This window comes from Rhineura floridana, chromosome 9 (genome assembly GCF_030035675.1).
Source record: "Rhineura floridana isolate rRhiFlo1 chromosome 9, rRhiFlo1.hap2, whole genome shotgun sequence".
Lineage (NCBI taxonomy): Eukaryota > Metazoa > Chordata > Lepidosauria > Squamata > Rhineuridae > Rhineura > Rhineura floridana.
Genome location: NC_084488.1, coordinates 79527577 through 79599665, shown reverse-complemented (window position 1 = coordinate 79599665; position 72089 = coordinate 79527577). Strand labels below are relative to the sequence as shown.

Genomic DNA, 72089 nt, shown 5'->3' with positions numbered 1-72089 from the left:
CAGAGGAAAAATATAGGTACGGGAGCACCTATAAGTGCTAAGTGTGGGTGGATGTTAAAAAATCCCATGGTATACATGTCTGCTCAGAGAAGCAAGTTTCCTTGTGTTTAATGGGGCTTACTCCCAGTTAACTGAATACAGGATTATAGCCTAGGCTTTGTTGTGAGGAAGGGGCAGAGAAGAATTCATGGTGAAAGGGCCCCTTGTACACACCAACCTGGGAGTAAGCACACTTGAATTCAGTTGGGATTTATGCATGCATCTAAACACACAATAATGATGCTAGATTGGTTGAAGCCTGGAGGTGTACTAAGGGGAGTAGGGGTTAGAGAAAAGACATGTCCCTTCCTTTATAAAGATACATCATTTTGGTTAAAGGAAGCAAAGTCCGATGCCTATGATACAAGCACTAAGGCTGCAATTCAATACATGTCTAGTCAGAAGTAAGTTCCATTGGGGTTAATGGGACTTACTCCCAGGTAAGTACGTATTGGATTGTAGTCTAAGGCTTTCTTTGCTAGGGTTGCCAGGTTCCTGTCCTGAGACTGATCCTGTATCTTTAGGAGAAGAGAAAGTCAGCCAAGTGCAGGTGTTCTTGCAACTCTGTAATGGGAAAAACCACAAGGTGAAATTCTCCCTTTCCCCTGCCCAACTTTTAAAGATACAGAAGACTTCTTGGAGGCTGGGCCTGGCAACCAAAGGTCTTCTGTATCTTTAAAAGTTGTGCAGGGGGAAGGGAGGATTCCACCTTGTGGTTTTTCCCATTACAGAGTTGCAAGAACACCTGCACTTGGCTGACTTTCTCTTCTCCTAAAGATACAGGATCAGTCTCAGGACAGGAACCTGGCTACTCTAGCCAATTAGTGTTCAAGGGGGATCCATTATGACTGCTTATTGGCTATAGTGACTAGGAATTGCACAACTTGATTGGCTGTAGAGAAAGAGGGACTCTAGTAGATCAGCCACTCAAGGCCTTCTCGCAATCCCGCCAACCAAAACAGCTAGGTTGGTGGGTACTAGGGAGAGAGCCTTTTCTGTGGTGGCCCCCACTCTTTGGAACTCCCTCCCATGTGACCTTCGACATGCTCCTTCCCTAGAGGTATTCTGCAAGGCCCTGAAGACGTGGCTTTTTCAACAGGCCTTTGAGGTCCTTGGGAAGGGTAAATCTTTATGATTTTACCATCTATCATATGCTGCTAATATAAGTGCTTTTATATGTATTGATGACTGTCCAGTATCTTTATCTACTGTTATTAATATGACTGCATTTGATATTGTTGTATTGTTGTATTTGATATTGTTGTATTGTTGTATTTTATCTCATTTTAATGTACGTCGCCTGGAGTGGCTAATTGCCAGATAGGCGACAAACAAATTAAATATTAGTAGTAGTAGTAGTAGTAATAGGGGGCCAGCAGGGGGCCACCTGCAAAAAAAGTAAAGGGAGTGTCCTGTTGTGAAACCATACCTGGTGCTCCCTCTTTTGTCCCTTTGTGAACGCCTTAATATTATATAGTGGCGGGATGAAGGACTTGAAGCTCTGATATCTTTGATATGACAACAGGGATGTTACAAGCTTTTTCCTGGTTTCATCCATGGAATATTGCAAAGTATGTTAGATTGGGGTCTGCTGTTCTCTGGAACAATTTGCAGCCTAATGCACAGGCAAGATGATTTGCAGAAGACTGGCAGAGAATTCTGACTTTCAATTATTTAACAGCAGAGCATCAAAATGACACCTCCTCCCCAATTATATTGCTAGTGGGTTTTTTTTAAAAAAGGAAGCTTGGAGTAACCAGTGGTGGGGATACCGTGAGCTCCATTCAGTTCTGACACTCAACACAAAGTCCTAAGACTCTGAATTCAGAGTTAAAGAATGTCTTTATGCTTATGCTTATGTATGTCTTTAGCATCAGGCTACAGCTGGTGGGTCTGAGAACTCTAGTAAAAAATAAAAAGGCGATCCTACAGGCCTGAAACCTGCCTTGCTCACCTTACCTGGTCAGTATCTGCAATACTTTACTTAAATTCTTTTTAAGCCATTTACCATGCCAGACAGGAAGAAAAACAACTTAAATCTGTGGAGGGAAAGAAGGACCTTACTTTCTCTATGGAAACCTAAATTTCGGGAAGTGCCTTTGTCAGTCTGAGTAAGTTTTTAACAGTGACGCGTGACCTCTGCTATTGACCCGATAAGTCTCAACTGCACTTTAATTGTTCCATCTACAGAGCTATGAAGAATTTCTCCATGTATACTTTAAAATAAAATATATAGATTTCACATAGCTGAAAAACTGAATATCCCTTCTATTCAGAGCTGCTGAGAAACAGAATATCTCTTCTGTTCAGAGCTGCTGGCAGCACAATAGAACATTTTCCTTATGAAATAGCCATCCCATCTTTTCCAGGCCCAAATTAATGTGAACTGGGAAAGCCAAAAGTATAAAAGTAAACATTACAAGGAGAGCAGAATCACGGGAAAACTTGAAGGGCATAAATCATTCTTAGCAGAAGTGCAAAGTTGGGTGGAAATACTGCTAGCTTGACAGGTTTCCTTTTCTCAAAGCAGGCATTCACCAATATGATGGACGGTAAGGCTTAGATATCAACTTCTAATGACATTAAAAATAAAATAAAATCTTCCCTTACAGAATTATCATAATGTTTTTGTTCTCTATTGATTATTAAAACTCATAGCAAGGGATTAAACCAAGGATAGTCATCATTGTGCCCTCCAGATGTTAAAGACTACAGCTCTCACTATCCTTCACCACTGTCCATGTTGGCTGAGGCTGTTGGGAGTTGTAGTCCAAAACATCTGGAGAGTTCTAAATTGGGTATCCCAGGAAAGGGGGGGAAGGGGGCTTAGCAAGGACTAAAGGGGGAAACGATGGGGGCTTAGCAAGGTCTAAAGGAGGAAAGGGAAGAAGTTTACTGAGGTCTGAAGGGAGGGAAGAGAGGGGGCTTAGCAGTTGCAGGAGGAGAAAGGATAAGGTCTAAGAGGTTATCATGGAGGGAATCAGGGTTGGTGGATGGTGGGGGGAGTTTGGTGAAGGCAGGTCAGGTTAGCAAGTGAAGCAAGCAGGGTGGCAGCCCCTAGTATATCATAAGAACACCAATAATTGGATGACATTTAGCTAATGCATCCTTTCAGTGCAAGGATTTCCACTTGCATAATGGGACTTTCCCCTCTCCTCCCCCCACATGTGCCCCATACCCCCCACGAATGTCCAGAGGGTTCGGGGATCCCTTGAACAAATTTATGGGGAAAGTGGGAGGAGGAAAGGGGAAAGTCCCATTGTGCAAGTGGAAATCTTTACACTCATGGGAATGTAACTTAACCTAGGTTTGGGTGAATCTGTCAATTTTGGGTTCTTGCAGTTTCTCATTTTTCCAGTCTTAAATTCAGTTTGTCACATTTCTCCATCAGGTTGTGATTTTAATTGTAATTTAAAAAAAAAAAAAGCCCTCATGAAAATTGATACATTTTAGTGCAAACTTATTATTTATTATTTATGATGCAATTTTGACTAAAACATGCATTTCTGCAGAGCAATTTTTCCTAATATAATGCATTTTTGTATGTTACTTTCACTAATATATTCATTTTTATGCACACTTTCCCCAAATATATGCATTTGCTTGGAGAACTGCATCACAAAATTGTGAATTTCAAAGGATGGCTGTGAATTAGGCAGATTCACCTTCAATGTGAACTGAATCAAATTTCTTCCTCATCCCTACTTACACTTGCAGTGTTAGGATTTGGGGGATTAAGGAATTTCAGAATTAAGAACTTTATGTTTCGGCAAAGTTATATATGTATGTGTAAGATTGCTTTAGAGCAGCCTTTCCCAACCAGTGTGCCTCCAGATATTGTTGAACCACAACTCCCATCAGCCTCAGCCAGCATTGGCAATGGTCAGGAAGATGGGAGTTGTGGTCCAACAACATCTGGAGGCACACTGGTTGGGAAAGGCTGCTTTAGAGGCTTACAGTGCTTGCACAGAATTTAGGGACTTCTAGCACTTGCTTAAATGCATTGAATTAGAAAAATCAAAAACAGCAGAAGGAAAGGGGAAATGAAAAGGACCAGGTCCTGGGATCAAATTAGTCACCTCTTCTGGCATCCTGTTTTGCTGATAAGGAGAGGGAAACAACAACAACAACAACAACAACAACTTTATTTTTGTTATATGCCTCTCACCTAGAATGTGGGTCCCGAGGCGAATTACATAAATTTAAAAATACAATGCATACATAAAACCATACAGATATTTAAAAATACAAAAACATTTAAAAAAACATACATAAACAAATTCATAAAATCCTTTAAAACATCAGAATAATGGCATAAAGGGTAGAAAAGATTACTGAAGATGACTCAGAGTTGATGGGGCAATGGTGTCACTGAAGTAATCACAGACAGTCTTGAGAAAGAGAAACTGTTTAATATCAAAACTGCTCAGACCAGGGAGAATTAGGAGAACTGCTCTGTATAGCCATTGGAGTCATTCGGACATGCTCTAAGTGTGGTTTTGGATCAAATTTATTTTAGGGGTCTGAGAACAGGGAAATGGGGTCTTACACTGATGAGAGTAAAAACAACACACAAAGAACAAGAAACACACAATACGGAACTGAACTCACAAGAGGAATGAAAAGACCCTGAATTAGATTGCCAAATGGAAAATCCTAAAGGTTTGTGTCACAGGTGATGTTTTAAGGGTTGGACCCAGAAGTTTTTGAACTTAAAGAAAGCAGAATCTCAGCTTGGGGTCCGTGTCTTCTCTTCAGAATCCTGGTGAGAGGTCCCACCTCCATGAGTGTAAAATGTTTTCTTCGACTCTGCTTTAATCTTGTATAAGCTCTGACTATGTGAGAAGGGTGTGAGAAGTTGCTTGTCATTTTTTCTTGCTAATTAATAAAGTGCCTTAATCAACATTTAACCATCTCAGAGTTAGTGACTCTGGTCCAGTTGATGTGTTTCCTGAACCTCCCACCAACAGATATGGGAGTTGTTTGTTTGTGAAGCTGTGTCCCCTTTGCAGCTTTTGAATAATCAATAACTTTAAAGCCTAACAGTAGGAAAATGTCTTTTTATTTATTTATTTATTATTTGTTTTATATCCCGCCCTTCCTCCCAGCAGGAGCCCAGTACACTAGATCTTGTTGTTGTCATGTACTTTCAAGTCAATTTTGACTTATGGCGACCCTATGAATCAGTGACCTCCAAGAGCATCTGTCATGAACCACCCTGTTCAGATCTTGTAAGTTTAGGTCTGTGGCTTCCTTTATGGAATCAACCCATCTCTTGGTTGGCCTTCCTCTTTTTCTACTCACTTCTGCTCTGGATCCTTGCCCCTCATGGCTAATAAAAGCTAGCAGGAATGGAACAGCCGGCTGGGCCAAGGAGGTGATTAATGCCTCTTTACGAGAGGGAGTGGTCCCACCCTGCCTGAAACAGGCGGTGGTGAGACCGCTCCTAAAAAAATCCTCCTTGGACCCTGATAATTTGGACAACTATAGGCCAGTAGCAAATGTCCCATTCCTGGGCAAGGTTCTAGAGCGTGTGGTCGCTCGCCAACTCCAGGCTCTCTTGGATGAAACTGATTATCTAGACCCATTTCAATCGGGCTTTCGGCCGGGGTTTGGTACAGAAACGGCCTTGCTCGCCCTGTATGATGACCTCTGTCGGGAGAAAGACAGAGGGAGTGTAACTCTGTTGGTTCTCCTTGATCTCTCAGCGGCGTTCGATACCATCGACCATGGTATCCTTCTGGAGCAACTTACGGATTTAGGAGTGGGAGGCACTGTTTGGCGGTGGCTCTGCTCCTATCTCAGGAATCGTCTCCAGAAGGTGATGCTGGGGGAACATTACTCGAGTCCCTGGGTACTCCAATATGGGGTCCCGCAGGGTTCAGTTCTGTCCCCCATGCTTTTTAATATCTATATGAAGCCGCTGGGTGAGGTCATCAGGAGTTTTGGAGTGCGTTTCCAGCAATATGCTGATGATACGCAGCTCTACTACTCCTTTTCATCTTCGTCAGGTGAGGCTGTTGATGTACTAGACCGCTGCCTGGCCGCGATAATGGGCTGGATGAGAGCTAATAAACTGAAACTCAATCCTAACAAGACTGAGATGCTGTTGGTGGGAGGACCCTCTGCCCAGATGGTTGACGTTCGACCTGTCCTAGATGGGGTTACACTCCCCCTAAACGAACAGGTACGTAGTTTGGGGGTCTTATTAGATCCGCTCCTGTCACTTGAGGCTCAGGTAGCCTCGGTGGCACGGAATGCATTCTACCAGCTCCGGCTGGTAGCCCAACTACGACCCTATCTGAGCAAGGAGCATCTTGCCACAGTTATCCATGCTATGGTAACCTCTAGATTGGACTACTGTAATGCACTCTACGTGGGGCTACCTATGAAGACGGTTCGGAAACTTCAGCTAGTGCAAAATGCTGCGGCCAGAGTTCTCACTGGGACAAAGAAATTTGACCATATAACACCTGTCCTGGCGCAGCTGCACTGGCTACCGATATGTTTCCGGGCCAGATTCAAAGTGTTGGTTCTTACCTATAAAGCCCTAAACGGCATCGGACCGCAATACCTGATGGAGCGCCTCTCTCGCTATGTACCTACCCGTTCACTACGCTCGACGTCGAAGGCCCTTCTCCGGGTCCCAACCCATAAAGAGGCCCGGAGATCAACAACTAGATCTAGGGCCTTCTCGGTGGTGGCCCCCGAACTATGGAATGCCCTCCCAGATGAGATACGCCTGGCGCCTTCTCTGTTATCTTTTCGGCGCCAGGTAAAAACTTACCTTTTCGCCCAGGCTTTTTAAATTTTGTAAATTTTTAAATATTTTAATTTAACATTCTAAACTTAATATGATCTTAATTTAAATCTCAATGGCAATTTTATTAATGTTTTATAATTGTACTATATATATATATATTTTTCCACACTTGCTCATATTTTAATTGTGATTTTATTTGTTGTACACCGCCCTGACAGCTTTCTGCTATAGGGCGGTCTAGAAATGTAATTAAATAAAATAAATAAAATAAATAAATACTCCCTTCTGTTTTCCCCAGCATCATTGACTTTTCTAATGAATCATGTCTTCTCTTTATGTGTCCAAAGTATGATAACCTCAGTTTCATCATTTTAGCTTCTAGTGATAGTTCTGGTTTGATTTGTTCTAACACCCAATTATTTGTCTTTTTCACAGTCCATGGAATGCACAAAGCTCTCCTCCAACACCACATTTCAAATGAGTTTTTCTCTTATCCTCTTTTTTCACTGTCCAACTTTCACTTTCCTACATAGAGATCGGAAATACCATGGTCTGAATGATCCTAACTTTAGTGTTCAGTGATACTTCTTTGCATTTGAGGACCTTTTCGTGTTCTCTCATGGCTGCCCTCCCCAGTCCTAGCCTTCTTCTGGTTTCTTGACTATTGTCTCCATTTTGGTTAATGACTGTGCCAAGGTATTGATAATCCTTTACAAGTTCAATGTCCTCATCGTCAACGTTAAAGTTACATAAATCTTCTGTTGTCATTACTTTAGTTTTCTTGACGTTCAGCTGTAGTCCTGCTTTTGTGCTTTCCTCTTTAACTTTAAACACGATGAGTTTCAAATCATTACTGGTTTCTGCTAGTAGTATGGTACCGTCTGCATATCTTAAATTATTGATATTTCTCCCTCCAATTTTCACACCTTCTTCATCTTGGTCCAATCCTGCTTTCCGTATGATATGTTCTGTGTATAGATTAAATAAATAGGGTGATAAAATACACCTGTCTCACACCCTTTCCGATGGGGAACCAATCGGTTTCACCATATTCTGTCCTTACAGTAGCCTCTTGTCCAGAGTATAGACTGCGCATCAGGACAATCAGATACTGTGGCACTCCCATTTCTTTTAAAGCATTCCATAGTTTTTCATGATCTACACAATCAAAGGCTTTGCTGTAATCTATAGAGCACAGGGTGATTTCCTTCTGAAATTCCTTACTCTGTTCCATTAACCAACATATACTATATTACACTACAATGTACAGTGGATCTACTTCCCCTCTAACATAATTTACCAAACCACTTTCTACCTGTGGTAGCAAGCATCTCATTCACTCAGTCAGTACTCCCCAAACCAATATCTTTCTGTTGCAGGACACTGAAATGTGCCCATGAAGTAAACAGTATTTCTGTCAATAACAAAATAATTGCATTGGACAGTAAAAAGAAACAAGCATTGCTATTTGATATATTATACACTGCTCAACACAGGATTTCTGACAATGACAGAATTATTCAGCCCTTTGGCAACGTAAGTGCTTTGTACTCTCACTCTCTGAGTTTTAATGGGAACTTGGACTCATGCAAATTGGCAATTGCTGATAAGAAGTCTCCCAAGTCTGGGGAAGATAACTCCTTTTCACCTCTTGACATGAACTAAGAGCATGTTGCGTTCCTTTCTACATCAGAACACATTGTTAAGTGTTTGGGGTTTAATCCAGATTTTGTCATGCCTTTGCTATCAGTAATCATGACTAACTTAAATTCCATTGATTCCAGTGTGACTACTCTGTAGGTGGAAAACTTGCATTTCACAGGCCAGATGCAGCCCATGGGGCCTCTGTAACTGCCCCACAACATTGCCTCCCCACAACAATTAGCTCAGAAAGAAGAATCTATTAGAGCCATTAGGGCTGCTTTCAGACATGGGGCTTACTGCATTAGTTCAAGGAATTAAAATAGTAGCGCTTGCCAATTTCTAAAATTTATTTCACATTGCAGTACCTGTTACATTAAGAAACAATAGCTTTTTCAGCTGATATAGGCTGCTTCTAGACATGGGGCTTATTGCGTTAGTTTAGCAGATTATAATAGTAGTGCTTGTCCTCATTTCTAAAATTCCTTTCACATTGCAGTGCCTATCGCATTAAGGAACAGTCGATTGTTCAGCCAATATACCAGCATTTCGCGCAACTGTCTTGCACACGGCTGCATTGAATGTCTTTTTTTTTTGTCTCTTACCCATTAAGTTTCCCACTGTGTAGGAGGTCTAAGATCACATCCCATCGCCATGTAAGCCCTCTCCCTTTAACATCTGACCTTTTTTTAGTAGTAGTATAGACGCAGGGGTGTGTGTGGGAAATGCTGCTGCTACCTGTGCCTATACTGGAATACCAGTATCATTTTCATCAGGCAAAAAACCCCATGTGCACTTAAGGGCAGGAATGCACTGCATGTCGGGATGCCTGTCATGTTCGCAGCTGCAGCCAGCAAAAAACTTCTGCAATTTTCCTGGTTACCAAGCTTGCAAATGGATTATTGCTGGTATTATTTATCACAAAAATTAGTGCTAAACTTGCACTATGGAAAAAATGAAATGGACTGCTTTCAAGTCGATCCCAATTTATGGTGACCCTATGAATAGGATTTTCATGGTCAACAGTATTCAGAGGTGGTTTACCTTGCCTTCCTCTAAACTTGCACTATATTACCCTAGAATTCCAGAACTAGATTGTGCATCTTGTGAAAGATCAAATATGATGCACAAATTACCAGGTAAGATATTATTATTATTGTTGTTGTTGTTATAAATTTATTTATACCCCGCCTTTCGGCCAAAGGCCCTCAAGGCGGCTTGTTGTCAGAATAACGGAATAAAGTGCAGTGTGAAAGCAGCCATACTGGCGGGTTGTGAGTGGGAAATACTGCTCATACCTGCACCTATGCCGGAACACTGGTACCATTTTTATCCGGCAAAGAAAACCCACGCACCTAAAGGGCAGGAATGCACTGCATGCTGGGATACCTGTCACGTGAATGATTGCAGCTAGCGAAGAACTCCCACAATTTTTTGGGTTCCTAAGCTTGCAAATGGATTATTTCTCGTATCCTTTATCATGAAAATTAAACTTGCACTACATTACATTGGAATTCTAGAAATAGCTTGTATATTATGTGAATGATTAAATATAACACACAAATTATGAGGTAGGAAATTGTCAGAATAACGGAATAAAGTGCAGTGTGAAAGTAACCTAGGAGGCCTTTTAAAATCCTAATTGTGGAGGGGAGGTCTCCGCTGGCAATGGAAGGGTTAAATTTCCCTTTCCCATATGCTCTGCTTGCACTCCTCAGCAAATGTCCCTGCACCACCATTAGGCTTGGGGGGGGGGGGAAATCTTTTATTGTCTTATTTTTTTCTCATGCCAAACTGATGGGCTGGGTGGGGAGGCATGTGGGAGGTTGCAGCTGGGGAGGAAAGGGCTCCCCCCATCTGTGTGTGCTGTAGGTATGTATGCATGTGAGTATGGGGGATGAATGCACCTGAATTCACTTAAAATCCCCACTTCAGACCTTCCCTGTCAATATGGAAAGATCAGAAGTGAGGTCGGCATGCATGGAAGACACTGCAAGCAAACACTCATATAGGGCTTAAGACCCTGCACTTGCCAGCTAAGGCATGCTTCTCACTAAACCCCAATCCTCTTTCTGTGTCATGGATAATGCTGATAAAAGAAGAGGACTGGCCCTGGATAGAACGCAAGGAGGGATATGTAACGGGGTACCAACACAAAAGGTCTAATGCTAAGACAAATTCATGGAGCATTAAGGCTATCAATGGCTACTAGTCATGATAGTTGTGCAATACATCTAGTATTGGATGTGCTCTGAATAGCAGTTGATGGAACAGGTGGGGAGACCGGTGTTCTGCTCAAGTCCTGCTTGTGGGCTTCCTACAGGCATCTAATTGACCCCTGTGAGCAGGGCCGGCTCCAGGAATGCTGTGGCCCTTAGGCATCAGCTTGCCCTGGGCCCCGGCATGTGTGTGTGTGCACACACACATGCACGCAGGCATGCAGCCCTCCACGCCCCACCTACCTGTCTGCTGTCTTTTACCATTGCCCTTAACAAAGATGGTGGCCGCGGTTACCCTAAAGGGATGACGCCTCTGCTGCCGTCTTTGTTGATGGCATGCATGTGTGCTATGTGCTCATCTCTGCCATCAACTAAGATGGCGGCAGGGGCTTCAGTACCTTAGGGAAACTGCGACCGCCATCTTCGTTAAGGGCAATGGTAAAAGACAGCAGACAGGTAGGTGGGGGCCGTGGGGGTGTGGATAATGGAAGGGGAGCAGAGGGGCGGCTGAGGGGCCCCCTGTAGCTCTGGGGGCCATCAGGCCAATGCCCCACCTGGCTGCCCTTTGGAACCAGCCCTGCCTGTGAGGACAGGTTTATTTATTTATTTATTTATTGTACTTTTAGACAGCCCTATAGCAAAAAGCTCTCAGGGCGGTGTACAGCAGAATAAAACCACATTAAAATACAGGTGAGTGTGGGTACAATGCAACTATAAAAACATTTTAAAAACACAGTTAAGACAGAAATTACAGTAAAATTACAATTACAATTAAAATTAAAATTAAAATGCCTGGGCAAAGAGGTAGGTCTTTACCTGGCGCCGAAACGATAACAAAGAAGGTGCCAGGCGTATCTCGTCTGGGAGGGCATTCCATAATTCGGGGGCCACCACTGAGAAGGCCCTAGATCTAGTTATTGCTCTCCGGGCCTCCCTATGAGTTGGGACCCGGAGAAGGGCCTTCGACGTCGAGCGTAGCGAACGGGTAGGTACATAGCGAGAGAGGCGTTCTATCAGGTATTGCGGTCCGATGCCGTTAAGGGCTTTATAGGTAAGAACCAACACTTTGAATCTGGCCCAGAAACATATTGGTAGCCAGTGCAGTTGGGCCAGGACAGGTGTTATATGGTCAGATTTTTTAGTCCAAGTAAGAACTCTGGCCGCAGCATTCTGCACCAGCTGAAGTTTCCGAACCGTCTTCAAAGGTAACCCTACGTAGAGTGCATTACAATAGTCCAATCTAGAGGTTACCAGAGCATGGATAACTGTGGCGAGGTTCTCCCTGTCCAGATAGGGTCATAGTTGGGCTACCAGCCGAAGCTGGTAGAACGCATTCCGTGCCACCGAGGCTACCTGAGCCTCCAGTGACAGGAGCGGATCTAATAAGACCCCCAAACTACAGACCTGCTCCTTTAGGGGGAGTGTAACCCCATCTAGGGCAGGTCGGACATCAACCATCTGGGCAGAGAGGCCCCCCACCAACAGCATCTCAGTCTTGTCAGGATTGAGTCTCAGTTTATTAGCTCTCATCCAGTCCCTTATCGCGGCCAGGCAGCGGTTTAGTACATTGACAGCCTCACCTGAAGAAGATGAAAAGGAGAAGTAGAGCTGCGTATCATCAGCATATTGTTGGAAACGCACTCCAAATCTCCTAATGACCTCGCCCAGCGGCTTCATAGAGATGTTAAAGAGCATGGGGGACAGAACTGAACCCTGCGAGACCCCATATTGGAGTACCCAGGGATTCGAGTAATGCTCCCCAAGCACCACCTTCTGGAGATGATTCTCGAGGTAGGAGCACAGCCACTGCCAAGCAGTGCCTCCAACTCCCAAGTCCGCAAGTCGCCCCAGAAGGATACCATGGTATCAAACGCCGCTGAGAGATCAAGGAGAACCAACAGAGTTACATTCCCCCTGTCTTTCTCCCGACAGAGGTCATCATACAGGGCAACCAAGGCTGTTTCTGTACCAAACCCCGGCCGAAAGCCCGATTGAAATGGATCCAGATAATCAGTTTCATCCAAGAGAGCCTGGAGCTGGCGAGCGACCACACGCTCTAGAACCTTGCCCAGGAATGGAACATTTGCTACCGGTCTATAGTTGTCAAGGTTGTCAGGGTCCAAGGAGGGTTTTTTTAGGAGCGGTCTCACCACCGCCTGTTTCAGGCAGAGTGGTACCACTCCCTCTCGTAAAGAGGCATTGATCACCTCCTTGGCCTAGCCGGCTGTTCCATTCCTGCTAGCTTTTATTAGCCATGAGGGGCAAGGATCAAGAGCAGAAGTGGTCGCCCGCACCTGTCCAAGCACCTTGTCCACATCCTCCAGCTGTACCAACTGAAATTCATCCAATAAAACAGGACAGGACTGTGCTCCGGACACCTCATTAGGTTCAACTGCTACAATGTTGGAGTCGAGGTCCCGGCGGATGTTCGTGATCTTATCTTGGAAGTGTCTCGCAAACTCATTACAGCGGGCTATTGATGGTATTATTGCGTTCTGAGGACCAGAGTGTAAAAGTCCTCGAACAACTTTATAAAGTTTCTCTGGGCAGTTAGAAGATGACTGAATGGAGGCAGCAAAGTACTGCTTCTTCGCTGCCTTCACCGCCTTCACATAGAGTTTGGTAGAGACCTTCACAAGTGCATGGTTACAGCCGTTGGGAGTTCGTCTCCATTTGCACTCAAGCTGTCTCCTTTCTTGCTTCATCACTCTTAGCTCCGGGGTGAACCAAGGAGCCAATTGAGCTCTGCAAAGGAGACGGCGCACCGGGGCGATCGCGTCAGCTGCCTGGGTCATTTCTGTATTCCACAGAGTGACCAGGGTTTTGACAGGAGCGTCAGTTTTATCAGCCGGAAAACTCCCTAGAGCCTTCTGAAAACCCTCAGGATTCATTAGTCTCCAGGAATGGACCATCTTAACTGGTCCTCCACCCTTGCAGAGGGAAGAAAACATTGTGAGTCTAAACCTCAATAGGCGGTGATCTGTCCATGACAAAGGAATAGATGTAAAATCCCTCACTCCCAGATCACCATCCCCTAATCCAGAGGCAAAAATCAAGTCTAGAGTGTGCCCCGAAATATGCGTAGGGCCAGTAACAAATTGAGACAGCCCCATGGCTGTCATGGAGGTCATGAAGTCCTGAGCTGCTGCAGACAAAGCGGTCTCGGCATGAATGTTGAGATCCCCCAATACCAAAAGCTTGGGGGATCGCAACAATAAATCCGCGACCACCTCTGTCAGCTCAGTTAGGGAGGCTGTTGGGCAGCAGGGTGGACGGTACACCAACAGTATTCCCAGTCTGTCTCGCTGACCCAACGCAATGTGGAGACACTCCAGACCATTAGCCACCTGGATAGGGTGCCTAACAAGAGGGATGGAACTTCTATAGACCACAGCGATTCCCCCTCCCTGACCCTCGGATCTACCCAGATGCTGAACCGAGTACCCAGATGGGCATAGCTGGGAGAGATTAGTACCTCCCAGATCGCTCACCCAGGTCTCGGTAATAAACGCCAGATCGGCCGCCTCATCCACAATTAAATCATGGATGAGGGAGGTTTTGTTATTTACCGATCTGGTGTTAAAAAGCAGCAACTGGAGATCTGAGAGTTGGCTGACAGAACTACCAGCAATCCTGTGGATGTGGGGAGGACCGGAACACGGCACAGCCACCAATTGTCTGGGTCGAGTTCCCCTCAACTGGCATGTCCTCCTCACAACGCTATACCTCCCATTACTTGTCACTACGCTGACAGGGGCCCCCTCTGGTCCTCCCTCCCAATGCACTGTCCTCCCGCCCAGGCACATAATAAAAAATAAAAATAACATAAGTAACAAAACTCACAATCTGTACACAATCACACCCTCACTCATACAAACCACATACATCCTGACAGTAGCAGCAACAGCGGCGCCTCAACGATTAGCAGACAGCAATAGCGGTAGCCATAGTGGCAGGGGCCCAAAAGCGATGGGATGGCAGCACTCCTCAGCTAGGCAAGCAGCAGCAGTGGCAACGACCACAAAAGCCACAAGGTCCAGGCAACAGCGACAGCAGTCAACGGCGGCGGTGATGATCCCTGGAGGCGGCGCGGGCTGCGGCAACGGGCGTAGGCCGCAACAGCAGCAACGCAAGCACACATGCCCCAGTGGGTCACGGCAACAGCCGCGGCGATGAGAACGCATCCGCCCCAGGAACCAGCAGTGGCGGCGGGCAGCAAGCCAGCCCAGACCGTGGCCCCAAGTGCCGGCCCCGAAGGCGGCGGAAAGCACCAGCCGCCCTGATCGACTGGACCAGGCACAGCAGCAGCGGCAGGCGGCAGAACAACACAGCCGCGACGGCGGAGGAGGCCACCCAGAGAGCACCAGCCACCGCAGCAATGACAAAGCGACCCAAGGAGCAGCAACCACAGCAGGAGACGGCAGCCCCAGGCCACAGCAGCCGCGACGCCGGAAGAGCCAGAAAGCACAGCCGCAACGACAACAAGCCGGCACCGGCCGCAACGAGAAATGCCGCCCAGCCCCAAAACAGGAACGCCAGCCACACCAACCCCACCGCTGGAAAAGGTAAGGGCTCAGAGAGACCTCCACGGGATGGTATCAAAAGAGGGGGGGAAGCTCACCCCTCTACACAAGTCCAGGGATGGTTCAAGATGGTTTAACAATATCTAAGAATATTTTACAAATATTATAAGATGTTAAATGATAAGCGGCGGAGGAGCTCCAAATCCACTTCCTCCTACTCGTACTCCACCGCCATCAGACTTGATTGGTTGCTGGACCTTTGGTCTGATCCAGCAGGGATCTTCTTCTTAGCTGCTTTCTTACTGAAGCGTCAAATAGTTTTTCAATGTAGTCAGAAGACATAAGAGCAGGGTCAGAAAATGGGTTTGTCTAGTTCACCATCCTGTTTTTCAACAGAGGCCAACAAAATGCTTACGGGAAGTCCATGTTCAAGGAAATAAGGCAATAGTCCTCCAGCCCTGTTGCTCCCCACCCCATCAACTAATATTGAGGGGCATACTGATGGCTGGCACTGCTATTAGATAGAGTGAGGCAGATGCTGAGGTGGCAGCACTCCTCAGCCATTCATAGAATCATAGAATAGTAGAGTTGGAAAGGGACTACAAGGCCATCGAGTTGAACCCCCCTACTCAATTCAGGAATCCAAATTAAAGCGTACTCAACAAGTGGTTGTCCAGCTGTCTCTTGAGTGCCTCCAGTGTTGGAGAGCACCACCTCCCTAGGTAGTTGGTTCCATTGTAGTACCGCTCTAACAGGAATTTTTTCCTGATGTTTAGCCAAAATTTGGCTTCCTGTAACCTGAGCCCATTATTTTATGTCCTGCACTCAGGGATGATCGAGAAGAGATCCTGGCCCTTCTCTGTGTGACAACCCTTTGAAGTACTTGAAGAGTGATGTCATACTTCCCCCCAGTCTTCTTTTCTCAAGGCTACACATTTTATTATTTATTTATTTAAAATATTTCTATCCTGCCCTTGTACCCTATAATAGGGCACTCAGGGCGGCTTACAAAATAAAATCAAACATGTACATAATAAAAATGACCATTTCTTTCTCCTCATAGGGCTTTGTTTCTAGTCGCCTGATCATCTCCGTTGCCCACCTCTGAACCTGTTCCAGTTTGTCTGCATCCTTCATAACATGTGATGTCTAGAACTGGACACAGTATTCAAGATGAGGCCTAACCAGTGCCAAATAGAGAGGAACTAGTATTTCACGTGATTTGGAAACTATACTTCTGTTAATGCAGACTAAAACAGCATTTGCCTTTTTTTGCAGCCACATCACACTGTTGGCTCATATTCAGCTTGTGATCAAAAACAATCCCAAGATCCTTCTTGCATGTAGTATTGCTGAGCCAAGTATCCCCCATCTTATAACTGTGCATTTGGTTTCTTCTTCCTAGGTGTAGAACTTTGATTTGAATTTGCCATGGATTTGTCTAACCTACTTTTAAAAACCAGCCTATGGCCATACTACCCTGAACAAACCCGATCTCATCTGTTCTTGGAAGCTAAGCGGGTCCAGGTCTGGTTAGTACTTGGATAGGAGACTGTCTGGGAAAACCAGGTGCTGTAGGCTTAGAGGAAGGTTTATGACTATCTAAACTGGCCATCAATTCTTGAGGCAATTAACCATCATATTAAGAAGCTATTTGTCCTGAATCTAGCATCTCCCAATTTCACTGGGTAAGCTACAGTTCTAGTGTTATAGGAGATGGGCATTTTCTCTGTCCACTTTATCCATACTAGGCATACTCTCACTGCCCTCCAAAGCCATCCTTTTCTCTAACTAAACATCTCCATGTGCTTTATTTGCTTTTTTAATTAACTAATTACTGTATAGAGATTTTCATCATGCTCTACTAGTGCCCATGCACTACTCAGGGCAGCTTACAACAATTTAAAGTCACAATGTCTTGAAAAGCAATAAAATAGATTTGAAATGCACAACATTAAAAAATACATTAAAAATACAACAAAGGCAGAGACCCCAGATCAAACATAACCTTTGCAGCAGCTCAGTCAAACACCTGCTGGAATAAAAATGTCTTTGCCAATGGGCCATTCACACTTCATAGGCCAAGGTGTTCCACAACATAAGTATAGCCACTGAAAAGGCCTTGTCTTATTTGTCATTCCTCATACCTTCATTCTGGTACTAAGGTCAGACAGCTGGAATGCTGTGGTTTATATACAGTAATTGCTCATAAACCCCTTAAGTCTTAAGTGCTGTGGAGATTTGTTATGTGATACCCAATGCTGCGCTAGCAAAATTAATGGGACTTCCTCTTCTCCACCCTACACTCCCCAAATCTACTCTGGAGGGTCACTCAACCCTATGGAACAGATTTGGGGAGCACGTCAGGGGGACTTTGTCTGCATCCTTCATAATGTGTGATGTCCAGAACTGGACACAGTATTCAAGATGAGGCCTAACCAGTGCCAAATACTGTAAGAGCAAAAGTCAGTTCCGCTCACTGATGGATGCAATTTGATGTGACCCTGTGTTTTCCCCCAAACTCTCTGTTTTGTGACCTATTATTTTTATTTATTTATTTATTAGATTTATATCCCAGCTTTTCTCCCAGTAGGAGCCCACAACCTACCTTCACAATCACAACAACAACGGCAGCAAAGAATTAAACATGTCTGAGACCATTTGTGGCTTGCACAGAAGAATCTCCATGTGGATTGTTGGCCTTTAATTGATCAAGCAGACATGGAGTATCAACTGTCCTCAGGAAATAATTCATTTGGAGCTTCCTAGATCATAAAGACAGACAGAACTCAAACTGCACATATAGCTTTATAGTGAGCATGGAGCATGAAACACCACAATCATGTTTCTTCCTGGGATTAATTTTCTGCTGTCAAGCACACAGGTGTAAGTCATTTATCGCTATGCACTATTTTGTGGTAACTGAGGGCTCATCCAAACGGAGTGGGATAATCCACGTTTTCCGTATCCGGTTCATCATCTGACAGTCCTCACTTTGCCTGTTTGTTCACTCTTTCCCAATAAAAAAAATGCTTTTTTGCGCCCACACACGCAGCGAGAGGACCCATACTTCTTCTCGCTTTTTCCCGGCTCTGCCCATAACACCCCCCTATCAGCCAATTGGTCCGCAAAAATATGACGTATGCTCCTCTCCCTCTTTGCAACAAAGCACAACAAGGTGCATGCGCTTGAATGTACGAGCGCGAAAGTTTGCATTTCCTGATGGTTTGGTAGTAGTGGCTGTAATGGAGTTCCTCGTCGCTCACCACTCTGCAGCAGCGCCGGCCAGGGGGGTGTCTCCAGGTGCCCCTGACCATCCAGGGGGATTGTGGGCAGTGCACGGCATCATCACTTGTAATCGCCGGGCGAATCCCCCTGTAACCCTTAGGCTCATTCACTGCAGGGTTCAGCCCCGGACTGTTATGCGGCTAGGTGGCAGGAATGCTGCCCCTGAGGGTAGCAAACAGCCCACCCCCACAGGTGGCTGCTCTTGGCTCGGGCAGGGAATGCGGGCAAACAGCCCCACGTGCTGCTGTGTCAATCTGCGCTGAAGCAACCAGCACAGGCTTTGCGGTGTTCCCTCTGATAAAAGAAACATGCAAACCACTTATATGCCTATAATTCCTGTATTTTTGTTTGTTTGTATTTGCGATATTTCACAAAACCAACTGTATGCTTTTATACCTTTAACGTTTCTGGAGGTACACATGATTGCAATTCCACTTATTTCTCCAGAACAGCAAGTAACGATGTGTCATGTCTAGGAAGGTAGACCACCAGTCTCTATGGTTGCAGGTGGCTGAGATGCTCTAGCAAACCACTTATATGCCAATAATTCTGTGGGTTTTTTGCTTGTATTTGGGATATTTCGCAAAAGCGACTGTATGATTTTCAGCTCAGCTGGGCAGCGGAGAACCTGCAGGCTGTGGTTGAAATTGGCAAGACTCAAAGAGAGTAGCCTTGCAGGCAGGAAAGCGAAATTGACTAAGGGTGCGTGAGTGTCTGTAATCCAAGAGGAAAGCCTCTATTTCTCTTCTCTCTCCCTCCATCGACTGTGGATGCCTGGAAGCAAAGACCAATATGTTCAAGAAGGGCATTTGATGTGGGGGGTGAGGGGTGGGAGGTGGAGGTTAGGCAAAAATAAATATTTTCTCCCTTGAAAAAGTTTACAAACAACCACAATTGCAGATCTCATACTGAGCGGCTGCCCAGTTTGCAGGCTGGCTAAAAATTAACCACTGTTGCTGCTTCTGTGCAAATGTGCTTTTTTGCATCTGTGCAGTAGAAGTTGTGGGCCCCCCACCCCAACACCACACCACTGCTCTGATAGGTTCCTTTTTCCCGGGCTTTCCCCAGACATTCGCACACATGCGCAACAGTGGAAATATGTGATTGGCTGAGAATGAGGGAAGGGATATGGGGAACCGCCCAGAACCGCCCATCAAATGCCCACAGCTGTAAAGTCCGCGGTATTGCATCCGAGCGCCTGAAGGTACAGCGGATGATTCCTAGTTTAAAAAAGCAAATTGCATGATTTGCGGTATTGCAGGAGCGGATTTAACAGCGTGAATATGCGCAAAAGCGCGCTGCGTCATATGGACAACCGAAAAATAATGAAAACACAAAGCGATCATGTCACACATTTTACAGTTGTCTGGATGAGCCCAGAGAAAGGAAATAAATACTTCAATTTCTCCATGATGGCATGATATTAATTGGATAAATCATTCAAAAATGAACCTGATAATGGGTTTCATTCTCTGTGTGTGTGTGGGGGGGGTACCTCCTAAACTACCTGGAAGTACTTTATTCCATTTACTTTGTTGTGGCAATTTCGAAGCCAGCTGTTGTGTCCAGATGTCAATGAATTGTTTTGCATAACCACATTTTACAATTATGTATTCTCCATTTATCACCTCAGATGGGAACACTTAATTTGACTGTGAGTGTTTTGGTTATTAGCCAATTCTAGCATTAGCACTTGGTTGCAAGATCAGATGTTTGACAAAACAGCCTACAGGGAGAAAGCTGTGATTTACTTCTACACTTCAGAACTTACAAGTCCTCTGCACATGGTACAGGCTTCTATGAATACATTTCATACATATGGCCTGGGGGAGGAGAAATATTTTTTAATGTGCTTCCACTGCAGATAGAAAAGTTGAACTATGGAACACGCATAGCCAAACACACCCCAATTGTTTCAAGTCTAAAAATGGAACTGTATTAAACTCTTTCCCGTGAACCTTGGGACCTAACATCTACCTCCTAATGGTGATCAGCGCAAAGCAATCTAAGCCACACAGGGCATGGAAGCAACATTGTAAGGCTGTAAGTGCGCTGTGAGACATTTATCTCACATCCCATATCCTCACAGGCTGTGCCTTCCCTTTGTACAAGATGGGTGCCTAAAAAAGCTGATTCTGCCTCTCCAAATCTTGACTTTGGACTCTAGACACATGAACAAACTATAAGGCCATCACAGTGGAACGTGCTGTATTACAACATTAAAAAAAAACATTTAAGTTTTACATGCAACTGTTCAGTGCTTACTGCATCTTAAAACACAAGACTAAGGATCTTTACCCTGAAACAAATTTGACTGGGTTAAAAGAAAGCTTGGTAAATCTGGATAGTATGGCAGCAAAGATCCACATGTTAGGCTGTAATCCAATGCATAATCATCTGGAAGTATGCTTCATTGATTGCACTAGGCTTTGTTTATGAATAAACATGTGCATGGTTGGGGCTGCATGACACTATAGCAGATTTATCTTGATAAAATAGGTTAAGTTCTTTCAATGGACAGATTGTATGAGGACATTGCAGATAAGGAGAATAATAGTTAAATAATTCCTTTTGCAATCATGTGAGTTAAGGTAATTTTTATTATTCTCTAGGCACATAATCTTGGAGGTTGAGAAGGCAAAGAAGGCTGTTTCAACAAATGAGCTTCCAAAACCACAATATGCTCTTTAAAAATTCCTTGATGAAAATAGACTTGCTTAACTTATTTGTTTAATATACTGAGAAAGAGTTGTCTCAAAAAAAAAAAAAAAGGCTCCCTGTAGTCTCATCTGACAAAGGCAGGCTGGTTTGTGAAGTATGTGGTCTAAAAAAAGCCTATCAACAAAATGCCTCTTCTCTGAGGCATTTTAATTCCTGTTAATTCTAAATTATTATATTTTGATTTTAGACTGTACAGTTTTGTGTACAGTTTTGTGTTATTTTTATTGTATTTTTAATGTTCACCGCCCAGAGAGCTGTTGCTAGTCGGGCGGTATATAAGCTTAATTAAATAAAATAAATAAAATAAAATAATGGAATGGTAGAGTGTGAGAGCTCTTGCTTTACACTTCTGAGGCAGCTTCAGATTGGGAGAAGTAGGAATAGCAGGGTCAGGCAGGAACTGAAAACTGAAAACAGGGTATGCCACACAGTCTTTGAAACCAGAAGACAAGGATTGACACTGGCCAGCAGGAATGTATCCCTGAAGAGAGAAAGTGTCTATGCATACAGAATGCAATCTATAGTTACATGTGTTATGTCATATGGTACATAATCTTCATATTACTATATAATCACTCTCTCTATTAGTCTACAAGTTAAACAAAGCATTTGGGGGGCAGGGTGGGCAACTTGGCTTCAGCTGAGGTTGAAACCAAAAGTCACTAAGAGCATAAATAAGAGCCCTGCTGGATCAGGCCAATGGCCCATCTATGTCAGCATCCTGTTCTCACAGTGGCCAACTAGAAGCTCGCAAGCAGGACCTGAGCACAAGAGCACTCTCCCCACTTATGATTCCCAATCCCAAGGTCCGATTTGGCACCTTGGATCAGGCCTGATCTGAACCAAGGTGATCTGGACCCAGTCCAGAACCTAAACTGAATTGGGAGCCTCACGCAGCCCTACATTTATTTAGGGGTTTAAACCCTAATTAAACATGCCGTTGGTGCAAGGAGGAGGGGAAGGAGACACAGCAGACACCCTCATCTGCATTGTCTCCTCCCCTCTGATCAACCTCATATTTAATTAGGGTTTTAAAGCTCAATTAAATATGTGGGCAGCAGTGAGGAGAACAGGAGAGGACAGGCTAGAGTCTCTGCCTGTGTCTCCTTCCCCTCCCTCCTTGCCACTGAACACATGCTTAATTCGAGTTTAAGGACCTGATTAAGCATGCAGTTGCCTGCCCTCCTCTCTTTTGGCAGCTTTGGATCACTCCAGGTGGACCCAACATGACCTGGGGCTATCCAGGGCTGTATCAACCAGATTTGACCCAGATTTGTCCAATTCTGTTCAGAATCTGGGATTTGTCCAGAGCTGGTGCACTAATTCCCAGCAACCCATGTTCAAAGACATACTGTCTCTAACAACAGCAACCTAAAGGACAGCCAAGGAACAGAGTTGAGGTAGGAGAAAGAAAAGTAGTCTGAGTCCTTTGTGAACGGAGCAGGATGAGCTGGAAGAATGGTGGTAAAAAGGACTGCACCGCTTCAAATATTTGGTGGAAAATGTCTTGGAAATTGGAAACACTTGCGCTGCAAGCAAAGAATTGAGCTACAACCTTTTCCCCTGAGGTGCTAGTTTTCTGTCTGCAGAGAATATATTATGTGAGAAAGCATTCAGAGCATTCAAAAGTGGTATCCCCACCACCACCATCTGCAGTCTGAAGTGGTATACTCTGTTCTACTACCTCAGGGAAATTTCCCCATATTCCCCTGTATCAGAACAGCAAGGCTCAAGTCTTTCAGTCAAGCTAGGTGATGGACACCACAAACACAGGTAAACTTCCTGGCAAATTCTGGGAATTTGTATTGCCATGGGACCATCGACCATTTGCTATTGCTTGTCCTCACAGCTATTAGCAAAGTATGGGACTTCAAGAAAACATAGCCAAGACCTTGTCCATTGTATTACATTTCTGCAAACAGTTTCATTGAGTTTGTAATGCAAAAGAAGCAGGAGCCAATGTGTTATTTCTGCAAATCCACACCAAATTGCTGTAAATATATATCAGTATATAAATTACTTCTGAATTCCACAGTTTTGGGTCATGAATTAGCATCATCCTCAGTCTCACCAGTTTCACAGCTCAATGAAGCTAAGTGTCACACCACTATCATTTCATTTCCACATCCCAAGGAATGTGTACATTATATTCAGAGAGAATAAGGAAATCACAAATCTTGAGGGTGTAGAGATATTTGCAACAAGGTACTTTCATGAATATTAGTTCATGGGTAGATGATTCACCATCCTTGGGGGGAGAGCTGTGTATATAAGAGCCTCTGAGGCTGGTAAAGAAAAGAGGCAGACTGAAATACATGCTGTAGGTAGTGGCTACAATATCGTCAAGCAAGGTTGTGTTATGGTAAGACATCTGGAATACTTCCAAACTAAATTTACATTCTATTACCCCATTTACAGAGCTGGGAAAAGTTACTTTTTTGAACTACAACTCCCATCAGCCCTAGGCAACATGGCCACTGGATTAGGCTGATGGGAGCTGTAGTTCAAAAAAGTAACTTTTCCCAGCTCTGCCCATTTAAATAGACTTGGTAACTCCTTCATTAAAATGGGACTTATGAGTGTCTGGACTGCCTTTTACAAACTAAAAGATATGCCAGAGATTTTCATAAAAGCAAAGGAATTTTGAGTAGGTAAATTAATGTTACCATGAAGAGTTCCCAGAATTTGTTTTTGGAAGCATTTAAAACATATTTCTATGATTAACGTTATTACTTCTTTTTTTGGCAATTGACCTTCTATAGACTGAAAACATGATATATGATGTAATGTTTTCTCCATAAACTCTTTATGCAGAATTTACAGAGTGGTGGCTGTACTTAAAATTTAGAAATAAAGTTTTCACCTTAAATATAGCAACTGAAGTGGAAAGTTCAGGTGATCGTTTAACTTATCTGAAGTATTAATAGTCTTTTTTTCTGATATAAACTATATCTATAGTATATGCATTAGATGTGCAGAAACTCAAGAAATTTCACCAGTTTTATTAACCTTTTTTTCCCCTCCCCAATTTCTTTGAAAAATTTTGGATACTTTTTTTGCCTAATAAGATACCTTCAAAAATTAAGCTCACATTCTCACTTTTGGTGGAACTAGGTGGTAACTTAACTATGTGCAGCACCAGGAGCTAATAAGATGAAGAATGACCCACCTACTCAGCACCCTGAAGATAATTTTCCAGTTTGGAGCAACTATGTCAGAGCAACTTTGCATTTGTTCATTTGCATTTTAAAAATTCATATCCCACCTTCAATTATAGAGGGAAAAATCAAAACGGCTAAAAGCCGTTCTGAAATGTTTACAAAGATAATAATCAAAACCAGTAAAAAGAACCAAGATTTCCCAGCTGCAAAAGTGTAAAAGTCACAATACACTGGCAGACACTTATTTACATTAAACTGATTTTGTTTGTGTTTGTTTGGGGGGTTTGCTTCAATATTTTCAGTGTTGGCTCTAGCAGGTATTTTTAGGAGGTAGTTTCAAATAAGGTTATATTCTTAATGATCTAAGCGGCGCAACACAAATGTGCAATTGGCTTGCAAAGGAGCTACACAAGGTTGCTGAGTGCTATCTTTTAATTGAGCAAGCTCAATTCTTGTACAGGTTATGCCAATAACATTACTTAGGAAACTGTGGTGAATGTGAAACTGACCAGAATGAAAGCAACATTAGATTAGATTTCAAAGTGGAAGAGAAAGAAGCCCTAAAATCACTTCTCTTTGGCAACAAGGTATGTCTGTAAATGTTCTATCTGCTGTAACGTTATATATAAAGCTAAGCACACATTTCTCTTGGACTCCATTAAAAAAGGAAACCATAAGCTTAATGTGTCCTTAGTAGAAAGTACTTGAGCTGTACATAATGTTAAACATGTGGAGTTATCAGAATGACATCAATGGGAAAATTCAGTAGTTGCACTCCACCACCCATTAGAGTCAATTAATAAAGCCCTCCCACTGATAATTATGAGCACAGGTTCTAGAATTAGTACATTATTATGCTAGCTTGAGCCCTAATACATGTCTTGTGGTGGTATGTGGTGATGTTGTGATCACAGTGAACTGGGGTAAAAGGGGTAAAAAGCAAAGAATGCAACATTTGATATAAAATTGTGCTACTTGATAGCACTGAACAAGGAAAATATTTATTTTAGTAATAAGAACCCCAAGAACTTTGTAATTCAGGGAAAAAATCTACCCACAATAATAAAAACAAAAAGTCTGTAAAAATATTTCTCCTCTTCTTTCCTCTTATTTTCATGGCAAACAGGTTTATAGATGTTAGTACAGTTGCCAAAGAAAAGACTGGAAATCTCAACTTTACTATCAGGCCCAGAACAAAAATTAGCTCTGATTACATGCAGAAAAGCGTAATCAAAAAAGATAAAAGCTGCTTTTTAATATTAACCTAACTTCAAAAACAAATCTATGTCAAATGCATCAGACATTTGCTAGTTTATGAAACATTTCCCAGCCACATGGTACATTAAACAATAAAAATGTCTAGTTACTATACTCTTCTCTTGGACTGTGTTATAGCAAGACTAGTTCCTTATAGCAGCAGAGAAAAGCTACCAAATGCATATGAGTAAAATATAGAATTGTTTGAGACATTTGCAGATTTTAAAAGCAAAGTTTGAATGCCTTAGGTTTTCTGGAGCCTTGTTATAATAGCATTCTCTTTCATCATGCACGGTACTTGTATGATTCAATCCAGCAAAGTCCAGCTACGTAAGCAGAAGTAGGCTCTTCTCACACATAATCCTAGCTGGATGAGGAGATGTGTATACAAATGGACCTATACATGCCTGATTCCCCCAGCCCAATCTATCAACTATGCTAATAGTCAAGACAACTTATGGTAGCATGCACTAGCTACTTCCTGTATTGAAATGGGAGCCTCCAGGTCATCAGAACACATACAGTAGCATAATACACAACTTGTCCCCCTCCCTCCTGGTAATGGTGGGCTTTGCGAAGAGATGGAAGTAATTCAGAAATCGTCAACAAAAGGTAATTTCCCCCCTCCCCATGGGAACACTATTCTTGCAGAGAAAGCTTTGCATCTTCCAAAACAGCACGTTTCACTCTGAAAAACAACCCACCCAACAATTTGACGCAACCCTCTAAATGACTTTTTGCCTGCCTGAATAAATTTTGCCAAACCGACTTCCTCTCAGAAGCATATATATTAGTGACTTTTGACGTGCATCAGGAGCATATGCCACCTTTTATTTGATGAGCTAGCTTGGCTGCAGTCTGTCATTAGCTTTGCAGCTCTTTAAACACATTCGAGGTGAGTGCTAGTATCATCTGTTTGCTTCCTGTGCTGTTTTGTATGTGCTGATAAACTAAACAACTGTCAGTGGCAAGCAGCAGCTTTGGGAGAGGAACGTGAATTAATATCCAGTAACAGTATAAAGTATTTGTTGATTTATTACAGTTATACCCCACCTTTCTTTTCATCATAGAAACCCAAGGCAGCTTACATATGGTTCCCAGGAGGTCTCCCATCCAGGCACTGACCGGATCTGACCCTGCTTAGCTTCAGCAGGGTGCTGGCCTCATGTGCCTTCAGACCATAGCCTGGGTATGGCATGCTTTGTGTGGAACTTCCCTTTAGAATAAATGGGGGCTCTGCAAGAGCACTTTAAATGTTTCCCTGTGCAACTCCCATTCATTTCAATTGAGCTTGCAAAGGAGAAAATTGTAATGGATTGTGTCCAACTGCAAGAAATAGAGGCAGATGTGATACAAGTTTCCTATGGTGGCCACTACACCATTCTGCTCCCCCCCCTCCCCAGGGAAGAAGCCTAGATGTATGTGTAGCTTAGAACAAGACCTATTGTGCTTGCTTTTACCATTTCTTCTTCTCTGGTCATTCATATCCAGTGTCCAGCCAGGTAAAGGAATAGAAGAAGCACACTGGGAGTAGAGGACAGAGACCATATTGTACTTGGCAGATATTTCACTTCTTTAGTAGACAGAAATTGCGGTAGGATGCATTGCCATTAAGATCTGATGATCTGTGTGCTTAAAAAAAAATATTCTGAAAAGACATTACCTCACAAGAATAGAATGTTGCACTGCATTAATGTTTCAGGGTCGAATTAAAGCTTTCTGGAATGAATGTCAAGGATCAGCAGTTTTGAAACGTAGATCTGATGCATATGGCACTTTTTCATTGTCTTAGAGGTGTCGCCATTGGATACGTGAAATCTTTCCACTGGCAACAGAAGTAATTGGTGAGGATTTCTGACAATTTACCAAGAGCTGAATGGATCCAGAGCTCCATACTGTCTCCTTCTCCTGGGAAGTGTGGCTGACGGAGTGATCTTGCAGTTGTTCTACCTGCTACATCTCCCTGGCAGAGGATGAAGACACCAACAGACTTTAGCCAGGCTTGTTTAACACTCTCACGCTTCAGAAAGTTGCTGCCCTGTTTCAACATAGTGAAAAACTACTGTAGGGCAGGAGTAGGAACTTTCAGTCCTGAGAGCCAAACATGCCCCCCAGGCCTCACCAGCCTTAGTCTGCCTTTCTGGAATGTGTCCTTGAATTGTGGCAATGCTTCTTGCAAGCCTGGACGGAGGACTAAGAGGCACTTTTTAAAAACAGTACTCATGATCCACAGTCCATTTAACAGCTTCAATTCCAGATCAAGGAACAAAGTAAGATAAAACAGGGGGAAAATTATACAAAAGTGACAAAATCATAGAAACAGGCCCGGTAAACCAATTAATTCCCTAAGAAGGCAGGTGAGCAAAATTAGAATAAGGACAAAAAAATTAAAACTTCCAGGTTAACCTAGATGAAACAAAGATAGGACATTCAAACAGATTAAACAAATAAATGGTTTTAGCAACAGCTCCCACTCCATTTATCAGCTGTGGCAGTCCCCCCCGGCTCTTACACCCAAAGAGGGCCCCACTCTGTGCCAGCAGACTCTCACTCTGTGGGTTTTGAGTAACGTAACACATTTTTCCCACCCCACCCCAGTTCTCACCCTGTGTGGTATGAATCATTGCCCACAAATATCTACAGCAAGAATGTCCCTCGCCTTGTCCATAGCAGCAACAGAACAAAAAACAAACACGAAAGAAAAAGAGAATGCGAGTGAGCCTCAGTTGATGTTACTCTCTCCTTCCCAGTCCTGACTAGGGATGGAAAGATCTGTCAATTTCAGTTCTCTCCGTTTCTCATTTTTCCAATCTTAAATTCAGTTCTCCATATTTCTGCACCTACTTGCGATTTTTTTAAAAAAAATCCTCATGAAAATTCTCCAGCATTTTAGTGCAAATTGCTCCTAACAAACACATCTTTGTAGGCAGTTTTGACTATGTGTAGACATTTGTGTTAGCAATTTCTCATCATATTATGCAACTTTGTATGTTATTTTCACTCATATATTCATTTTATGCATACTTTCCCCAAACATAAGAAGTTTTGTAAACATTCTTTGGTTGCCAATCTGCATTGCACAATTCCAATAAGTGTGAATTTCGAAGGACAGCTATGTTTCGGTTCTCATATTGTTTCAGAAAGTGCGGATTTCATAGATGTGACTTGAAATGCCAACTGAATCAAATTTCTTGCCTATGCCTAGTCCTGACATAACTCCAAGGCTGCTGGGGAGGGCTGTGCAGGTGATTTGCTGGTCCCTCCCATCTCTTTCCTCTTACCAGCCAGCACAAATAGCATCTGGTGTTATAGAAACCCCTGGCTTGTGTGACACTAGAATGTAGCCTACTGTGCGAGGGTAAGAGTCACATCAGTTGCCTCTGTTCCTACCCAACGTTTGTATCTGGCCCCCAGAAGACTGGAGGCAGATTCATATTGCTTTGCACTTCTCCAAGTTTTTCAATGCAGTTCTCCAGCTAAGTAACATGCACAAAAATGCATACAGTCCAGTAGGGCCCCACTTTACAGAGCTTTGCTTTACAGTGCTTTGTTAATGTGATGGTCTCAATTAGATGCAATTAGACTAAAGCCCCACTCATGTTGTGGTAACCTCTTCTTCAGGCTCTTATACCCCAAATTGCATTACTGTTCCTAAGAACAATGGTTCCCTTTGTGAGTAAGCAAGGCCTTATAAAAGAGCCTCCAATACCTTTCTAAGTATTATAGGAGAGACAACTTATTTTGAAGAAGAGCCAGCAAGAACAACCATGAACAATACAACTCTATTTTATTTATCTATCCCTAATACAGAAAATAGATTCCCTAAGAATGATTAAAAGAGCATTGATCAGGTCTTACAATATAAATGTATACTTTACCAAGCCTGGGTCTCAAACTCGCAGCCAAGTTAGAGATCGAGCCCCCCTACAATCTAAAAAGCTCCTTATATACCCTTCTCTCCTATCTAAAAACCACCTGAACGTAACAACTTGTTACTACATAGGGCTAACAGCTTTCCTATATATATAAAAATAATCAATAAGACATTGGTTTTTCCACCTAGTAGCCGTCAAACCATTAAGTTTTAAAAAGTTCTACTTCTTAGAGTGCGGTTAAGCAATTGCTGCCATACAAAGTTCATCTTGCAGTTTTTGCACAAAGCTAGCCTTATACTAAACACCAGCTGTTTCCTGCCTTTCTAAAGAGTTACTTCCTCAAGCTGGACCACATTATTTCCTGTTGTGTCTGGAGTTGCTGCAGCTGTTTTTTATATTTCTTAACACACCAACCCTTCGGGCAGGGGGAGGAGATGATAGTCTGGCCCGATTAAAGATCATGCCCCAGGTTAGATATGCTCCTGCTACATATCTTCGGGATATGCCAAATCTAGGATTTGTATTGGGGAGAATCATAATAGTTCCTGGGGGGGGGGTCTGAAATCCATGCCTGCATCTCTGCTCTTTTTAGTGGCTTATTTATTAGAGCAGGACAAGTTTCAGACATATTTTTACCACTCTCCTGTGACACTCATACGGCGCTTGTTCTGCTTTTATGGCTGTTTTCGGGCATTGCACACCATTCTATTCAATGAGTTCTGCTTTTCAGCGGTTTTTGCTTTTTGGCGGGGGTCCGGAACGTAACCCGCTGTATGAGTGGGGCCCTACTGTATGGTAAAGCCTACATTACAATGCATATATTAGTAATGACCTACAAAAGTGCATTATAATAGGGGAAATTGCTTGCAAAATATGTGCATATGAGGTGAAATGCATGCAAAAATGTGTCTAGATTGTCATGCAGATTTTTTTAAAAAAATCTATATGAAAAATTTTGTATGCATTTTAGTATGCATGTTTGCAAACTAATGTAAAATGGAAAGAAGTGGAGGTTAAAAAATGAGAAACTGAGAGAAACAACAATGGATTGATTTCTCCATCTCTACCAGCATAGTGCCTAAAACAATTTCATTTAAATGCCTGCTACCTCCCCCGCATTTGATCTTAAGACTGTGACCAGTACAGACTCCGTGCCTTCCACATAAGTAAAACAATGACTCCTGCATTGCTCAAACAGGCCAATGATAAGAGGATGTGTGCTTGCTTCCTTTACTTTGTGCTTCTCTGTCTCATTCAAAAATGATTTTGCACATTTCCCCAGTGGGTTGATGTAAGCTGTTCCTGCAGTATGAGATATCGTCCTGCCAAGATCTACATATCAAAAGAATATTACTGTTAATGATATTGCTATTTAGTTGTGTTCAGTTGTACTGAAAACTATGATATTAGGGTGAGATTTTTTCAAAAAAAGCTTTCAGCAAGACAACCAAATTTGGGAACCTAATTATATTCTATTAAAGGTTAGCTATGTAATGTATCAATACAGATCCACAGGCAATTCTTTTTTTGTGATGCTTCAATTCCAATTTAAGGGAATTAGGACAAGGGCCAGAACCAGCTGCCTATTAAATGTAGATGCTGACATCAGTTATTTCCGACTTAGTTGAGCTTCTTTTTTTGCTTCAGAAGGGTGAATGTGACTTTCTAGACTTTATTAATGCTAAAGAATATTGCAAACATGCAGTTATGGAGCAAAAAACTACACAAAAGGAATGGGGAGGATCAAAGGATGACATTATTATTGTTGTTATTGTTATTATTATGCCATTTATTTTACTTTGCAATGGTGAAATGTAGTTTGGAAGTAACTCAGTTTGAATGTTGTGCCATTCCTGATTTTATGTCAGTTTAATAGACTATGTAGACAAAACATGCTACATTTGGCTTGTTACTCTGCACTGCAGGATTCTTTAAGTTTATACAATTTCATTTGGTATTGTTCTGTTTACTGTTTCCTATTTATTGTTCAAAGGAAAAATAGTGTTTGTGGAACTGGAACATGGTTTCCATTATCCATCTGTTATCAGTTGATGATAACATCTTGGATTTTAAAAGGCCAGATTAATCATACAAGGTTGATGACAAAAAAACTGGATTATTATTATTATTATTATTATTATTATTATTATTATTATTATATGGTTTCTATCCCACCCTTCCTCCCAAAGGAGCTCAGGGTGGCAAACAAAAGCACCAAAAACATTAAACATCATAAAAACAAACTTTAAAACACATTAAAACAAAACAGCTTCAAAAAGTTACTTTAAAAAAGCAATCAAAACATCTTGTAAGATTAAAAACATTTTAAAAAAGAAAGTTTAAGAACATATTAAAAAGCAATTCCAACACAGATGCAGACTGGGATAGGTCTCAACTTAAAAGGCTTGTTGAAAGAGGAAAGTCTTCAATAGGCACCGAAAAGATAACAGAGATGGTGCCTGTCTAATATTTAAGGGGAGGGAATTCCAAAGGATAGGTGCCACAACACTAAAGGTCCATTTCCTATGCTGTGCAGAACAGACCTCCTGATAAGTTGGTATCAGCAGGAGGCCCTCCCCTGCAGAGACCAATGATCAACTGGGTATGTAAGGGGTAAGACGGTCTTTCAGGTATCCTGGTCCTAAGCTGTATAGGGCTTTGTACACCAAAACTAGAACCTTGAACTTGGCCTGGTAGCAAATGGGCAGCCAGTGCAATTCTTTCAGCAGAGGGGTGACATGTTGGCAATACCCTGTCCCAGTGAGCTGTCTCGCCACCACATTTTGCACCAGCTACAACTTCCGGACCAACCTCAGCCTGTAGGTTACCAGTGTGTGGACAACAGTGGTCAGGCTATCCCAGTCCAGAAAAGGCTGAAGCTGGTAAAAGGCACTCCTAGCCACTGAGGTCACCTGGGCCTCTAGCGACAAAGATGGATCCAGGAACTCCATGATAATATGAACCTGCTCTTTCAGAGGGAGTACGACCCCATCCAAAGCAGGCAACTGAACAATTATCCGAACTCAGGAACCACCAACCCGCAGTGCCTCTGTCTTGCTAGGATTCAGACTCAGATTATTGACCCCCATCCAGCCCACCACAAAATCCAGACAGTGTCCAGGGCTTGCATGGCCTCTCCCAATTCAGATGTTACAGAGAAATAGAGCTGGGTGTCCTCAGCATACTGCTGACACCTTGCCCCAAATCTCCTGATGACAGCTCCCAAGGGATGTTAAACAGCATGGGAGACAAGATGGTACCCTGCGGCATCCAACAGCACAACTGCCAGGGGACCAAAAGTCACCCAATGCTATTCTCTGAGAACAACCATGGAGATAGGATTGGAACAACTGTAAAACAGTACCTCCGATACCCATCTCACCAAGTCGGTCCAGAAGGATACCATGGTCAATGGTATCAAAAGTCTCTGAGAGATCAAGTAAGAATAACAGGGTCACACTCCCCCTGTCCTTCTTCCGATAAAGGTCACCCATCAGGGCGACCAAGGCCAATTCATTCCCATAACCAGGCCTGAAGCCAGACTGGGATGGGTCAAGATAATCTGTTTCATCCAAGAGTACCTGCAATTGCTGTGCCACAACCCTCTCAATCACCTTCCCTAAAAAGGGTATATTTGCGACTGGTCGGTACTTGGCTTTTTAAGGAGTGGTCGGATCACTGCCTCTTTCAAGGCAGCTGGAGCCACTCCCTCCCACAATGATGCATTATTATTATTATTATTATTATTATTATTAAATTTTATTTATATCCCGTCTTTTGGCCAAAAGCCCTCAAGGTGGCTTACAAAGAAAGATAAACACACGTATAAAAATACAATATAAAAATATGATAAAAGCAATACAATTTACAAGAATTAAATTAAATAACAAATAACATTATAATAACACATAAAATTAAATAACAAATAACATTATCATTATCGGCACCGCCAAGAAAGAGGAGGTGATGTTAGTGAGGGTGGCAGCTTCCGAGAGGCAGAAGGGCGACAGACATTTGTTACAGCGAAGCTGTTTGCTGTTTCAATGTTGTCTTCCTCTCCACGTCCTCACACTCACTCAGCTGCTGCTCCCCGGGCTTCTGCTGGTGGTGGTGGTGATGGTTTATGTCAGGGGGGGGCTGCAGCAGCTCAGACTCTGGGACCTGGGCCTTGCCACTTCCCCCTGTTGGCAGAGTTGTGCCATTGCATATCCATACAGTTGTGCGAATGGCGGCACATCTCCTGTTCTGCTTGCATAGCAGGGCTTCTGACAGATATCCTATAGTCTGGAAAGGTGTTGTAATGAATAACTGGGAATCGCTGCTTGTTTGCAGATGTTTTCCTTTCCAATGCCCTGGGTGCATCTTTTTTGTGTGTGTGTGCACAGTTCTGTGAAGTTGTTCTGCTATGTCAGAAACAAAACAATCAGATGCAGGAATTCTCAACTGTTCTGCAAACATTCTGTGGATCACTTGAATGGAACTTGGTCTGCAGGCCACAGCTTGAACACTTCTCATGTAAGAAAATAGCCACTTCTAATCGGGAGAGAAACAAACCCTGCATTGACCACACCTTGGTGGTAGCTGTTATTGCCAGGTCTAGACTGCCAAAACATCTCAGTTGTATGACATAAGATTCATCAGACTATTCATGACAGTGCTATCTATACTGCAAAGATCCCCCTCTTTACCTAAGAGATAGTTTTAATAATATATTAACTTTAACATATATACATGCTCGCAAACAAGCCATTTATAAACTGATGGTTTGTGTTATTATTGCATTTGAAATTCACATAAAACTTAAGTGATGATTTGGCCTTGGAATTGCTTAGGAAGACTGACTTTCTGCCAAGGGCTTTCTGACATTCTAACTACTCTCCCCCATTCCCTGCCCTAGGAGTCTCTATTCTAAGATGTTGCCTTATAGGTGACTGCCATTAAGTGGTTGCCAAAGGAGTGACAACATAGGGACAGAGAATGTAGAGTGGGATCCAAAGTCAAAGTCAGAAATTCAAGAACCATTAAGGCACTGGTGAAGACCAGTCAAGGACTCTTTCTCCCTTCTGCTCTTTCTTCCTTTCTAAGGATCTGAGTTGTTTTGGCAGTCTAGTCCTGGCAATAACAGCTACCACCAGAAACTAACAAGTGACATTGGAGCAATTGGAAGTGAGAAAGTTTTAGCTAGGGATGGGGAAGAAATTCATTTCAGTGCACATATAAGGTGAATCTACCTAATTTTCATTTTCCAGAACAATTTGCAAACTGAAACAAAGCTATCCTTCAAAATTCTCATTTCTCCAAATTTTTCAATTCAATTCTCCAGCCAAGCAATGTGTACAAAAAAATGCATGTAAAGTGGGCATAAAAATTCATATAAGTGAAAATAATGTACAAAATGCATTATATTGGGGAAATTGCTTTGCAAAAATGTATATATTAGGCAAAATTGCAAATATACAAACGTGTATATGCTAGGAGAAATTCACACTAAAATGCTGATGAGGACTTTTTTAAAAAAAATGCAAACTGGACATGGAAATGTGGAGAACTGAACTTAAGATTGGAGAAAGGAGAATCTGCAAGAAACTAAAATTGGCAGATTTATCCATCCCTACTCATGGATGGAGACCTCCAGATACTGTTGCATTACAATTCCCATCATTCCTGAACTTTGGCCATGCTGTCTGGGGCTGATGGGAATTGGAGTCCAACAACATCTGGAGGGCCACAGGATCCCCAACCATGGCCAAGACACTAATGCCCCATCATTCCCTGCACTAGTCCCTTTCTCTGCTCCCATTAGTTTCTTGTAAGGGCCAACACAACACAACAAAAACTGTATTATACTACATACACAGCAACGTTGGCACAGATACACCATAATACATTGCCAATCTTGTGAATCATTGCATTGTGAATCATTGCACTATCACTTAGAACAGGGCATTTATGCAACAGTCCTTCCACCAGATCCTATGCATTTTTACATGCATCACAGATTATGTGTTCTTAATAGCAATTTACTTTCGAAAGGCATTGGATAATTGGCCATAAAGAAGGGTTTGATTTGAGAGAGTGTGTGGCCTCATAGGCTCTGCATGCATGGCCTCATAGGCGCTCCACCTGGTTTAGGTTCCACCAGCCTTCACTGTTTTCTCTCTGTCTTAAGACTCTCCTTTTTGCCCACTGATTCTTCTGCACTGTTACGTCAGGTCCTTGCTTCTTTTACCTTTACCCTTAGGAAGCTGCCTTATACCAAGTCAGACCATTGGTCCATCCAGGTCAGTATTGCCCACGCTGACTGGCCATGGCTCTCCAGGGTTTCAGACAGGGAGGATTCCAGCTCTACCTGGAGATGCCAGGAATTGAACCCGGGACCTTCTGTGTGTAAGGCAGATGCTCTACCACTGAGCTATGGCCCTTCCCCATAATGGATCCATCCCTTTGGCTGTGTTAGTGAGATGCCCTTCAAAAAGAATGTATTCAGAAACAACATGGCTTGGAGATCGGCGTGTCTTTGAATAATGAGGAGTGTGTGCTTTTATAACAAATACTCTGAGGAGTTTCTAACCTAGATGAATGCTTTTCCTATGGCATTTGTGGGGCTCTCTCCCAAGTGAAATGTGGTTGAGCACAATTTCTTACACTTTCTTTCCTTCGTCCTCTCTGCTTTCCAATAGTATCTCTTCAGCCCACACTGGAAAAAGGCAATTGAGGAGGAGAAGGCGGCCAGAAAGAGAGACTTGCACACATGTCAGACAGTATTATAGATGATTGAAATACAACCTGCTCAAACCAGCCAAACTTGCTCTTTATTATGCTGACCTGCTTAAAAATGTTCAAATCTTCCACTGTCAAAATGTGACAGGCCAAATGTTTCTACAGATGATGTCAAGCAGACATACACCAGCATGGTGGGTGGGTGTTTAAAGCAGTTCTACAAAGATGCTCCAGGACAGGTCATATTCATGATGCTATAATCTGCACCATCCCTCCTCCTTTGGCTCTGAATGATGTAGGAAGAGTTGTCTGCGTGTCTTCAGCCAAGACTTTTCTCATCAGCCACGCTTCTCAAGAACAACAGACTTATCCAGACAGGATTAAGATCAGTGAAAGCAAGAAGACGACATTTTATTCTTTGGAGCGTCCTTTCTTCAGAGATCACAGTAGCTTTAAATCCTTCTGCCATCCATTCTAACCAAAAGATCCATCTCTTCTTGAAACAATGAGGGTCCCCTCTCCCCCACCACAAATGATTGGTTCAAACTGATATATTCTTCCTCAACACTTCCCATGTTTCACTTCCAACTATGCCAAAGGGTACATTGTGAATGAAATTTTCTTCCCATTTATAAATAGGAAGAGAGTTTGTTGTTTGGTGTTCCCAGTGACATATCTGGAAGCCATTTCAAATATCCACTGAAAAGGCCAGTCTGGTATTTCTCTGTGTCCCATATTGTTCTTGTGAACTAAAATGTAGCATGAGATGTTTGGCTGTGTAGATGGAAGTAGAGTGAAGCAGTAGGTGGGGGACATGTGAACCAGAGCCTCTTGCTTGGATCAAAGAAGTGAACAATTACATTTGTACATTCCGAGGGCACTTTGGGCTTGTGCTTCTCAAATAGCAGGCCTGATAAACACCTTTTGAATCTGAGGGGAGTATCATAAGCTGTTCATAATAGGGCATGGGGGTTGCCTGTCAAAAGAAAAAGGGGAAAAGAAAATTCCACTGGACATATCCAAGCCCTTACACTCTTCTGATCCCAGCCCATATGATGCATTATCTGTCGACAATGATTGAAAGGCTTTAGTCAAGCTCACTTCTCCCCATAAAAGAGAGTCTACCTTGAGTTCTACATATGATCATTAGGTTGCTAAGCTGCCTAAGTAAAAGCCATATTACCATAAAAACAAAATATTAAAACATTGTTATTAAAATAATAAAACCACTAATGACACCATAAAACTTGAGCAAATTCTAGCAGAACATGATTCCTACAGTTAACAGAACAACCAGCAGACTTTTTTTGTCCCCAAAAGCCAGAAGGAAAAAAATAGACCTTCAAAAAGACATCAGCAAGGGGGACATTTGTACCTCCAGTGGAGACCAGAGGCAACCTGAATATAGAATAAGCCAATGGAATGGATGTTTTAGTTCAGTTGGGGTGTAATGGAATCCTGTTCAGAGTCCATCCTTTGTAACAATATCTCACACAGCTCTGATGCTTTTTGGCTTTGTGCAAACAACCCTGTGCACAATAAGCCCACTGCATATCTTAAAAGGCACACTTGGAATTGAGAAAATCTAGCAAGCCAAAGAGCCCCTTTTGAGTAATTATAGTTATAAGAAAGGTCTTGCTTTTCTCTTGCTTTCCCTCTTTCCTTCTTTCCCTCTTTCATGCATGCATGCACACACACGCACACACACACGCTGTATGTACATCTTGAATGTTTGGACACTATTTTGTGGTATTTTGGTTGACTTAATAACAGATGATGTAATATCACCCATTGTGTAACAGATGAGTAATCAATTTGCTCCATGGTTTTGCCAAAATCAGCCTACCATTTTTGACAAGTGTATGGAATTAGACATGGAACCTAAAGGTTCTTTGTACCCTGTGGGATTAGTAGCCTTATCTTCCAAGAATTTGTCCAATCCCCTTTAAAATCATCTAAGCAAGAGGCTATCACCACATATTGGGGCAGGGAACTATAAATTAAGACATGACATCTGAAGTTTATTGTTCTAATAGTCATCCTCATAAAATGTATCCTTTGAACTTCTTCAAAATACTAACCACCTGATTTCACCAAAATTAATGAGTGTTATAATGTCAAAAGAACATAGTGTACTTGCTAATGGTCATCCATGGCATCGTCTTACATATGTATTAAAGCGCTAATGTTCTTGCACCAAATCCAGTAATTATAAAAGCATCAAGCTAATATGACCACAGATAATTCATTGTTTAATTAACAATGTTAACCAAATGTGAAGAATCCCACATGCAGCATATTTAGGAAAAATGATTCATTGTTCAAAATAAGTCTGAAAAACTAGAAGGATGCATTTGATTTTTTTTTTTTAAAAAAAGAGGTTTAAGTGAGATATAAAAGACATGCATGCTTAATTAATTACCTAGACAGAGCCAACACAAGATGTCAGATCAGATTATTCACATTTACCCATGACTCTGGGAAATACAAATTCTATCTGAATTTTGAACAACAATGTTTTTGAGCATGTCTGGGTCTGGTATTTTTGTGCAAACCCCACTGCAGACAGGACAGATGAAACATTTGGATCCAGATCCAGTTTCAAATTCCAAACCTCTTTGGCATTTCAGGGTATTGAGGATTTGGTGAAGCCACACACATAATGTATATTTAATAACTGACCGGGAAAATAAGCTGCTTCATCTTTTTTTTATATGTACCCAAGAGATCATTTGTTTTACACCATAGGAGTAAGGCTAATTCCCATCATTGTCTTTTATTTGATTGTTTAAATGCAATGAATCTATCATCATAGCAAGATTAGTTTTTCCTTTGTTGTCGCATATTCACTCCTCTGCCTCCCTTTTCTGTTTCATATCTTTCCCCTGCTTAGTTTCTGCTGAGGTGAAGTTTAGATATGAATTTAAGAAGTACACATATTGTCCTGGCTCCTGCCCAGAACATGGCAGCAGGCTCCATTACTTATAAATAAGGAAGTGATACTTGATTAAAGGAGATCAAAGGAGATTATTGGTATATACTCAGGCACATGGAGGAGCCGGATACAAGTCCAAGGGTTCTTACAAGGCAAGGGGTTAGCAGGAATACATCTGGTCTAAGAACAGAGATCAAGGTTCACAAGTCCAAGATCAGTAACAAGAATTCCAAGGCTGCACAGAAGCTCCAGCATTGTTCGAACAAACTTCCCTGTCTACCTGCCAAGCTTTTCAGTAAAGGCATGGTTGCCCAGCTACTTGCAAGAATCCTGGCTCCTGTGGGAGTTTCTGCCCTGAAGGTAGGCACTGTGCCTAGAGAGATGCCTCTTCTTTTTTCTCCTGATACTCTGCCTTTCTCTGGGGGTCAAATGCCAGACCCACCTCCACCTTTGAATCCTCCCACCCTATCACATCAGACCGTACTCCAGAGTCTTCCCTGTTCCCCAGTGGGGAAACGGCCTCTGCAGACTCAGCCCCCTCTCCTACATCAACAGAACAGAGGAAGCTTCTGGGGCTCTTGCTTCAACCACTGAGCAACGCACATCTGGAGGCAGGGGGGCTGTTCTGTCAACTGGGTTTTGTTCCATTGTCTCATCTCCATCTCCCGCTCATTCACCATCCTCTTCTTTCAGTGCTTGCAACTCCAGGTCTGAACCAGAGTACTCAGAGGGTTATTATTATTAGAATTAGAATTTATATCCCGCACTTCCTCCTGAAAGAACCCAGCATGGCAAACATAACCAAAACCATTTAACAAAAAGAAGGAAAACATATTATTTATTTATTTATTGTATTTATATACCGCCCCATAGCCGAAGCTCTCTGGGTGGTTTATATTAAAAACAGTTAAAAACATTCCAAAGCACAACTGCAATTAAAAACATTCTAAAACGTATCAAAATATTCTAAAACACATCTAAATCATTCTTTCATCAGTGATCTTCAGGTTGCCAGGAATAGTCCTCTTCAGCCATCAAATGCCTGGGTAAACAGGAATGTTTTCAAATGTTGATGTGTGAGCGTTGTTGCGTGAACAGCATACGTTACGTTGGAGTTAAGTTGAGCAAGAAGCTGCACAGAGGCAGTAGATCAGGTTAAGAGTCTTTATTAGTCATTATGGCTTAAAGCTTAAAGGTAGATTACATGTAGAGTTTCCCCCCCTTTAAGGAGAAGCTCCCAGTTCAGAGACAAGACACAGAAGAAGGAAGAACTAACAGCAGGCTGTTACAACTTTCCCAGCTGTTATCTCCCATTACCATGGCAACGGCTGGCCTTGGATTGTCTGCTCTCAGGCCAGCAAAGACATAACTCCTCCTAGCTACAGATTTCAAAACTTTCAGACTTGGTGGAAAACAACCAGGCCTAATGGGTCAACATGTTCCCCTTTTTCCATCATGTCTGTCAATTACAAATAAAGCTCAGCAATACATTTCAACAATACAAAGGTAATACATTTCAATACATTGCATCATACAGATCCAGTTTACATTTCAGTACATTTCAAAACTTTATTCAATCAAACTTTGGCTGAACACAGGTCAAATATAGTGTTTCTGGATCCATCTCAACCTGTTTATTCATACCTGGGCTGGTAATTACCCCCACTGTAAATCTTTCAGGCGGTTTGCCAATGTTCGCTCTTGTAGAGCGTCTCAAAGGAACTGGGGTTTCTGCTCTCTCAGCCCCCCCGTTTGAGCTGGTACTTGGCACAGCTTGATCAGGAGATTCCATTTCCTCAGCCTTGCGTTTCTTTGATCTCCGTTTCCCACAAATGAGTTCATTTAATGCATCCCTAAGAGGAATTTGTGTGCCTTCCACTTTTATGTCAAGGTTTGGTTTGAATGTTTGTGCTTGTGTTTGTGCTTGTGTGTCAGCTGATCCTGTAAGAATGACTGTTTGCCTTTGATCCCAAGGCTTTTCAGCAACTTTAATGCTTCTGCTCAGAATTAATTGCTGTGTTTCTGGTAACCAAACTCTGAAATATGCATTCTGAAATCCCAAAACAAATCCTTGTTGTGCTCTGGGTGCAAGTTTGCCTCTTCTTTTTCCCTGTGGAATTTGTACCCAGCAACGTGCCCCGAATTTCTGAATGTGTTGTAATTTCGGCTTTCTCCCAGTGAGTTTCTCATAAGGTGACATTCCAATGGCACTGTGTAACACCCTGTTGTGAATGTAATTCGCATACAGAATTGCCTCTGCCCAGAAAGAATTCCCTAAACTGGAATCCATTAACATGGCTCTCATTGCTTCCTGAAGCACCCTGTTTTTGTTCTCTGCAGTTCCGTTGGAAGGTTTAAGTGCTATTTTCTTACTTGCCAGCACTTCATGCAATGCTTTACCCATGAATTCCTCCCCCTGGTCTGAGTGTATAGCCCCCACCGTGATGCCATGTTGAGTTTCGATTCTCTTAATGAACAGTTTCAGTTTCTGCTCTGCTTCACTTTTATGCTTGAGCAAATAAAGATTAGTGTATCTAGAAAAATCATCTACAATTACCAAAAAGAATCTCGCACCTCCTCATGAAGTGTTTATTGGCCCTGATAAATCAACATGAACTAACTGGTAGGGAGCTGTTGTGGTTCTCTCAGCCTCCCGGTTTATAGGTGCAATTGTCATTTTCGCTTTATGACATGCATCACAATCCATTAACTGTCCACAATCTTTCAACCGCATGTTTTCACTATGCATAGGGGTTTTCTTTATCGTGTCAAAGTTTGCATGCCCCAGCCTCTGATGCCATTCATGGACATAGCCTTGATGTTTCTGTGCCTCAGCGTTTAACACAGCACACCCTGCTTGACTGCTCTTTATTACAAACTGGGAATCATTCAGGCTTCCCTGCATGCACACTTGATCTCCCCTCATTACATAACATTTGTCTCTGTCAAACAACACTGAAAACCCACAAGTGGTCAGTTTTCTCACAGACAATATGTTATGAGACAGTTCTGGTACAAACAAACAATCTGACAGTATTCCAAGCTTATCAAATCTCACCAGTCCTCGAGCCTCCACATTCTTCTTCGATCCATCCGCTAGTTGCACAAAGTCCTGCTCATCTGTAAATGTGTAAAACAAACTCCTGTCTTTGATTAATATATGGCTCGCCCCACTGTCAAGAATCCAGTCAACAAGTCCTAAATCTTGAGACTTCTGTTTACAAACAAAGTTCACACTGCCGCTATGCATCTTCCAGCCCCCGTCCCTGGAGTTTCGCTTGACTGCACAGTCTCTCTAAAGATGCCCATGAGCTCCACAGCCATAACAAGCCTTTAGCCGCTGCTGCTCCTGCTTGTAATCCTGCTTGCTTCCGACAGCCTCCTTCGGCACGGCACTTTTCGCCTCCTGCCTCCGCTGCCATTCTTGGGTCAACTTTTCTTCAATAAAGGCAACATTCAGCCCCCCATCGGGCATGGCTTCAATTCCCATGACAAAATTATTCCAAGTCCCATCGAGTGAAGCCAGGATCAAATAGGTCTTCTGAAGGACAGAGTGTTCCATGCCTCGATCCTGCAACTCAGCAAATAGGCGCCTGAATTCCGTGAGATGCTCACTCATTTCGCACTCACCCGTGAAGCGCATCTGGTACAGCTTCCGTGCCAAACACAATTTAGATCCCGCGGTCTGTTGCACATGAAGGGCCTCCAACACGTCCCACATCTGTTTGGCGTTTGTAACATCTCTCATGTGTAGCAGTTGAGAGTCGGATAGAGCCAGAGTAATAAAAGCTTGCGCCCGCTCATCGTTCCGAGTCCAAGCTGCTGTCAGGAGTGCAGGGGGTGTTCCATCAATAGCTTCCCATAAATCCTCTTTTATCAAGAAAGCACGCATCCTTGGCTTCCAGCTTCCATAATTCTTTTCCGTAAGTTTCTCCATTGGCAAGCCACCAGACATGTTTACAGCAGCCATCCTGCTCACCTCTGTCTGGCACAATCAATCACGCTGCCCTCTGGAATTCTGTCTGCCGTTCAGACCAGCCACTTACTCCTGTGTAATGCGCTGTGGATCTGGGCCCATAACCCAGTTGATGTGTGAGCGTTGTTGCGTGAACAGCATACATTACGTTGGAGTTAAGTTGAGCAAGAAGCTTCACAGAGGCAGTAGATCAGGTTAAGAGTCTTTATTAGACATTATGGCTTAAAGCTTAAAGGTAGATTACATGTAGAGTTTCCCCCCCTTTAAGGAGAAGCTCCCAGTTCAGAGACAAGACACAGAAGAAGGAAGAACTAACAGCAGGCTGTTACAACTTTCCCAGCTGTTATCTCCCATTACCATGGCAACGGCTGGCCTTGGATTGTCTGCTCTCAGGCCAGCAAAGACATAACTCCTCCTAGCTACAGATTTCAAAACTTTCAGACTTGGTGGAAAACAACCAAGCCTAGTGGGTCAACATCAAATTCCTCCTGAAAGTGAATAGTGATGGAGATAGATGCACCTCACTGGAGAGGGCATTCCACAAATGGAGAGCTACCACTAAAAAGGCCCTGTCACAGGTCATCACCAACCAGGCAGCACTGCCAATCATAGGGTCCAAGATGGTTGATACTGGGGAAAGTGCTCTTTTAGATACTTGTATCCCAAGCCATTTAGGGCTTTATATGCTAATACTAACACCTTGAATTGGGCCCCCATAGATCATTGGCACCCAGTGCAGAGCTTTCAGGACAAGTGACACGTGATCCCATTCAGCTGCCGTGTTTGCCGTCCTAGCAGCTGCATTTTACACTAGCTTCAGCCTCCAGACCATCTTCAAGGGCAGCTCCACATAGAGAGCATTACAGTAGCCCAGATGGGAAATCACCAGAGCATGAACAACTGAGGCTAGGCTATCTCAGTTCAGGAATGGCCATAGCTGGCCAATCAGCCTCAGCTGCACGTAAGCATTCATAGCTACAGAAGCCACTTGGGACTCTATGGACAAGTTGGAATCCAGGAGTATTCCCAGACTATTAACATGTTCCTTCAGAGGGAGTGCAACCCCTCCCAGAATAGTCTATACACCTAATTCTTGGATACGGTAACCACGTACCTGCAGCACCTCTGTCATGACACATACTGTATGCGGAACAGAACTGGGATCCTTTGCTCAATCACGCTTTTACAGCTAATTCACATACCCTGAGGGACTGTGACACACAGGCCAATGGCTATCGAGTTGAACAGGAATCCCCCAGTACCACCTTCTGGGCTCACCCCTCCAGAAAGGAATGAAGCCACTGTAAAACAGCACCTCCAAGTCCCATGCCAGCAAGGTAGCCCAGAAGGATACCATGGTTGGTGGTGTCAAAAGATGCTGACATGTCCCACAGAACCAACAGGAGCACACTCCCTCTGTCCAGTTCCTGGCATAGGTCATCCATCAAGGCAACCAAATCCATCTGTATCCCATAACTAGGCCTGAAGCCAGATTGAAATGGATCTAGATAATCCATCTCATCCAGAATCACCCTGGAGCTGATGCACCACCAGATGCCCCAGTACTTTGCCCAGAAATGGAATACTGGAGACTGGCCGATAATTATCCAATACAGTGGGATTCAGGGAAGGCTTTTTCAGTAGGGTCTTACAAATGCTTCTTTTAGTTGTAATCCTGTTACAACTGTACAAATGTTGGGATCCTGTCTTGCTGTAAAGAGGCATTACCCACCCCTTTACCCAGTAGGCCAATCCCCCCCTGGCCTTTTTAATGAGCCAGGAGGGGCAAGGATCTAGCACAAATGTAGTGACCTTCATTTCTCCAAGGATCCTTGGGCTGTACAAACTGAAAAGTATCCATTAATACTGGACAAGCAGGGGGCAAAGTTACATCCAATAGGCCTGTATCAACTATAGTGCCCAAGTCAGAATGGATCGAAGTGATTTTAACTGCAAAGTGCTAGGCAAATTATTCATAGTGGGCTGTCGAGTGGTCTGAATTCTCTTCTAGTAGGTTAGGTTCTAAGAGGCCCCTAACCACTCAAAACAGCTCTGCTGGATGGCTCTCTGCACACACAATTGTGGCAGAGAAAAATGGTATTTTTGCTGCCTGCACTGCTACAGAATAGGCCTTCAAATAGGTTCTGCTTGGTCAGACTTGCTCTGAGTTTTCTGCCAATGTCAATCTAGCTGCTGTCTCAATTGTTTCATTGCTGCCAGCTCTCTAGAAAACCAGGGGGCTAATTTGACTCCACTCTGCAAGAGGGGACACTCAGGAGTGAGCGTGTCCACCACCCTGGCCATTTCCCCATTCCAGAGATCAGCCAGGGCTTTGATAGAATCACTTACATGATACCTTGCATTTAACATGCCTCTAGGTCTCCCCCCTCAAAAAGAACCAATTGTATGATTGTTAGCCCAACAGTCTTAGGGGAGGTCCTAGGGGAAGTCCTAGGTGCAACCTGAACCCTGAATAACATACAGTACAACCAAAAATAATTGTCTGCTACCTCCTTCCCAATTAAGTCTTCAGACTGTGACTAAACGCCGATTCAATGGCATCAAGATCCACCAGTTTTTGTCCTCCTCCTACCTTTCCCACTTTGTGTAACAGCTAGTCTGATGAAGAATTCTGGGGAATTCAAAAAAATTCCTTGCTATTTTGTGACAGTTTGGTTGGCCAAGTAAGGGTACCACCCTACTATGGGTTTTGGAATTCTGAAAATACAGTTCTTCGGAATAGGAATATGTAGAAGTCTGTATTGATAGTGCATAGGTTTCATTGTCTGAAATATCCTACCCAACAACAACAACTAGTAACCAATCATAATGTGTGTTTTCCAAAGGTTTGAGGCAGAATTTTGGTAATCCTCCCATCCCTTGACTACTTGTTGTCATTGGCTTCTGTCATCAAATTACATACTCCTACTGACTGGATTAGAAGTACTTCAGAGTAGATGATTTGAGGATTGCCCTCATAAGCAGTATATATAATAACAGAGCTGTCCCTCTGTTTCTATGTGATGTCAGTAATTTGTTGCAGTTCCTCGCAGCTCATGGAAACCCTAAATGTTTCCTATGTGGACCAGTTGTTTGTTAGGCACTACAACCCTTGATATGCCTTTTCTTTGCCAGTACTTTCTGAGTATGTTTTTGATCAAGTCCTCCTCTTGTCACTTTTATTATTTTCCCCTGAGCTGATTTATTTTCACCATAATTAATCTTTATTTTCTTGGAGGTTCTAAGACTCCCACCATTCAGTAAAATTGATGGCATCCTCCATTTCCAAGTTGATATTGATCTCAAGCATTCTCCATTTACTTGCCAGATGTTTTTCAACAAATTGCTACCTAATCAGGCTGTTGCTTTTTTTTAAATACCCAGCCAAATACTTTTTATTAAAGAGAGTCATTTCAGCAGGAGACATTGGCAGGTAACCTTGAGATTTCTGTCTTTTATTTATTTATTTATTTATTTATTTATTTATTATTTCAATTTATATACCGCCCTTAGCGAAATAGCTCTCAGGGCGGTGAACAAACAAAATAAAATACAATATATCATAATAAAAATACAAAAACATATACAAACAAACAACGAAAAGCACAGCAAAAACAAAATAAATACTACAAAAATTAAAATACAGATTAAAAGATTAAAAAAGTTAAGAAGATTAAAATGCCTGGGAGCATAAAAAGGTCTTTACCTGGCGCCGAAAAGATGGAAGTGTAGGCACCAGGCGTACCTCTTCGGGGAGGCTGTTCCACAACTCAGGGGCCACCACAGAAAAGGCCCTAGATCTCGTAACCACCCTCCGGGCTTCCCGATGGGTTTATACCCGGAGGAGGGCCTTAGATTTTGAACGAAGTGAACGGGTAGGTTAATAGCGAGAGAGGCGTTCCACAAGGTATTGAGGTCTCATGTCGTGTAAGGCTTTATAGGTCAAAACCAGCACCTTGAATCTCGCCCGGAAGCAAATAGGAAGCCAGTGCAGACGCGCCAGGACAGGTGTTATATGCGAAGACCGACTGGTCCTCGTCAATAATCTGGCAGCTGCGTTCTGCACCAGCTGAAGCTTCCGAACTGTCTTCAAGGGCAGCCCTACGTAGAGCGCATTACAGTAATCCAATCTTGAAGTTACCAGAGCGTGGACAACGGAGGCGAGGTCGTCCCTGTCCAGATAGGGGCATAGTTGGGCTACCAGACGAAGATGGTAAAACGCATTCCGTGCCACCGAGGTCACTTGGGCCTCGAGAGACAAGGAAGAGTTGAGAAGAACCCCCAAACTACGTACCTATTCTTTCAGGGGGAGTGTAACCCCATCCAGAACAGGGTAAGCATCCACCATCTGAGCAGGGAAGGCATTCACCAACAATGTCTCGGTCTTGTCTGGATTGAGTCTCAGTTTATTAGCTCTCATCCAGTCCATTATCGCGGCCAGGCAACGGTTCAGCACATCAACAGACTCACCTAAGGAAGATGAAAAGGAGAAATAGAGCTGCGTGTCATCAGCGTACTGATGGCAACGCACTCCAAAACTCCTGATGACCGCACCCAGCGGCTGCATGTAGATGTTGAAAAGCATGGGGGACAAGACTGATCCCTGGGGGACTCCACAATGGAGAGTCCATGGTGTCAAGTGATGTTCCCCAAGCACTACCTTCTGGTGACGATCCGCGAAGTAGGAGCGGAACCACTGCCAAGCAGTGCCCCCGACATCCAACTCCGCGAGTCTCCCCAGAAGGATACCATGGTCGATGGTATCAAACGCCGCTGAGAGATCAAGGAGAATCAACAGAGTCACACTCCCCCTGTCCCTCTCCCGACAAAGGTCATCATACAGGGCGACCAAGGCTGTTTCGGTGCCAGAACCGGGCCTGAAACCGGATTGAAACGGATCTAGATAATCGGTTTCATCCAAGAGCGCCTGGAGTTGGCTGGCAACCACCCGCTCCAAAACCTTGCCCAAAAAAGGGACATTCGCCACCGGTCTATAGTTATTCAGATTATCTGGGTCCAAGGAGGGTTTCTTTAAAAGAGGTCTCACTACTGCCTCCTTGAGGCTACCAGGGACTACTCCCTCCCTCAAGGAGGCATTAACCACTTCCTTGGCCCAACTGGTGGTCCCAGCCCTGCTAGCTTTCACTAGCCAAGATGGGCAAGGATCCAGAACAGACGTGGTCGCCCGAACCATTCCAAGCACCTTGTCCACTTCCTCGAGCTGCACCAACTGAAACTCATCCAATAAAGAAGGACAAGGCCGTGCTCCGGACACTTCAATGGATTCATCTGTCACAACATCAGAGTCAAGGTCCCTGCGGATACATGCGATCTTATCTTGAAAGTGTCCAGCAATTTCGTTGCAGCGGGTCTCAGATGTTTCCATAGTATCATGGGGGCCAGAGTGTAAGAGCCCTCGCACGACTTTAAAAAGCTCCGCTGGGCGGCATAAAGATGATCTAATAGAGGCAGCAAAATAGAGCTTCTTTGCTGTCCTTACCGCTTTTGTATACAACTTATTGGTGGCACTTACCAAAGCATAGTTGTATCCACTGGGAGTTTTCCTCCATCTGCACTCCAGCCTCCTCCTCTCTTGTTTCATCGCTCTCAGCTCCGGAGTATACCACGGAGCGGTATGAGCTCTACACTGGAGGGGGCGCACGGGAGCGATCATGTCAATAGCCCGGGTCATTTCCGTATTCCACAGTGTGACCAGGGCCTCGACAGGAGCACCGGTCCTATCAGCTGGAAAATCTCCCAGAGCCCTCTGAAAACCTACGGAATCCATCCGGCTCCGGGAGCGGATCAACTTAATAGATCCTCCACCTTTGCAGAGGGAAAGAGCCGCTGTGAGTCTAAATCTCAACAAGCGGTGATCTGTCCATGACAATGGGGTAGATGAAAAACACCCCACCACCAGATCACCATCTCCATGTCCAGTGGCGAAGATCAGATCAAGAGTATGTCCCGACACATGCGTTGGGCCAGTAGAAAATTGAGACAGCCCCATTGTTGTCATGGAGGCAATGAAGTCCTGAGCTGCGCCAGATAAGACAGCCTCGGCATGGACGTTGAAATCCCCCAGTACCAAAAGTCTAGGGGATCTCAACAGCACCTCCGAGACTATCTCTGTCAGCTCAGCTAAGGAAGCTGTTGGGCAGCAAGGTGGATGGTACACCAACAGTATTCCTAGTCTGTCTCCCTGGCCCAATACAAGGTGGAGACATTCCAGACCAGTTGCCATCAGGACAGGGTGCTTGGTGAGAGGAAAAGAACTCCTATAGACCACGGCGACCCCCCCTCCCTGGCCCTCAGATCTACCACAGTGCTGAACCAAATACCCGGGTGGACAAAGCTGGGAAAGAGCAACTCCTCCCTGATCAGCCACCCAGGTCTCGGTTATACATGCCAGGTCGGCACCCTCCTCCAGGATTAAATCATGGACAAGTGAGGATTTATTATGTATCGACCTGGCATTCAAAAGCAGCACTTGGAGATCCGAGAGCTGGCTGATAGGACAACCAGCAATCCTGTGGATATGAGGAGAACTGGAACAAGGCACAGAAACAATTTGTCTGGGACGAGTTCCCCTTACCTGGCCTGTTCTCCTCCTAATACCATACCTCCCATTACCCGTCACTACGTTAATTGGGGCCCCCGAAAGCCCCCCCACGAAGGATGGAATCTTTTCTCCCAGGCACATGTTAAAAATACACAAATCCACACAGACAAGCAAACATACAAAACATTCACCCCACATTTAACCCACACACACACACCAACAAACAACATTAAAAATTAGTTAATCCTCTTCAAGCAGCGATGGCAGTCTCGAGCCCCCCATCCAAAAGCAAACCGCAGTAACGGCACCAGGACAGCAGCACAGCACCAAGCAGTAATAGCAGCACCCACACGCGAACAAAAAGCTGCGAAGGTAGCAAAGATGTAAGCCGCAATGGTAGTGTCCTGGGCAGCGGCACAGCCGTCAGCGATAATAAAAATGCCTGCAACCCGCGGCGGCGATGGCGGCGACAACAGGCCGCAGTGACGAAGTCCACCGGCAGCAGCACGCCCCCCCCGGCGATGACAATGCCCCGCGCGCAAGCGGGCGGCGGCAGCAATGGCAGCAGGACGGGTCACAGCGGAGTCCCCAGCAGTGACACGCCCCTCAGAAACAGCGACAACATCCGCATGCAAGCTGGCCGACAGCGGCGGCGCGGGCCGTGGCGACAGAGTCCCCAGCAGCAACACGCCCCCTAGCAGCAGCGACAGCGTACAAGCGGGCAGACGATGGCAATGACGGCGCGGGCTGCGGCAATGGAGTCCTCAGCGGCGGCGCGCCCCCCGGCAACGATGACAACGCCCGCACGCAAGCGGGCCGGCGATGACAACGATGGTGGCACAATGATGGCGGGCGGGCGAACAGGCAGCAGCAACGGCGGCAACGCAACACCGCCGGCAGCAGGGCCCAAACAGGCCGCAACAATGCACACACACACACAACAGCAGCTGTACATAATCCTTGTCAGCTGGAGATGGTGTTAGTCAAAATAAGAAGACAATCACTCTCGTATGAGCAGTGGGTCAGCGGCTTGTGACTCAAGGGCACATTTTACAAGCAATTTATTTTTTATTTCACACCAGAGGTTACATGTAAAGAGTCAATAGAATTAGAGGGCCTATGCCTACAATTTTGCATCCCAGGCAGAACCCTTTGTTCCTTTTGTCTTTGGAAGGGCTTATCAAAATCAAGGTCATCATGGGGCACTGCCATTTATAGAAAGACGCAGATGATTTAAGAAGACAGGAATCTTCTTTACACTGAGTCAGACTATCTTGGCCCAATACTCCACTCTACTCTAACTTGTCTACTCTAACTGGTTCATAATAACATAAGAAAAGCTCTGCTGGACCAGGCCAGTGGCCCATCTATTCCAGCATCCTGTGCTCAGATTGGCCAACCAAATGTCTCTGGAAAGCCCACAACTAGCAGTGGAACTACAGCAATGAGGATCTCTGAGCAGCCTAGGCGACCATGGGAGGAGAGGGAATGTTAAGTCTCCTTCTTCCTGCCACAGTCCCAACAAAAATTATCTTGCCAAAGCAGAGGTATACAACATCTACCAGATGATCCCTATCCAAATGCTTTTTAACACTCTTAGAGAACTATAAAAGGTCAGTGAGGTGTTATTAGGGTTGCCATATTGCCCGGTTAGCCAGGTTATACCCAGATTCCTTCCATGCCACCCAGTGCCCACTTAGCCCATTAGGTGGCCAGGATTCTCAGCTTTAATTTTTTTTAAAAAATTAAGTTTCTAGGTGGCCGGGTTCTCAAGATATACATCAAAATGTCATGCCCCCCCAGACTTTTAATCTTTTTTTTTAACATACCTGTCCTGTATAGCACTTCGTAGCGCTAACCCCGCCCGTTCAGGATTGCAGCCAATAAGTCAAGCCAGGGATGTGTTTGGTTGACCTGAGGCAGTGTCTAGAAAACCTCATTGCAATGCCAGAAAATGGTGGTTTCCTCCCCCCCCCCGTTTATCTGAAAATCTCATAAATTGGGTAAGTATATACATTTCAGTTTATTTCCCTCTTGTGTGCAGGAGTCAGATCCTGGGCAGTGTTTAGAAAACTTTCCCAATACTTGCTTTTGTGGGGGTAAAAGCAACTTTTGAGTACACATGGTTATGAATGTGCTGTAAATTAATGGGACTTTTGAGTGAATGTAAAAAAGAATTGTGTTTGTGTTCTAAATATTTCTGTCCCCCTCCAGTCCTATTTTAAAGCAATTAGGCAGGGCTTACTTAGGTCTTACAGTTTTTGTTATGTAGGAAACTAATACTGATTTTTTTAAAATGAATACTGATTTTTCTGCAATGACCAACTGGTTTGACAATAAACTATTATATGGGCTGTATGTATTTATACATCTGCAGTGTGTGTGTGTGTATGGAGTCTTTCCCACAACCCTGTGAGGTAGTGTTGGTGATTGGAAACCAAGACAACTCACAATAATAAATCCCTTTAAAATCCAATAACCATAAAGCAAGAATAAACAGTTGGAAAACAGCCTAAAGAGGCATGATTCTGAATTTTGGGTTGGGTGAATGAAGTTTATTTATTATTTGCTTTATATCCCGTCCTTCCTCCCAGTAGGAGCCAAGGGCGGCAAACAAAAGCACTAAAAGCACTTTAAAACATCATAAAAAATAGACTTTAACATATATTAAAACATCTTTGAAAACATTTTAAAAGCTTTAAAAAAAATCTTTTTTTAAAAAAAGAAAAGGCTTAAAAACATATTAAAAAGCAATTCCAACACAAACTCAGACTGGGATAAGGTCTCAACTTAAAAGGCTTGTTGAAAGAAGTCCAGCGCCACTTGATCATGCGAAGCCTGGGCAGGCGGCTCTTAGTTGCGGCTAGAGGGTGAAGCCGCAGCCACCATTAGAAGAAGGGCAGTGTCGCACATTGCATACAATATGCGCATGCGACGTGCTGCGTGGAGAGGCAGAGCAACATTGGGCTTATTTAAGCCCGCTCTGCACCCTCCTTCTTCCTCTTTGCCTCGAGACATTGTGGGACACAGACGGAAATGCGGACCTGCGAGGGACAATGAGCGGCGGCCATTGAAGCGGCTGCGTGGTCGACGCCATTGTCTTTGGCGTGCACGGTGCAGCGGCGGCGGGCAGAAGGCTGCATTCATGGGCCTAATCGGCCTGTTAGTATATGGTCGCCAAGTAGGCAGCACTAATTAACGCTGCTGTGTGGCGGCAGGTGGCCTTGTTGTGAGGCTTGGCCAAGTATAAAACAAGAACACACACACATATTCCCCCCCCATACAGGGAGGAGGGAGTGGAACTAAACGAGTGAAAGCAAGAACACACACACATTCCCCCCCATACAGGGAGGAGGGAGTGGAAGTAAAACACGAATACACATATTTTACATACTAAACAAGTAGGGTTGCCAGGTCGGAGCCATCCAAAAACCTGAGAAAATGGGGGCGGGCCCTAGTGACATCACGGGGCGGGCCCTAGTGACATCATTAAGCATGATACATTGTATCAACCACAGTTGCTTGGAGCATACCATTCAAAAAAAATTCTCTGGAGATTAAAATAGAAATCTTACCTAAAATAGGGTGTTCCTAGGTCCATCTGAAGTGACAAGGTCATTCTTTCTCACAAGCTTAGGGTGATGCAAAATGGAAATGGACTGCCTTCAAGTTGGTCCCAGATAGGGTCTTCATGGTAAGCAGTATTCAGACAGAGGTGGTTTACTATTGCCTTCCTCTGAGTCTGAGAGGCAGTGACTAGCCCAAGGTCACCCAGTGAGCTTCATGGCTGTGTGTAGATTCAAACTCTGGTCTGCCAGGTCACAGTTCAACACCTTTAGGGAACATTTAATCTAGCTTCCTTGCTTCTGGCAAGAAGGGTTTACGTGCCCTCAGGCCAGGCCATTATTGGAAGAAAGGAGCTTAGTGTTGCAGAGATGTTAGATGGGAGCACAGATGGATGCTCCTGAAGGCAGCAATTATAAACATGCTTATTAAGGAACTAAGCCCCATAGAACTCAACAGGACTTACTTCTGAGTAGATATAGTTTGGATTGTGCTGTTAGTAATGCTTGACTAGGGATCCTCTGTAAAGACATCCATATCCAAGCAGGGTTGACAACCCCCTGCATGGAATGCCCTGGCCTTATCTTTTAATGTGGCTGCTCCAAACTTCTTTACAGATTTGACCCTTCACTTCAGAAAGAGGTCTGAGAAATGTGTAAGAGAAAGAAGATTGTCTACCCTTTCTGTCTACTCTGTGGGGTGCTATAAACTCACTTGGACAGCCAATCCAATTCCAGTGAGTAATAATTGACAGAGAAAACACCCATGGTTTGGTCTACCTTCACAGGCAGCAGCTTGGGAACAACAACTGCAGCCACACTTTCAAATATGTGAATTCTCTTTTACCATTAGCGGGCAAAAAACAAACCATCATGCAACCAACAAGGCACATCATCAATGGGTTTTAGGGGTTTAGTTGACCACATGGAACCACTGTTGTTGCTTCTATGGATTTAAGGGAGGAGGGTCAAAGGTACATGAAATGCAAACAGAAAATGAAAAAAGACAGTGATGCTTCCCTAAATGCAATACCATACCAACCACAGCAACACATACCAAAGGGTCAGCGTAACCCTTCAACTTCTAGGTAGAACTCTTACTAGGACATTAGGGACATTTCTTGGGAGGTGCAGTTCTGATGCCTTCTAGTTTACTTGCTTCTGGCAAGAAGGGTTTACGTGCCCTCAGACTTGGCCATTATTGGAAGAAAGGAGTTTAGTGTTGCAGAGATGTTAGATGGGAGCACAGATAGATGCCCCTGAAGGCAGCAACTGTAAACATGCTTATTAAGGAACTAAGCCCCATAGAACTCAATAGGACTTACTTCTGAGTAGATACGGTTGCAGCCATGTTAAGGACAAGGGAGGACATTCTAGGCAAAACAGACAAATAATTGGGTGTCCGAACAAATTAAACCAGAACTATCACTAGAAGCTAAAATGATGAAACTGAGGTTATCATACTTTAGACACATCATGAGAAGACATGATTCACTAGAAAAGACAAGAATGCTGGGAAAAACAGAAGGGAGTAGAAAAAGAGGAAGGCCAAACAAGAGATGGATTGATTCCATAAAGGAAGCCACAGACCTGAACTTACAAGATCTGAACTAAATAGGACTTACTTCTGAGTAGATACGGTTGCAGCCATGTTAAGGACAAGGGAGGGCATTCTAGGCAAGCAGTTGGCAATCACAATTATACAATTACCTCTAGTATTAAGGTAAAGGTAAAAATGTGACAGAAATAAAACCAATAGCACCAGGTTACAAACAATTTTTTTATTAACAAACACTATCTTTAAGAGAACAAAGGCAGGTTACATCGCCAATCAATCTGCTAATCATAATCCAATTGCTAGTCCCAACTAGAGTAGAGACCCACTGAAGCAATGAAATTGCAGCTGGTTTTAGACATTTATCTCTGAAATGCTGAAATGTTAAGAGAACGGCGAAAGTTGTTATCTGGGAAGTAGGGACTAAATCAACCAACCTTTACTTATTTATTTATTAGATTTATATACCGCCCCATAGCCAAAGCTACCTGGGCGGTTCACAGCCAACTAAAACTTCAGTATACAATTAAAACACATAATTAAACAATTTAAAACATAACATAGAAAAATTTCAAGATTAATAAAACATTTTAAAACACATACTAAAATGCTGAAATGCAAAAATGCCTGGAAGAAGAGGAAGGTTTTAACCTGGCGCTAAAAAGATAGTAGTGTTGGCGCCAGGCGTACCTCATCAAGAAGATCGTTCCATAATTCAGGGCCCACCACTTAGAAGGCCCTTTTTCTCGTTGTCATCCTCCGAGCTTCCCTCTGAGTAGGCACCCGGAGGAGGGTCTTCGATGTGGAGCACAGTGTACGGGTAGGTTCATATCGGGAGAGGCGTTCCATCAGAACCTTGGCTTCCTCTGGGTCATTCAGCTTTCCTCCACTTGCTAAAACTCAGGCCACATTCACACCACACATTTAATTCACTATTAAACTGCTACATCACACAATAATTTGCATTAATTAACTTATTTTGTAGAACCCAAACTTTCTTGTAGACCTGTAGGAGTATGCCACAAAGCTGCTGGAGGAGCCCTGCTGGATCAGAGTAAAGGCCCTTCATATCACAAGCTATATGGCTCTGTGTACCATTTGCTGGGAATCACAAGTGGGGACAGCGCTGCTGCACTCGGATCCTGCTTGTGGGCTTCCCACAGGCATCTAGGTGGTCACTGTGCAAACAAAACGCTGGACTAAATGGACCTTTGGCTGATCCAGCAGGGCTCTCCTTATGTTCTTCAAACCCAGCATCCAACCCTGGCCAGTCAAATGCATGCTGTAAGTTCACAACCAGAAAGCAAGGCGATAGACCAAGGATTTGCAAACTCACCACCACCACTACTTGAGCATTACTGAGGGTCTTGGCAGACCACTTAATGACTGCTTTGCCTGCTGAAGCAATTGAATGGTTTTAATTTGCATCAAGATGAAACATCTTATAAAAGATTATACGAAATAAGAATAATCTTTTATAATGTTTGGGAAAATAGCAGGGAGTAGAAAAAGAGGAAGGCCAAACAAGACATGGATTGATTCCATAAATGAAGCCATATGATTCCATAAAGGCATGCCTACCAAGATCCTGCTGTGCGTGCTTCCTGGATGTTCTGGTCCTCGTCCCGGCTATCTACATACAGCAAGATAAATGTGGAGGGACAGGCACATCAGTGCTCAGCGCTCCCCAAACTAGGAGTTGTTCAGCAGACTACAGTCCCTTTTGCATCCATGAGCTGGTGAATTAACAGCTGACTAAATTAACAATTTTATCAATTGTCACAGTTATTTAATGTGGAGAAAAAGGAACACAATCTTTTCTTCACACTACTTTCCCAAAAGGACAATCTGCAATTTGTTTTGTCACTCTCCTGATATTGCCAGTGGGATATTTTAATTAATATTGAACTAAACTCTACTATTCTCAGTGTTCTCTTTTACTGTTCTCCATCTTTTTTATTTGAGCCTGTTAAATATTTGATGGTTATTCTTTTTTTTTTCTTGACTTGCCAGTGAAATTCATACACACACAAAAGTACTTTGGCTTGATTATGATATTTCTGGCAATTCAGAATTCTGTTTTGAAAACGCATGCAGCCATAGTTAAATCTGCTATACTTTTGATGTGCCGTGCTAACTCTTGACCAGGATCTTAAGAACATAAGAAGTACATTTCTGGATCAGACAAAGTCTAGTCCAGCATTACACCGGTCAACCAGATGCCAATGGGAAATCCATAAGCGGAACTTGAGCACAGCAGCAGAACATCTTGTGATAGTGAATTCCATAGTTTAACTATGCATGCCACTATATGAAGAAGTACTTCCTTTTTTCTGTCCTGAATTTTCCAACATTTTCCAACATCCAGATAGGCTGATGATGCTACCCTGTTCTTGCAGATTACCAAGTGGGGAAACCTAACAGTGGGGCCTGTCCAAGGTCTCAACAATACAGAAAGGCAAAACTGGCACCAGGAGAGCACGTTCTCCACATTCAGCATCTCATGTCATGTGCCATACCTCACTGCTTTCCTCAATCCCTCTCTCTCTCCGTTAAAGAGCTCCTTGCCTGCACCCTTCCTCTGCATTGTTTCACAAGCATTGTTTCACAAGCATTGTTTCCGGAGCAGGAGAACCGGCTGGACTAAGGAGGAGGAGCCAGCCCGGCCTGCCCTCCACGGCTCCTGCTGAGGCTGAGCCTGCAGACCGCCGCGTCGGCCCTATCTCAGCAGCGGTTGCTAGGAGACGGGCGTCGCGGCTTGTCAGCCTCAGCAGGAGCTGTGGAGGGCAGGCCGGGCCGGCTCCTTTTTAGCCCCGGAGCCGGTTCCTCTGCTCTGGAAAGGACGGCCGCTGGCTTCACCCCTCCTGCTGTGGGCGCCGCTGGGCGGCAGCGGCCGTGATGGGCCCCCCCAGTGGTGCCAACAGCAGGAGGGGTGAAGCGGCCGGCCGTCCTTTCCGGAGCAGGAGAACCGGCTGGACTAAGGAGGAGGAGCCGGCCCGGCCTGCCCTCCACAGCTCCTGTTGAGGCTGAGCCTGCAGGCCACCGCGTCAGCCCTGTCTCGGCAGCGGTTGCTAGGAGACGGGCATCGCGGCTTGTCAGCCTCAGCAGGAGCCGTGGAGGGCAGGCCGGGCCGGCTCCTTTTTAGCCCCAGAGCCGGTTCCTCTGCTCTGGAAAGGACGGCCGCCGGCTTCACCCCTCCTGCTGTGGGCGCCGCTGGGCGGCAGTGGCCGCGATGGCCCCCCCCAGCGGCACCAACAGCAGGAGGGGTGAAGCGGCCGGCCGTCCTTTCCGGAGCCAGAGAACTGGCTGGACTAAGGAGGAGGAGCCGCCCCAGCCTGCCCTCCACGGCTCCTGCGCTGAGGCTGCCAGGCAGGCTGCAAGCCACATGGGCCCCGTCTTGGCCGGGGCTAAGAGGGAGCCGGCCCAGCCTGGGCTCCACTGCCACCACTCGCCTCCACCCACGGCAGCGGCCGCGATCCCCCCCAACCAGAGACTTCAGCAGCCTGAGCCCCAGGGGAACTGGCTCCGGGCCGGCCGGGGCTAAGACGGAGCCAGGCCGGCCCAGCCTAGCCTCCGCTGCCACCGCTCGCCTCCACACACCCATGGGCCATCAGATCACCCTCACATGCCCGGCCTCACCTGTATGTTCTCTCTGTGGGTGGTGGGCTGGTGGCGGGAGCGGGCAGGGGCTGCTGCTGGAGGAGTCCCTCACTGTGTCGGCTGCTCAAGTCCTGCCTGCCTGAAATTGTAAAGAGCGGAAGTCAGCCAGCCGCAGCCCAACATATGCGTGGTCAATCATGCATGCGTGGCTGAGGGGGCCAATAAAAAGCTGGAGATCCACCTTTTAAATTGAAATATAGCCGGAGGCCGGAGATGACCCCCTTTTGCCGGAGTCTCCGGCAGAAAACCGGAGACCTGGCAACCCTATAAACAAGTAATAGATAGATAGATAGATAGATAGATAGATAGATAGATAGATAGATAGATAGATAGATAGATAGATAGATAGATAAAAGCATCCCTTGGGGTTTTTGCTGGCTGCTCCCCCCCATTAAAGGAGGGGGAGTGGATTAAGATTGCACGCTCACTTCAGTTTCAATATTGCAACTGGATAATATAGACAGATAGAGGGATGATGAGGCACCACATTGGATGGTTATTCTTGGGCATCTGGAAGCCAGGCTAGAAACGAGGCCAGTCACGGCAGGCTCTGAACAAATTAAGGGAAAAGGGAACTGCACAGGCCTTTGAGCTGGTCAACTCAGGCCCTATTTGAGAGCCGGTGTAGTTTAGTGGTTAAGGTGTTGGACTACGACCTGGGAGACCAGGGTTCAGATCCCCACACAGCCATGAGGCTCACTGGGTAACCTTGGGCCAGTTAATACCTCTCAGCCTCATGCAATTTCCCCCTTTTGATTGCCAAGGCTGGGTGTGTGTTCAGCCTGGTAGGGGACATGAGAAAGCATTTATGGGCCTTTGTGCGGGGCTTTTAGTTAGGCTCGTGGCCTAGGCCCGGGCCTATATTAGGTTTCAGGTACTTTATCCTATTAATTTTATTACTTGGGGAATGCGGAGCTCCTTAGTTAGGCTTCCAACTTCCTGCTAGGCCCAGGAATATATTAGGTTGAGTTAATTAATTCCTTATTATTATATTACATGGTGGCCTTGTGGGGCCAAGTGAGCCTTTTGGGCCTTTGGGCCTTTATATTCAGGTTGGCTGGGAAAGGTCCACATCACCATAAATTAGGTGACAGAGCTCCTTTTCCTAATGGCGTTTCTGTTACTTGTTAACTCTGAGACAGAAGTTTCCATTAATTGAATTTGGCCTCATATCGAATACCAAAGCATATGGCATATGTTAAGAAGAACATGCAAACTTATGCAGGGAATTGACAGGTCTAGCAGATGATAAGGTGGCTTGATGGGAGGATGGGAATAAAGAAGAAAGCCAGACTACTTATCAGGCTCTTATCCTCATTTCCAGAATCTTAGCTTTTAATGAAACGGGCTGCCTTGACAGGATCTTAGACTCGGGTTGACGTGGAGGGTGCATCTTAAGACCCAGGCAGTATCTTCACCCTTTCCTGATGATCTCACAACAACAGCAAAACCTGATTGGTTGGGATTTTGATATCAGTTACTTGAAATCATCGTAACAAGCAAACTGTGCAATTTGAACCTGCTAAGAGAAGGCCGCAGTGGGTTCAAACATTGGTGACAGCAGCATATCCTCAGTCTTTGCACTTTAAGGGTACTGAGTTAGCTGCAATGACATGGTAGATAGTAAAGTGTATTTACTCATAAACAATTTCCTTCCTTCCTTGCAGACGGATATGGGCAACAGGGAGATATGAGGCCTGGGGACTGCAAAGGGGTAAGAGGAAGCTACCAGCATAAGCTGCTCAGGGACATATGTCCCTCCCCAGTTAGACTCCAGGTACTACGAATTTGCTTACAGGCTACCCGGTTTAAAGGGAGGTTTGTCTGTGTTCTGGTATTTTTCCTTTGGTTTCCTGTTCCTATATTCCAACTCTCAGCTGGCCTTCACGGGCTACAATCTTAACAAGATCTTCGTTATGGCAGTGCCAGGGATAGGTCGCACACATACAGTTGGGCACTGTTCTTGGCCCCTTCCCAGATGCACCAGTTGGTGTAGGGCCCTAAGAGGCAGCGGGCGAATTACACCTGATTCACTACCAGTCTTATCTAAGGGGTCAGGCAGTAATAGGTTCATGCCAGATAGTTTGGAAACAGGGCACTACACTTCATTCACCATGGTGCACCTGTGGCAGAGATGCCTTATGCATTTTCTGTCACAGAACTTTACCTATGCACTGCTAGGGCATTAACGATGGGCTGCTATTTCTCGCGTGGAGTGCTTCAGCTCCTTGGGAGGGGACGGTCAGGATATAACTGGGATCAGACACAGTGAAGCACTATCTGTATGATTGGCTGTTCATAGGTATGGCATATTTGGGTGCATGTCCACACCTGAGGTCACAGTTTATAGTATGGCTACGTAACTGGGGATTCCCTTCACAGAGGAGAATATAGAGAATCATGCCCTAGTGTTCTCCTTTCTTGGTATCAAGATTGACTCTGGGGCCAAGGGTTGTAGCCTGCCTAGGGACAAGCTTTAAATGTTGCAGATCAGGATCCTGGAGTTTATAAGTACCATGAAGTGTTTCCTTTCTGTCCTCCAGGTGTTAAAGTTCTTTTATGGTGGGTTATGACGCCATGGCAAAGCTTTCACATCCTTATTATAGGTTCAGGGTTATGGCTGCCTAAGCGCCGACCTGACTGTGCGGCCTTTGTCCTGCGGCTACAGGACTGGATTTGGGAGGGGTTAGTTAGGGATTTCACCTTTCATTACCTCCTTTCTGGTGTTGGAGGTCGACTCATGGGCAGAAAAGTTTCAGGGCCAACGAGCCAGGTTTTGTAACTCCCTTATTTAAGGACACTGGGGTTAGCCCCCTTGTGGATGGCCATAAGCCGATATGTTGCCCAGCATGATCGCCAGCTATCAGAATGCGGGGGGGGATTCTTAGGAGTTCAGGGCCACATGGGCTGTGCGAAGGTGGCCTATTAGTGTGAACTGCACACTGGAATTCCTTTGGATGGTAGAAATAAAAGCCCATCTGTCTCTATGCTATGGGGTTTGTGGGCGGAATTGTTCCTTTCAAGCCAAGGCAGAGGGCTTTCAGGACCATGCGGACGACTCTGGGATATGGCATGGGCTGCCTGGCTGGGCGGGGAAACACCCTCATACCCCTGATTCTCATCCCCCTGGGAATATTAGTTCGGGAGGTGCCTAGTGGTCCTCACCCTTTGAAGTTCAGCAGTTATATGCAGTGGTCCTCACACTAAATTGGGGTGTATTAGAGGGGGCAGGGGTTGTTGAGGCCAGGTCAGACTTTTTCCTACGAACCTGTGGCCGATGTTGTTTTCAGGCGGACCAGTGGCCCAAGGGTCACACCATCATTTCTCCTGCCCTAGGACTGGACACCTGCACAGTGAGGGCATTATAGTGTTAATTATTGGATAATTTAGGCTCCAGGCATGGTTGTCTGATATTCATGAGAAGGGATCTCCCCACATAAAGTGTGGTTTAGCATCACAAGGCCTTGGGGTGGACCCCATGGGGGGTTTTTTGGGTCATGCTCCTCCAGACTTTGGTTGCCCACAAGGTAGTGGATTTACCTACCTGACACAGAAGGGTATTCATTCACCCATGCAAGTGAGGATCTCCTCACAAAATACCTGTTTGGGTGCTCACAAAGCGGGCCTCGCAGGGGCTAGGGCATGACCCCTCAGATTCTGGAATCCCATATTTTCGAATTGGAGCTGCTTTTGCGGCAGCAGGTATTGGGCTTTCCCAGGCAAGGGTGCAGGCCTTTAGACACTAGTCCTCTGGTGCTTATAAGGGCTATATTCGCCCCTTTTGGAGGGCCTGAGAATTCGAATGCCTAATAAGTATAATTGTTTTGACAGGTTGCTGGATGGGAGACAGAGCAGAGGCGCATCCTAATATACGAGCATGGGCTCACAGTTGGGCCTCAGTCGAGGGGCTGCAGGCAGTGTGTGGCCAGAGAGGAATGCATTGAGACGGGCTCCTACCTGCTTGGTTCCAGCAAGTTTAAGTACGGACGGTGCTGCAGGTAGTGGTCATTCCCCCGGGTGGGAATGACCTCGGTTACTTGAGGCAAGGTCCTCTGATGCACACATGTGAGGACATGCAGTTGACAAGGCAATGATGGCCTTTGGCACATCTGCTGTGGTCAGACATGCTCCCACACAGGGTGAGGTGTGGTGCAAGGGACCCATGGGGGATTGATCAAACAAGGAGGAAGGTCAACCGACGGATTCAGTTGCCTGTTCTTGGGCATGGGGGGTTTGGTATTAGCATCCCCACATACAGCATTTGAAAGGTTGAACTATATAGGGCCAATGGTGTTCACCTGTCAGATGCAGGTAATGACTTATTTTGGGGGACCTGCAGAGGTGTCTATGAGAGGTGCTTCTGGGCAGTGCGGTAAAGGGGGACTAAATAGAGATTTGTCCCCCTTTTGTGGCGGAAAGGTATGGGAAGGGAATTAGGTAAAGATCAGCTAGGTGGCCCCCTTAGGCACCTTTGGAGATGATAGGTGGTTCCGGAGGCCTGTCTCTCAGGGTTTTATGGCCTGAGGGCAGGATATGGGCTGCTTTTGGGGCCAACTTACCTCATCCACCCAAGGGTTCTATGGCCCCAGGGGGTGGTGATGCAGGAAGGCCCCCCTACTCACCTACAAGGTGTGGCTGGGGCAAGGGGTAAGCAAAAGGGGCTTGCCCTTTGACCCAGCAGGGGCTGGTCGCCCGAAAGCTGTTGGGCAAGCTGCTTGCCTAAGGTTTAGTTCCCGTACCTAGGTTTTCCCTCTGCAGGTAGCTTTAATGGGTTTTGTTATATTTTAATAAAGTGGCCCTTTGTTTCAACCATAATTGCTGTTGTCTGCATTTTATTTCACCCATTGGCTGCAACAAGTTCCTTATCACTTGAGGCTGTAGTTCTCTGCACACTTCCCAGTTTGAGTAAGCCCCATTGAATACATTGGGACTTGCTTCTGAGTAAACAAACATCGGATTGAACTATAAATATCTTTACAGATTGTGTAATTAATAAACATATTTGATCATCATGTTTATATAAATATTTCTTCATACTGTGTCCCAATAAGTATTTGATTTCACACTATGGTTGTAGATGCTTTTCCCTCTACATTTTAAGTGTGCCCTTCTTCGTTGGGGTGGTCATGGTTCTCTGTTTTCATCCTGAGGGGAGGATAGGCTGAGAGATGTTGAGTAGCACATGGTCACCCAGTACACTTTATAGCTTATTTCCATTTTGAAAAATTAATTAAAACAATTTACATGCAGGCAAAGTTGATTAAGTAGACATTTAAAGCACACCCAACTCACATTTAAAGCGCATGACTTCCCCTAAAGAATCCTGGGAAGTGTAGTTTCCCCCTCACAGTTATAGTTCTCACCACCCTTAACAAACTAAAATCCCCATGATTCTGTGGTGGGATTCATGTGCTTCAAATGTGTGTTGAATGTGCTATAAATGAATGGTGTGGATCTGCCCTAGGTATGATGTGCATTCAAGAGTGAATTGCAAAGAACAATTTTAAAAGATACTTTTTTAAATGGGGGAGGGTTGTAGCTCATTGGTAGGGCATATGCTTTGCATGCAAGGTCCAAAATTCAATTCCTGGAAAAGACTATTGCGTGGAATCCTGGAGAGCCAATGCTAGTCCATGTCATGAGTACTGAGCTAGATGGTACGAAATGGCCTGAGTCACTATAAGGCAGATTCCTTGGTTCCTAAAAGTGGGAAGAGATTCAAGGGCCACAGTGACTCCAACATTTATTTATGTATTTTTATTTACAACATTTATATACCGCTTTATTGTAAAAAATCCCAAAACGGTTTACAGAAAGAATTAAAACAATAAAATTATTGGCAAAAGCGTTAAGGACAGATATTTAAAAACATTCAAAATAATAAAACCAACAATGAGTTAAAAACAGATTTTAAAACACAATAGCTTCTACATGCCTGGAGAGGCTTGCCTCAAGAAAACTGATTTTAGCAGGTGCTGAAAAGAGGCGTCTGCCTAATGTCAATAGGCAAGGAGTTCCAAAGCATAGGTGCTGCCACACAAAAGGACTGATTTCTTACAAGAGCAGAACAAGTACTATGTGGCACCCATAACATGGAAAGCACAGCTTGAACTTGGCCCGGTAGCAAATCAGCAACCAATGCAGATTTCAGAGCAGAGGTGTAATGTGTTGATAGGATCTCACCCATGTCAGCAATTGTGCTGCAGCATTCTGCATTAACTGAAGTCCCCAGGTCAGGTTGTGCTGCATGGGGATTTCTGTGACCTTGGTTGACTGGCTGCTAGTATTTTTTTAGTTTGGGTTTTTGGTTATGAATCCTGACTGGTTGTGGGATGCTGAGTTTTCTGCCTTACTCATAGGAATCTTGTTGTGCTTGGTATGGTATTGCATTTAGGAAAGTGTTACTGCCTTTTGTGTTGTTGTTTTTTCTATTTGCATTTCACTTATCTTTAACCTCACTCTGTTACAGCCATAGAAGCAACAGCAGTGGTTCCATGTGCTCAGGGCAGCCCCCTTAAAACCATTGATGATGCACCTTGTCGGTTGCATGACAGTTTGCTTCTTGCCCAATAGTGGTAAAAGAGAATTCACATATTTGGAAGTGTGGCTACAACTGTTGTTCCCAAGCTGCTGCCTATGAAAGTAGACCAAACCATGTGTGTTTTCTGTCCATTATTGCTCACTGGAATTGGGTTGGTTGTCAAAGTGAGTTTATAGCAGCCCACAGGGTAGACAGAAAGGGTAGAGAATCTTCTTACTCATTTCTCAGACCTCTTTCTGAAGGGTCAAATCTGTTAAGAATTTTGGAGCAGCCGTGTTAAAAGATAGGGGCAGGGCACTGCAGGCAGGAGGTTGCCAACCCTGCTTGGATATGGATGTCTTTGCAGAGGAACCCTAGTCAAGGTTCCTTGGGGGATGAGCAGCTATCCTCTCGTGCCAAGGATATATCTCCAGGGGGTGGAGGGATCCTTGTAGTGGGTGATTCGATCATTAGGAACATAGACAGTGGGGTGTGTGATGGGCATGTAGACCGCAAGGTGTTTTGCCTGCCTGGTGCGAAGGTTGCGGATATCGCCCGTCGTTTAGATAGTTTGGTAGACAGTGCTGGGAAGGAGTCAGTGGTCGTGGTGCACGTTGGCACCAACGACATGGGGAAATGCAGCCGTGAGGTCCTGGAAGCAAAATTTAGGTTGCTAGGTAGGATGCTGAAAGCCAGGACCTCCAAGGTGGCTTTCTCTGAAATGCTACCGGTTCCACGCGCAGGACCAGCCAGACAGGCCCAGCTTTGCAGTCTCAATGCGTGGATGAGACGATGGTGTCGGGTGGAAGGGTTTGGATTTGTTAGGCACTGGGGAACATTTTGGGACAAGCCGGGCCTGTACAAAAGGGACGGGCTCCACTTGAACCAGAATGGAACCAGACTGCTGGCACTTAAAATTAAAAAGGTGGCAGAGCAGCTTTTAAACTGACTGAGGGGGGAAACCCGACAGGAGCTGAGAAAGGTCCGGTTCGGAATAAACCTCCCCCCTGGGATAAAAACCAAAGAAATGATGAAATTTTAAAAGGGGTAGGCCTAGAAGTAGGCATTGTGAGAGCAGGGGCACAGGATATAAATTCAGAAGAGCAAAATTACCACAGGCCTAACCACAAGTGCCAAAGACACTTGAAGAGAGACACTGCTTACAAGTGCCTGTACGCTAATGCTAGGAGCCTCCGAACCAAGATGGGAGAACTGGAGTGCTTGGTCTTAGAAGAGAGCATTGATATAGTGAGCATAACGGAGACCTGGTGGAATGGAGAAAACCAGTGGGATACGGTTATCCCTGGATATAAACTATATCGGAAGGACAGGGAAGGACGTATTGGTGGCGGAGTCGCTCTATACGTGAAAGAAGGCATTGAATCCAGCAAGCTCGAAACCCCAAAAGAGGCAGACTCCTCCACAGAATCGTTGTGGGTGGTGATACCATGCCCCAGGAGGGACTTAATACTGGGAACGATCTATCGTCCCCCTGATCAAAATGCTCAGGGAGACCTTGAGATGAGATATGAAATTGAGGAAGCATCCAAACTAGGAAATGTGGTAGTAATGGGTGACTTCAACTACCCGGACATAGACTGGCTGCATATGTGTTCCAGTCATGACAAAGAAGCAAAGTTTCTAGATATTCTAAATGACTATTCCCTAGACCAGTTGGTCATGGAACCGACCAGAGGGACGGCAACCCTGGACTTAATCCTCAGTGGGGACCGGGACCTGGTGCGAGATGTAAGTGTTGTTGAACCGATTGGGAGCAGTGACCACAGTGCTATTAAATCAAACATACATGTAACTGGCCAATTGCCAAGAAAATCCAACATGGTCACATTTGACTTCAAAAGAGGAAACTTCACAAAAATGAGGGGATTGGTAAAAAGAAAGCTGAAAAACAAAGTCCAGAGGGTCACATCACTCGAAAATGCTTGGAAGTTGTTTAAAAACACTATATTAGAAGCTCAACTGGAGTGCATACCGCAGATCAGAAAAGATCTGCCAGGGCCAAGAAGATGCCAGCATGGTTAACGAGCAAAGTCAAGGAAGCTCTTAGAGGCAAAAAGTCTTCCTTCAAAAAATGGAAGTCTTGTCTGAATGAAGAAAATAAAAAAGAACACAAACTCTGGCAAAAGAAATGCAAGAAGACAATAAGGGATGCTAAAAAAGACTTTGAGGAGCACATTCCTAAGAACATAAAAACCAACGACAAAAAATTCTATAAATACATTCAAAGCAGAAGACCATCTAGGGAGACGATTGGACCCTTGGATGATAAGGGAGTCAAAGGTGTACTAAACAACGATAAGGAGATTGCAGAGAAGCTAAATGAATTCTTTGCATCTGTCTTCACAGTGGAAGATATAGGGCAGATCCCTGAACCTGAACTAACATTTGCAGGAAGGGATTCTGAGGAACTGAGACAAATAGTGGTAACGAGAGAAGAAGTTCTAAGCTTAATGGACAATATAAAAACTGACAAATCACCGGGCCCGGATGGCATCCACCCGAGAGTTCTCAAAGAACTCAAATGTGAAATTGCTGATCTGCTAACTAAAATATGTAACTTGTCCCTTGGGTCCTCCTCCGTGCCTGAGGACTGGAAAGTGGCCAATGTAACGCCAATCTTCAAAAAGGGATCCAGAGGGGATCCCGGAAATTACAGGCCAGTTAGCTTAACTTCTGTCCCTGGAAAACTGGTAGAAAGTATTATTAAAGCTAGATTAACTAAGCACATAGAAGAACAAGCCTTGCTGAAGCAGAGCCAGCATGGCTTCTGCAAGGGAAAGTCCTGTCTCAGTAACCTATTAGAATTCTTTGAGAGTGTCAACGAGCATATAGATAGAGGTGATCCAGTGGACATAGTGTACTTAGACTTTCAAAAAGCGTTTGACAAGGTACCTCACCAAAGGCTTCTGAGGAAGCTTAGCAGTCATGGAATAAGAGGAGAGGTCCTCTTGTGGATAAGGAATTGGTTAAGAAGCAGAAAGCAGAGAGTAGGAATAAACGGACAGTTCTCCCAATGGAGGGCTGTAGAAAGTGGAGTCCCTCAAGGATCGGTATTGGGACCTGTACTTTTCAACTTGTTCATTAATGACCTAGAATTAGGAGTGAGCAGTGAAGTGGCCAAGTTTGCTGATGACACTAAATTGTTCAGGGTTGTTAAAACAAAAAGGGATTGCGAAGAGCTCCAAAAAGACCTCTCCAAACTGAGTGAATGGGCAGAAAAATGGCAAATGCAATTCAATATAAACAAGTGTAAAATTATGCATATTGGAGCAAAACATCTGAATTTCACATATACGCTCATGGGGTCTGAACTGGCGGTGACCGACCAGGAGAGAGACCTCAGGGTTGTAGTGGACAGCACGATGAAAATGTCGACCCAGTGTGCGGCAGCTGTGAAAAAGGCAAATTCCATGCTAGCGATAATTAGGAAAGGTATTGAAAATAAAACAGCCGATATCATAATGCCGATGTATAAATCTATGGTGCGGCCGCATTTGGAATACTGTGTACAGTTCTGGTCGCCTCATCTCAAAAAGGATATTATAGAGTTGGAAAAGGTTCAGAAGAGGGCAACCAGAATGATCAAGGGGATGGAGCGACTCCCTTACGAGGAAAGGTTGCAGCATTTGGGGCTTTTTAGTTTAGAGAAAAGGCGGGTCAGAGGAGACATGATAGAAGTGTATAAAATTATGCATGGCATTGAGAAAGTGGATAGAGAAAAGTTCTTCTCCCTCTCTCATAATACTAGAACTCGTGGACATTCAAAGAAGCTGAATGTTGGAAGATTCAGGACAGACAAAAGGAAGTACTTCTTTACTCAGCGCATAGTTAAACTATGGAATTTGCTCCCACAAGATGCAGTAATGGCCACCAGCTTGGATGGCTTTAAAAGAAGATTAGACAAATTCATGGAGGACAGGGCTATCAATGGCTACTAGCCATGATGGCTGTGCTCTGCCACCCTAGTCAGAGGCAGCATGCTTCTGAAAACCAGTTGCTGGAAGCCTCAGGAGGGGAGAGTGTTCTTGCACTCGGGTCCTGCTTGCGGGCTTCCCCCAGGCACCTGGTTGGCCACTGTGAGAACAGGATGTTGGACTAGATGGGCCACTGGCCTGATCCAGCAGGCTCTTCTTATGTTCTTATGTTCTTAAGGTTTACCAACAGTACAATCCATACTATATCTACTCGGAAGTAAGTCTTGTTGAGTTCTATGGGGCTTAGTCCCTTAGTAAGTGTGTTTAGAATTGCAGCCTTCAGGGGCATCCATCTTTACTCCTGAGTGTTCCCATCTCCACAACACTACGCTCTTTTCTTCCTACAATGGCCTTCTGGTGACTGGCCTGGCCTGGGGGCACTTAAACCCTTCTTGCTGAAAGCAAATGGGCTAGATTAAATGTTCCCTACCCAGGCTCTATATTTTAGCTAAGATTTCTATCTTAATTTCCAATCAGAGAAATGGTTTTTTTTCCATTGTATGCTCTAAACAACTGTGATTGATGCTTAATGTATCATGCTTAATGACAGCACTAGAGTCCATCCCTGTGACATCACTCAGGAGTACCCCCTCCGGCCCGGCCCTGAAATTTCAGGGTTTGGGATGCTTCTGACCTGGCAACCCTAATTCCCGCCTTCCATTGCTCTTAGCCAATGAGGGACACCACAGTTGTCCTGGAAAAATGAAGAATTTTAGTCTGCTTGCCTGCTGCATCTGCAGAATCTAGCAGGTTAGAAAACTGCACATGCTCACTTGATCAACACATGCAGCTCCACCCCTTACCCATACACTTTCTGGTTGCATCAGCAAGGAGAAGCAGCTTTCATCTCAGTTGCCTGTTTCTCAGGATATGTGTCTTAAGTGGTGAATGCAATGGGAGGGTCTGCCTGTCATCATGGAGGATGGAACAAAAGGGTTTGATTCCACCAAACACTCCCTCCCCTGAACAGATACAAGATATAAAAGCAAACCTCTCTGTAGAAAAGGCAGTGATACTAGCATTTGCATTTTTCAGCCCTGTACCCACCTTGTTAAATGGTGCTTACTCCTAAGTAAAGTTGCATTGGAATGCAGCCTCACTCACCCTGTTGCCTGACAGAGCCTCTGTTCAGCAATTCAGAAAAGGCTAAAAAGTATTTTTTGATACATACCCTTCTTCAAAATAACTGGCAGGCATCTCTCCACCAAAGATCACCCTACTTCCCTCTCCCCAGGGATGGATATGTGTGTGTGTGTGTGTGTGCACGTATACCTACACACATGTATATATATACATACACACAGAGGTGCTCCCTCTCTCTATGCATATATTCAATGCAGTGGGGGGTGTAACCTTCCCCCCCTTAAGGAATGGAACAGCTACACTGTCTAATGCTACCACAGCTTTCCAGGTCTCTAGAATTCACTGCATTTTTATTTTCTTTTTTAAGAAATAGGTGCCAGCACCCAGGTCTCCATCATGTTCCAGCCTTTATCATAGAAGGCTCCATTTCCCCTCTCTCTGATCGGATGTGTGAAAATTGGTGTACTAAAGACACTTCTTACATGCTCAGACATGCTCCCTTTAGATAAGATGATTGACAGAACTGATAATATTGAAATCTTGATTTCTATCTACGTTAAAAGTTGTATGATTTTTATAGTGCTGTATGGACTTGTTTTATGTTTGTTGTGTTTTTATTGTTTTTACATTGATTGTGCATTTTTATTGTTTTTACTATGTTTGTAAGCTGCTCTGAACTCCGTTTTTAACAGTGGAAAGGCAGGATATAAATCCTCTTAATAAATATATATTCCATAATAGGCATTTAAGGTTGAAAATGAATGATTTTTTTAAATCTTCAAATCCTCCCCCAGTTTTTGGTGGTAATCGCTAGGCACAAAACAAAACTGGACAATGCAACTTTTAATATGATTAATTTACCTAATCAGGGCATTATTTGCATAATATGCAAATTATGCAACTAATTTATAATTTGCATAATATGCAAATCAGCCTGCCCAGATTTGTGGAATTGGAATATGGCAACCCTAAGTGTTATTGACACACCATACACGCATCAGCATGTCCCTAGGAAACTGAAACAATACTAGCTTCTTCCTTTTTTCTCTTCCATTTCCCTCTCTCTAGCCAGGCCTAATGGTGCACACTTGCTGTTTTCCTACCAATTAAAAAAGAGAGGGAGCAAGCAGGACCCTGCCACAATACCTTTTGACTGGCCAGGATGCTCTTTCCACCAAAAACAACAAACAGCCAAAAAAATAATACCCTTACAAATCACAGCCATATGAACAGTGTTCCTCTGGAACCTTGGGATTTTAGAGGAAAATTTTGGAACCCAGATGGAATCTGGATGGAACCTTAAAGTAGCAGATTGCACAGTACAATAGAAGACACCAGGCCAGCCTAGCATAGTGCCTAATTTGGCCTTAAAGAGTTAATGGACATGTTTAAATATTGTTGTTATGTGCCTTCAAGTCGATCACGACTTATGGCGACCCTATGAATACGCGACCTCCAATAGCATGTGTTATAAACCACTCTGTTCAGATCTTGTAAGTTCAGGTCTGTGGCTTAATTTATAGAATCAATCCATCCTTGTTTGGTCTTCCTCTTTTTCTACTCCCTTCTGTTTTTCCCAGCATTATTGTCTTTCTAGTGAATCATGTCTTCTCATTATGTGTCCAGAGTATTCTCACTTTCATCATTTTAGCTTCTAATGATAGTTCTGGTTTAATTTGTTCTAACACCCAATTATTTCTCTTTTTCGCAGTCCATGGTATCTGCAAACCTCTTCTCCAACACCACATTTCAAATGAGTTGATTTTTCTCTTATCCACAACTTTCACATCAATACATAGAGATAGGGAATACCATGATCTGAATGTTCCTGACTTTAGTGTTCAGTGATACATCTTTGCATTTGAGGACCTAGTTCTCTCATGGCTGCCCTCCCTAGTCCTAGCCTTCTACTTTATTGACTATTGTCTCCATTTTGGTTAATGACTGTTCCAAGGTATTGATAATGTCCTCATTTGCTACCCTGGGCTCCTGCTGGGAGGAATGGTGGGATATAAATCAAATAAATAAATAAA

General features: G+C 44.2%; 1 non-coding gene and 1 pseudogene across 1 annotated transcript; one reads left to right on the top strand and one right to left on the bottom strand.

Moving 5' to 3' along the window:
- The first annotated feature begins 16647 nt into the window (after positions 1 to 16647).
- On the top strand, positions 16648 to 16766 carry LOC133364745 (5S ribosomal RNA; annotated as a pseudogene).
- Positions 16767 to 35837: 19071 nt separating this feature from the next.
- Positions 35838 to 35908, bottom strand: TRNAV-UAC (transfer RNA valine (anticodon UAC)). The gene has a single exon. It is a non-coding gene; the product is annotated as a tRNA-Val (tRNA).
- Between the last annotated feature and the right edge of the window lie 36181 nt (positions 35909 to 72089).